The 72,089-nt window shown below is 30.7% G+C and overlaps 2 protein-coding genes across 2 annotated transcripts; both read left to right on the top strand.

Moving 5' to 3' along the window:
* The first annotated feature begins 25,883 nt into the window (after positions 1 to 25,883).
* LOC124910801 (glycine-rich protein 3 short isoform-like) lies at positions 25,884 to 26,238 on the top strand. Its single transcript, XM_047451482.1, has one exon. The coding sequence runs from the start codon at positions 25,886 to 25,888 to the stop codon at positions 26,138 to 26,140; it is 255 nt and encodes an 84-aa protein (XP_047307438.1). The 5' UTR covers positions 25,884 to 25,885; the 3' UTR covers positions 26,141 to 26,238.
* Positions 26,239 to 49,529: 23,291 nt separating this feature from the next.
* Positions 49,530 to 50,113, top strand: LOC124909549 (antimicrobial peptides-like). Its single transcript, XM_047450220.1, has 2 exons — positions 49,530 to 49,614; positions 49,704 to 50,113. Exons 1-2 carry the CDS (start codon positions 49,530 to 49,532, stop codon positions 50,096 to 50,098), a joined length of 480 nt encoding a protein of 159 aa, XP_047306176.1. The 3' UTR covers positions 50,099 to 50,113.
* Positions 50,114 to 72,089: the final 21,976 nt, after the last annotated feature.

The raw sequence follows: 72,089 nt of genomic DNA, 5'->3' as shown, positions 1-72,089 counted from the left end.
AATTTGACAAAAATTTAGGAGAGTCTTAAATTTGATAAAACTATCCAACTACAGTCTTAAATTTATCATTTATCCCATATTTATTATCTACCATGTGATAATTTTTTGGTCAGTGCTTCTTAATTATTATAATTTTTCTCATATTCGGTACATATTTATTTGTATGTCATCTATGAAGATATTGAATTCATTTAATATCAAGCAATTAAATTAAGAACTAACGAAAGAAAAATGGTTTTTATGTAATTTTCCCGCAAAGCATAACATGATATGCGTAATTTCGCAATTTCTCATACTACTGAGCACGAAATAGTTCACAAATAAGGAAAATCAAATGGCCCCAACCATGGAGGAAGAAAAATGTGTCCAAATGAGGTAAACAAGTATCTATTTATTTTTGTGATTAGTCCTAATCCCGATAATGATCAACGATAGAACCAAAAGACAAATTTCGATGAGAAATCTCCGATAGTGGTGAAAGAAGCTATGTCTATAAAACACCAACGAAACATTGTGTGAAAAAAAATTAAATGTAAAATGCAAACATCACTATCGATGCTGAAGAAAACACAGAAACAAGGAAAATGAAAATGAGAAGGAAGAACATAGGCTTTGTGTTGAAAAAAAATGATAAAATAGGTTTTTAAGTCTCTAGTCCTCAATCAATGTTTCGAGGTCAACCCATTGAAAAAAGAAGAATTTTGGGTTATTTAGAATAATTCAAACGAGGTCAGATTTATGATCGCCCTAACCCAAACTTTCCAAGAAATTACTCAATGTAAAATAAAATGGAACAAGTTTCATTTGTTTTTTAACAAAAGTTGTACCTACTAGCCAAATAATTTTTTTTTTATCAGAAGCTTTGTTTCAACATTCAATGCTCATGAAAATCAGCCAACCAAAAAAAATATTATAGCTAGATTATCTTGTTCTATATATGTTTCCATAGAAACACATCAGTTGTTGGTGACCAAACATTTCAAATATTTCTGCATTTCCAAAGGGAAAAGAAAAGAGATATATATTCCAAAGAAACATATCCTCTATTCCTCTATTTCCCAATATTTTGTAACAACCGTTTTGTTTTGATGCAATCAAGAATAGATATTGATGGAATTTTAAAGTGAGCGGAAGAGTTATAAGCTTGTCAAAAAAAATTATTACTTACCAAATTTTTATGTCTCAATTTAAAAAAGAAAAAGAAAAATAGTTTAATATTAATTGTAGTAACACTACAAATAAATTGACGATTTGCAACAAGTGCACAACAACATTCTCTATATTGAAAAATGACTTTAGTCCATTATTTTAACATTATCTCTCCCAACAAAATCTGTTTGATTACCAAAAACAATGTAAATCGGTTTTTACAAATTTGCAATATTACATACAATACTTATTCACGTAATATTAACACTAAAATCAAATATGCTGCAAAAAATATCTTACTCTATAAAACTTATACTAAAAATGGTTAATATAATTTTTCAACAATATTTAAATTAATATTTATTATTAAAGCTCCAAGTTTTTACAATAATTTCTTCAATAACTTTTTTAATATATGTATATTAGTTTACAATTAAATTGCATTATAGTAGGGTGGATGTCATGGTTTAGATTGATGATATCAATCTAACTTTGAATTTTTTTTTTCTTTTCTATAATTAGATGTGATTTTTATTTGGACTGGTTCCATAAAAAAAGGTTTTATTTAAAAACTAAATAAATTGAAAAAAAAAAACAATTAATCAAATAGAAGAAAAAACCCGTCACGTTTCAATTGAATGGAAATTGATATATATATATATATATGACATTAATAGAGATGGGTCCTATAAATTCAGAGAGGTTGACCAATATCATTTAATTAAGTTTGATATTTAATCCATCGTCGCTTAGATTCTTCCATCTTAAATCTGCAACTACTCTTTTGCATTCTTAATCTGTGTCTTTTTCTTTTAATCTCGTCCGGTATTTTTTCTTTTATATTCACTAGGTGAAAAGCATGTTAATTATTTTTTAATTATAAATGTATTGAAATATAATCATAAAAAAATATGTAATATTATTTTAAATTCATAATAATAATAATAATTTATATCATAATGTCAAAAGTTTAGTTTAACCATTATAAATTCTAACCTAAAAACAAAATTATATATTATTGTATTGATAAAATTTATATATTATTTATAAAACTCACAATCATGTTGAGTTATGGAGCCTACACTTATAATAAACTCTACATTGTTAATTAGAGTTTATTGGGTTTTCTTTTTTTTGGTTTTGGGCTTGGGTCTGACCAAAGTTATTTAGGTTTATTACCTGAATGTTTACCCTATAAATATGTGATTATTAAGGGTTTACATTGGTTAGACAAAATTCTAGAGAGATAAAGTGTGAGGCAAAAACTCTGTATTCCTTCTTCTTCTTCATAGTAAATCTGGTGCTGGCTGAAGTAGATGTAGCTCAATTTGAGTGAACCACTATAAATCTGTGTGTTCTTGTGTTCTTCTTTCTTGTGTTTTTACAGATTGTTTTCAAGCTGGTAGGATTTGGGAGATACAAATCCTAACAACTGGTATCAGAGCAGCTGGTCTAGATCTGAGCATTGGAAATGATGGCAAGTGAGAACAGTATAGGACATGGGATTGGAAGATTTGATGGGACAGATTATGCCTTCTAGAGAATGCAGATTGAAGATTATCTCTATGGAAAGAAGCTTCATGTTCCTTTGAGTGAGAAACCAGAGAAGATGGATGAAGCTGAATGGAAACTCTTTAATAGACAGGTTTTGGGAGTTGTCCAATTGACGCTAGCCAAGACAGTTGCTCACAATGTAGCAAAGGAGAAGACCACCATGGGTCTGATGAAAGCTCTTTCTGATATGTATGAGAAACCATCTGCTAACAACAAGGTACACAGGGTCATCTGAAGAGGAACTTCAAAGCACCGAAGAAAAACGGTGATGATAAAAATGATGTAGCCAACGTTGTTACAAAATCTGTCACTGATGCGTTACTTCTGTCTGTTGATAGCCCGATAGATTCATGGGTTTTGGACTGAGGAGCGTCTTTCCACACCACTGCTCACAAAGAATTAATGGAGAATTATGTGGCTGGAAACTGTGGGAAAGTTTATCTCGCAGATGGTGAGCCACTGTATATTGTTGGCATTGGTGACATAAAATTGAAGATGGCAAATGGTTCTGTTTGGAAGATTAATAAGGTGAGACACATTCCAGGTTTAATGCGCAATTTGATCTCTGTTACACAACTTGATGAAGAAGGTCACAATTTCAGTTGTGGAAATGGTGCATGGAAAGTGACTAAAGGAGCAATTGTTGTTGCTCGAGGTCACAAAACTGGAACGTTATACACGACTTCAACTTGCAGAGAAACAGTTGCTGCTGTAATTGATGACTCGAAGAACAGTGAGCTATGGCATTGCAGGTTGGGCCATATGAGCGAAAAGGGGATGAAAATTCTTTTGAAGAATGGACAGATTCCAAAACTGAAGTCTGTTGAACATCAGTTATGTGAAAACTGCATTCTTAGAAAACAAAAACGGGTGAGTTTCTTAAAAACTGGGAAGGAGCTCAAGAAAGAAAGACTAGAGTTGGTACACACTGATGTGTGGGGACCTGCACCTGTTTCTTCTATTGGCGGATCATACTACTATGTGACTTTTATAGATGATTCAACAAGAAAAGTATGGGTTTACTTTATGAAGCACAAGTCTGAAGTATTTGCTATTTTCAAGAAGTGGAAGGCTTTGGTTGAAAATGAAACAAATCAGAAAGTTAAGTGCTTGAGATCCGACAACGGAGGTGAATATATCAATTCAGATTTCAAAGAGTATTGTGCTGAGAATGGGATCAGTATGGTGAAGACTGTTCCCCGAACGCCTCAAGAGAATGGAGTAGCTGAAAGAATGAATCGAACATTGAACGAGCGTGCTAGAAGCATGAGATTGCATGCAGGGCTGCCTAAAACCTTCTGGGCAGAAGCTATTAATACTGTTGCCTATTTGATAAACAGGGGACCCTCTGTTCCTCTTGAATTCAGAATTCCTGAAGAAGCTTGGAGCAATAAAAAGGTAAACCTTTCTTATTTGAAAGTGTTTGGATGTTTATCATATGTTCATATTAATGAATGTGATAGGAGCAAGCTTGATCCAAAGTCTAATAAATGTTTTTTCATTGGTTATGGTGATATCGAGTTTGGTTATCGTTTCTGGGATAACCAAAATCGGAAGATCATTCGTAACAGAAATGTTATCTTCAATGAACAGGTTCTCTACAAAGATTGTGTTGGGAAGACATCAGGTGGTGATTCCAAGTTGGAAGAGACTGGTACAGTCGATTTGAGAGAATTTTCAGCTGAATATATACCGGTTGTCGAAGAAGAACAATGTGTTGTTGAAGATGAAATCATTGAGAACGTGGCCCCAGAGGTAAATCAGCAAACACCGGTTATACAGTTGAGAAGATCATCAAGAAATCGAAAACCAGTTGAGAGGTGGTCTCCATCTCTAAACTATATCTTGTTGACAGATAGAGGTGAACCTGAATGCTATGAGGAAGCAATACAATCTGATGAATCGGTTAAGTGGGAGTCTGCGATGAAAGATGAGATGGACTCTTTGATGTTGAATCATACTTGGGAGCTCACTGAGCTACCAAAGGGAAAGAAAGCACTTCACAACAAATGGATCTTCATGATTAAAGAAGAACATGATAAAACCATGAGGTACAAGGCAAGGTTGGTTGTGAAAGGATTTCAACAGAAAGAAGGTATTGACAACAATGAAATCTTCTCTCCATTAGTTAAATTGATGACAATTAGAACTATTTTGAGTTTTGTTGTGAAAGAAGACCTTCATCTTCAACAAATGGATGTCAAAACTGCTTTTCTTCATGGTGATCTAGATGAAGAAATTTATATGCGACAACCAGAAGGATTTGAAATCAAAGGAAAAGATGAGCTTGTGTGTAAGCTTCAGAAGAGTCTGTATGGTTTGAAACAGGCTCCAAGGCAATAGTACAAGAAGTTTGATAGCTTCATAAAAAGTAACAATTTTTTGAGGTGTGAAGCTGATCATTTCTGCTATATCAAGAGGTTTGATAAATCGTACATTATTCTTCTTCTCTACGTTGATGACATGTTGATTGCTGGAGCAAGCTTGTATGAGATTAACAAGCTTAAGAAAGAGTTGTCTGAAAAATTTGCAATGAAAGATTTGGGTGCTGCAAAACAAATCCTTGGGATGAGAATTTTCAGGGATGAAGAAGTTCTCAAGCTTTCACAAGAAGAATATGTGAAGAAAGTTCTTAGCAGGTTCAACTTGTATGATGCAAAACCAGTTACTACCCCCTTAGCTAGTCACTTCAGACTATCTAAAGATCAGTCGCCTTCAACAGAGGAGGAGAAAAATTACATGGCAACTGTTCCTTATGCCTCTTCCATTGGTTGTATTATGTATGCGATGGTTTGCACAAGACCAGACATAGCACATGCAGTGGGAGTTGTTAGCAGATTCATGAGCAATCCGGGTAGACAACATTGGGAAGCAGTAAAGTGGATACTACGATACTTAAGAGGAAGTACGGGTCTTGCTTTGTGTTTTCGAAAGTCTAATATGGGATTGGAAGGATATGTTGATGCTGACAATGGTGGTGATGTTGATAGTAGGAAGAGCACAACATGGTACATTTATACTCTGGGAGGTACTGCAATCAGTTGGGTTTCAAAATTGCAGAAGATTGTTGCTCTTTCTAGTTGTGAGGCAGAGTATGTTGCTGTGACAGAAGCTGCTAAGTAGATGATGTGGTTACAACATTTTTTGCGAGAATTGGGTCAAGACTACGAGGGAAGTGTGTTGCGATGCGATAGTTAGAGTGCCATTCATTTGGCAAAGAATCATGTTTATCATGGCAGTACGAAGCATATACAGGTTTGTTATCATTTCATCCGGCCAGCTTTAGAAGATGGAGTATTAGCTCTTGAGAAGATTCCCGGGAGTGAGAATCTAGCTGATATGTTGACGAAAGCTGTGACAAATGAGAAACTGAAGTTGTGTGCAACTTCAGTTGGTCTTCTTCGTTAAGACACCGAATGGAAAGCCACTACCGATCGAGAGATGATGAAGTTAGTCTCCAAGTGGGAGATTGTTGAGTTATGGAGCCTACACTTATAATAAACTCTACATTGTTAATTAGAGTTTATTGGGTTTTTTTTTTTGGTTTTGGGCTTGGGCCTGACCAAAGTTATTTAGGTTTATTACCTGAATGTTTACCCTATAAATATGTGATTATTAAGGGTTTACATTGGTTAGACAGAATTCTAGAGAGATAAAGTGTGAGGCAAAAACTCTGTATTCCTTCTTCTTCTTCATAGTAAATCTGGTGGTGGCTGAAGTGGATGTAGTTCAATTTGAGTGAACCACTATAAATCTGTGTGTTTTTGTGTTCTTCTTTCTTGTGTTTTTACAGATTATTTTCAAGCTGGTAGGATTTGGGAGATACAAATCCTAACAAAATTATATATTATTCTATTGATAAAATTTATATATTATTTATAAAACTCACAATCATAATAATAATAATTTATATCATAATCTCAAAAGTTTACGTTAAGGGTAAGGATTATAGATTCTAACCTAACAAAAAAAATTATATAATATTATATTAGTTTGATAAAATTTGTTTGAAATATATGATAAACCGAGATAATTATATATATATATAATTGTTAAATTAAATTAAAGTGGAAATTGTTAAATAAAAAGGGAGAAATTGTTAAATTAAGTTAAAAGGAAAAATCATTAAAATAAGTTAAATTATGAAAAACGTTTTAATTGATTAAAATGAACTTAGGATAATTAAAATGAACACAATTGGTTTTGATGAATGAATAAAACTAAGTTTAGCAATGTCATAATGCACAGATAAATCAAAGAATCGTTAACAACAGACTTGCCATTAGCAGACTCATTATCAACTGAGTTGCTCCATCAGCAGAGTTCACCAACATATGAGTTGCCATTAGTTGAAGACTCGCTAACATTAGAGTTTCCGTCAGTAGAGTTACTCAAACAACATAGTTGCCATCAACTGAAGACTCGCTAACAATAGTCTTGCCATCAACAGACTCGCTATCAGTTGAGTGTTGAGAAAAACATATATTTTATTCCCTACTTAATTGAAAAACTTAGGAGCAAATAAAACACAATAAAAGCGGAAATAAATAACACAATGCACACACGATATTTTTATGTGGAAAACCTTCTCAAATCAATGAGTAAAACCACGAGACTTTATGTCCAGTTCAAGCTTCATTATAATCAAAGTTGGGAATACAATTAAGATATAACAACCTTTTAATACCACAGAAAAATAAAAAGGCATAACCAAAAAGATACAACTTTTTGGTCCCAAATAAGTCAAATAAAATAAATCAAATTAAGAAGAACCTTTAAGCCCAGAAAAAAAATATTGAGACGTCCAAACCTTGCTCCGATCGTTGAAAATGTGGAGGAATGAGTTACCAATTTCTCGACAAAATCTCAGCGCAATCGGACTCCGTTTGAATATCCGATCGTCAGTTTGATGAACTATGCGCGACTATAGACGAAAATCTGGTACGATATTTTCTCTTTCTTCCTCTCTTTTAATTTTTTACTTCTGCTTCTTAACGACGGCTGCCTATCTTTAAATATTAGAGCAATTAAGTTATACCATAACCCTTTAAAATACTATAATACCCTTAATAAATTAAAAGTGAACTTGAACCACTATTGAGCTTTTTTCATAGTTGGAAGCCCAAACAAAACCCAACAAACTCAGCTGAACTTCTCCATCAGCAGATTTCTCCAACAACAGAGTTACCATCAGCTCAACATTCACTTTTAGAAGAGTAGCTCATCAGTAGAGCTGATCAACAACTGAGTTCGCTATTAGTAGAGTAGTTAATCAGTAAAGCTGATCATCAACTGCGTTCTCTATCAGCAGAGTAGCTCATCAGCAGAGCTGATCATCAAATGAGTTCTCTATCAACAAAGTATCTCATTAACAGAGCTGATCATCAACTGAGTACAACCAGCTCTCTACTTTGACCAAGGGCGGAGCCAGGATTTTAAATCTACCCGAGCTAAAATATTTTTCTTACAAACCAATATAACACAATATTTTTTTTAAATAGTAATGAAATATGAAAAAATAAGAATCGTTTAAGCACAACGAAATAAAGTATGACATCAAAAAAAAAATAAAAATACTAAAGATAAAAGAATAAATATCTTAGGCCAAAGATACAAAAAAAAAATAACGTGCATTAAGGTTTTCAAGAAAGTCGATAATCTTCTCAACCGGCTTCACAAAAATATACATTTACTATGGAAGCCTCACAAAAATCTTTGAGAGTAATAATTAATAAACATTTACTATTGAAGCTAGTTTAAAAAAAAAGATAGAATATTATTTTTTCTCTTCCTCTCTAAATTTAAAATTAAAAAAGTTACGATACAAATCTATTGAGTGAATGGATTTTAATTTAAACCTCCAGAATACGGTTCTTCAATTTAGCCTTACAAATAATAGAGAAAGAAAAAAATTCAATCTTTCAAACTAGTACAAACTACTATTGTTATTGTTAGGGACATATTTTTTTTTTAATTAAGCAAAATAAATTATATATAGTTTAATTGTAGGTAATTGAGTTTAATTAGAAATGATTAAGTTATGGACTTCTTATTTAGGAATTGAAAGATTATATATTATGGAGAAAGAAAAAGAAAAATCAATCTTTCAAATTAGTATAAACTATTATTGTTAGGGATATATATTTTTTTTAATTAAATAGAATAAATTATATACAAGTTAATAGTAGGTAACTAATTTTAATTAGGAATGAATAAGTTATAGACTTTTTATTTAGGAATGAATAGATTATATATTATGGAGAAAGAAAAAGAAAAATTAATCTTTCAAATTAGTATAAACTATTATTGTTAGAGATATATTTTTTTAATTAAACAGTATAAATTTGGTAGGTAATTGAGTTTAATTAGGAATTAATAAGTTATGAGTTTTTTATTAGGAATGGATAGATTATATATTATTAAGTTAGATTATTTATTTAGAAATGATTAAATTTAGATATAATATAATAAATTAAAAATTATTTACTTATTATATTATATAATATAAATATATTATTATGGTTGGCAGGCGTCAAGCTGAGTATATACCATATTATATAAAGTTAATTAATATATATCGATAGTATATATTATTATTAGGTGGATGAATCCCTCCGGGCTATCCATTATCTCTAGGAGTGGCTCTCCCTGCCTTTGACATTCAAAACGATAAATGAATATTTCAATCTTCTGCGCATTAAAATCTTGTACACCAGACATACAAAAAACGTACCGTTGCCACATATCGACAAAATAAATTCGATCGTTGCCATGTCTTCAAGTACAAAAGGCATCAGAGAACAATAGTGAAATCTCTGGGTTAGTGCTCTCGGGTCATTGATTCGTTCTTCGCTAGTCACTACGTTGTGCACACACGAGATGCTATACGTTGAGCGATAATCTTTTGTATTATTCGATAATCATTTTACTTGTATAAGTTGAACAGATAGTCGTTTGTTCAACAAGATATTATGAGTGCTAGAAGTTTAGACAGACAAGTGTTAAGACCTATGATCTGAGTAGGTTTTTGTAGCGTCTATACAAATCAAAGTATTCTAGTGGAATCCTTCTGGAAACAAAAGATGAGTTATATATGAGCTTTTATCTCCGAACATTTATAAAACCTTGTGTTCTCTTTTTATTGCTTCATTCATTCTTTTATTTGTCGATTCAAATCCTACAAACATTTTTCGCACTTGAAACCGTTCAAGAATTTGTTGTCCTAGAATAGAAACAAATTTTCAATTCTTAACAGGTATAAATTATATTTAAGTAAAAAATAGAACAACTGTATTCAACCCCTTTCTACTATTGTCTTAGATCCTAGCAATAACATTTACAATTATTACAATTAATCTAAACTAAAAACAATTATATTAATTAGGTTATTATGATAATAATAAAAAAAAACACCACATAAATAAGTATTATATATTTTAAACTATATTTGTTTTAATGTGGATGACCACAACTATAACTTTCTTTTACAATTTAACATTATAACTGATAAATAATAAAAATAATAATATTAAATATTTCACTAGTGTTATCCTCCTATCCACTAGGACTTGTTATTTGGATAAAATTTACTTTTTATCTCAAAATTCAAACATTATATTAACCATTAAATTAAATAATTTTATCATTAAATAAAACTACATTTTAATTAAATTTAATATTATTTTTATTAATTATCTAAAATAAAAATTAAAACCTAATATAAATCCAACTTAACCTACTGTATTATCTATAACATTGAAATTTTAAATAATTCAAATAAATAAATAATTATACTAAAAAATAAAGTTAATATATTTGAATAAAAAATATTAATTAATTTATAAATATACCTTATATTGATTAAATATTTAAAAAAAATATCATTCAACATTTTTTTTTTTATAAATTAACTCTAAATCATCCTTCTAAATAAATATATTAATTAATTTAAGAATAATTTTATCAATTTAATAAAATAAAAAAATATTATAATATAATTTAAAAAAAAAAAATATTATAACCACTCAAAATATATAAACAAATCTTTCATCAAACCTATATTTCAATTATAGAATACTAAAACTATATATTGATATTTTTAATATTCTTTAATTTGAATCAAAAGGAGGAAGAAGAAATAATTTAAATGAAGAAATAAAATAATGAAATGAAAGGATAGGTTATTTGTTTATTGGATTATTGATTTGGAGTGACATGGGAGAGAATTTGGGAGAATGAATAAGGAGAAAATAATGTGTCATTATATTACTAGTTAGGAAAAAGATAAAAAGTGAGGAGAGAAAGAATATAGAGAAATTTTATTATTTTTTCGGTCAATTAAATTGCACCACGTCATTCCTTCAAAATTCTCTCTCACAATCGAGAAAATGTTAAATGAATTAGAAGAGAAGAGAAGAGAAGAGGGGGAGAAAGTGAGAACCGACACTAGTAAAAAATCGACCTTTACCGACGGTTTTTTACGAAGGTTTTATAAAACTCTCCTAAATACTCCCGAGAGGAATAAATCTTTCGGTATTAAAAATAGATTCCGAGAGGGGTGTAAAACCTTCAGTTTTATTAATAATTACCGAAAGTTCTTTGTAGAACTTTCGGTTTTTATCTTCCCAAAAAACCAAAAATAATTCTAAGTGTTTGATGTGGGTTAATTGCGAAGGTTTTTATAAAAACCTTCGGTTTTGCAATCCCGGAGATTTTTAATTGCGAAGGTTATTCAAATAACCTCCGGGTTTACCTTTTTTGAAATTCTCTTTTCCGAAGGTTTTCCAAAAAACCTTCGGTTTTGGCTCAATTAAAAATAATTCAAAGTTTGGTAATGGTTATTTCCGAAGGGTTTTAATAAACTTTCGGTTTTGACTAATATCAAAACCGAAAGTTATATGAAAACCTTCGACATCTACCTCTATAAATACAAACCCTAACCCTTCTCTTTTTCATTCCACTCTCTCCTTTCTCTCTCTCCCGCGCCGCAGCCGCCTCCTCCACGCCGCTTCTCTTCTTCTCTTCTCGCGTTCAGGTTTGTTTCATTTGTTTTTTTATTTGTTGTTTATTATTAGATTTAGATATCTTATAATGTAGTTTATATATATTAATATCTAGATTTAGGCTAGTTTAAATTATTTGTTCATTGATTTAGATTTGTCTATACGTTATTGTTTAGATTAGATTTAGGTTAGTTTGTTAAATATATATATATATATGATTTTGTTAGATTTGTTATTTTGTTTGATTGAAGTTATATTAGATTTAGGTTACGGTTATTTTGTTTGATTAATATATATACATATATCTGAAATGCATTTAGGATGGGTGATTCATGGAATAGACTTCGGCGTATACCGGAGAAACTGCCTCCGTGTTACCAGAATTTGCTAGCACAAACAGAAATTGCGGCACGTGAGGAAGAGGTGAGACAGATGACGCTGGAAATGAAGCAAATCCGATTGAGGGATGCGGAAAGAGGCCAATTGCTGAGTGAAATTAAAGCGGACAAGGCTGAAATGGCCCAAAGATTAGAGAATCTCGAACATGAACTTGTATTGTTGAGGAGTCGACTGAATCAACCCCCTCCTCCTCCCCCTACCTAATAATTTCTAGATTATATTGTTTGATTAATTATGTATATTGTTTTCGTACGATCGATGACATTTTTATGTGTTTTGTTTTAATAATTATGAATTATTATTATTATCTTTGGTTTGGTTTTAATATATTGTTCATGAATTATTTTATTTTTGTTTGCTTTTCACTTTTAAAAAAAACAGCATGGCCAAAACCGAAGGTTTTCAAATAAATCTTCGGTTTTGACCCTCGGTTAAAAAAATCTGAAAATTTTCTAAGTATGGGGAAGGGTAAAAACTGAAGGTTTATTTGAAAACTTTCGGTTTTGACCCATGTTTAAAAAAATCTGAAAATTTTCTAAGTATGGGGAAGGGTAAAAACCGAAGGTTTTCAAATAAACCTTCGGTTTTGACCCATGTTTAAAAAAATCTGAAAATTTTCTAAGTATGGGTAAGGGTAAAACCGAAGGTTTTCAAATAAACCTTCGGTTTTGACCCTTGGTTAAAAAAAATTTGAAAATTTTCTAAGTATGGGGTAGGGTAAAAACCGAAGGTTTTCAAATAAACCTTCGGTTTGACCCTTGGTTAAACAAATCTGAAAATTTTCTAAGTATGGGGAAGGGTAAAAACCGAAGGTTTATTTGAAAACCTTCGGTTTTGACCCATGTTTAAAAAAATCTGAAAATTTTCTAAGTATGGGGAAGGGTAAAAACCGAAGGTTTATTTGAAAACCTTCGGTTTTGACCCTCGGTTAAAAAATCTGAAAATTTTCTAAGTATGGGGAAGGGTAAAAACCGAATGTTTATTTGAAAACCTTCAGTTTTGACACATGTTTAAAAAAATCTGAAAATTTTCTAAGTATGGGGAAGGGTAAAAACCGAAGGTTTATTTGAAAACCTTCAGTTTTGACCCTGTTTAAAAAAATCTGAAATTTTTCTAAGTATGGGGAAGGGTAAAAACCGAAGGTTTATTTAAAAACCTTCGGTTTTGACCCTCGGTTAAAAAAATCTGAAAATTTTCTAAGTTTGGGGAAGGGTAAAAACCGAAGGTTTATTTGAAAACCTTCGGTTTTGACCCATGTTTAAAAAAATCTGAAAATTTTCTAAGTATGGTTTTGATCCATGTTTAAAAAAATCTGAAAATTTTCTAAGTATGGGGAAGGGTAAAAACCGAAGGTTTATTTGAAAACCTTCGGTTTTGACCCTCGGTTAAAAAAATCTGAAAATTTTCTAAGTATGGAGAAGGGTAAAAACCGAAGGTTTATTTGAAAACCTTCAGTTTTGACCCATGTTTAAAAAAATCTGAAAATTTTCTAAGTATGGGGAAGGGTAAAAACTGAAGGTTTATTTGAAAACCTTCGGTTTTGACCCATGTTTAAAAAAATCTGAAAATTTTCTAAGTATGGGGAAGGGTAAAAACCGAAGGTTTATTTGAAAACCTTTGGTTTTGACCCTCGGTTAAAAAAATCTTAAAATTTTCTAAGTATGGGGAAGGGTAAAAACCGAATGTTTATTTGAAAACCTTCAGTTTTGACCTATGTTTAAAAAAATCTGAAAATTTTCTAAGTATGGGGAAGGGTAAAAACCAAAGGTTTATTTGAAAACCTTCGGTTTTGACCCATGTTTAAAAAAATCTGAAAATTTTCTAAGTATGGGGAAGGGTAAAAACCGAAGGTTTATTTAAAAACCTTCGGTTTTGACCCTCGGTTAAAAAAATCTGAAAATTTTCTAAGTTTGGGGAAGGATAAAAACCGAAGGTTTATTTGAAAACATTCGGTTTTGACCCATGTTTAAAAAAATCTGAAAATTTTCTAAGTATGGGGAAGGGTAAAAACCGAAGGTTTATTTGAAAACCTTCGGTTTTGACCCATGTTTAAAAAAATCTGAAAATTTTCTAAGTATGGGGAAGGGTAAAAACCGAAGGTTTATTTGAAAACCTTCGGTTTTGACCCTCGGTTAAAAAAATCTGAAAATTTTCTAAGTATGGGGAAGGGTAAAAACCGAAGGTTTATTTGAAAACCTTCAGTTTTGACCCATGTTTAAAAAAATCTTAAAATTTTCTAAGTATGAGGAAGGGTAAAAACCGAAGGTTTATTTGAAAACCTTCGGTTTGGACCCATGTTTAAAAAAATCAGAAAATTTTCTAAGTATGGGGAAGGGTAAAAACCGAAGGTTTATTTAAAAACCTTCGGTTTTGACCATTCCTAAAACATTCTGTTTAAGGTCAGGACCGAGAGGTTTTCTTAAAACTTTCGGTGAAACCCATAAAAACTGAAAGTTATACTATTAACTTTCGGTGTTACCAAATCATAATTTGGAAAATTAATTGGCTTGATACATTCCAATCTATATTCTTAACTAATCTAATCAAGTGTGTGTTGTTTTTTAAAAATTAAGATTGTGTTTAATGTTAAAATGTTTATGATTGTGTTTGATTATATAAAGAAGTGTATTTATATGTTTGTGTTTGATGATGACATGAATGTGTATAAAGTTTTATCATATGGCTTATGTAATGTGTTAAGGTTATTAAATGTGTTAAATTAATAATGTTCAAAGTCATTAGAAGATTAAAAACTAATTAATTTAACAATTTGTGAAATGGTAATTCCGAGAGTTTAGAGTACAACTTTCGGAAATACCCATAAAAACCGAATGTTTTATGATTATCTCTCGGAATTACTATTTCACAAATTGTTAAATTAATTGTTTTTTTTTGTTATAATCTAAACTCCTAACTAATATTATCAAGTGTGTGTTTTATTTAAAAATTTTAGATTGTGTTTAATGTTAAAATGTTCAAGAATGTGTTTGATCATAAAAAGAAGTGTATTTGAATGTTTATGTAGGATTATCCTATGTATTTGTGTAATGTTTGATCATATGGATTGGGAAATGTTTTAAGGATATCAAATGTGTTAAATTAATGTTGTTCAACGTTATTAGAAAGAGAGAAACCAAATAATTTAACAATTTCTCATGTTGTAAAACCGAAAGTTAAATATATAACTTTCGGAAATATGCATATAAAACGACAGATTTATCAAAACCTCTCAGTTTTGTGTATTTAAATTTAATTGTAAAAATGTAAAAAAAAATCAAAACCGAGAGTTATATGAAAACTCTCGGAATTTAGACAATCAAAAACCGAGAGTTTTCATATAACTCTCGGAATTAATTTTGTTAATAAAAACCGAGAGTCATATGAAAACTCTCGGAATTAATTAAATAAAAACCGAGAATTTTCATATAACTCTCAGGAATCACCTATTTAATTAAAAAAAACCTTCTTTCTCTCTTCCCCGTTTCTTTTCCCTAATCGCACACTCCCTCTCTCCCCGCCGCTTCATTTCGTCGGCGCCGCCAACAAGAAGCCCCCGCCATCCGATCGACGACTCCCTCCGGCTGAAGAAGACGACGCCGCCCATAGAAGACAACGCCGCCAAGACGCCGCCCCTCTTGAAGCCGCGAAGACGCCTCTCCGGTTGAAGAATTGCCGCTGCGCCTCCGCCGCTCTCAGCCGTGCCTCCGCCGTCCATTTGATTGAAGGTTAGTTTCAAACTTTTAGGATTACTGAGATATATTAGTGTTATATATGTTAGATTTTAGGGTTAGTTTTTAGGATTTGTTAGATTTAGGAATTATTAATGTTATTATTGAATCTGATTGGTTTTATATGTTAGATTAATGATATAATTGTTAGATTTGGTTTGTATATGTTAGATTTGGTTTGTAATCTGATTGGTAATATATGTTAGATTAATGTTATATATGTTAGATTTGGTTTGTAATTGTTAGATTTAGGTTGATTAATTTTAGATTTTGTTTAATTTAGGATTATGGTTTAAAATTGGTTTTTATTAGTTTAGATTGATTTGATTTTGGTTTGATTGAGGTTTGATTTTGGTTTGATTTAGATTAGATTGGTTTGATGTTGGTTTGATTTAGGTTGGATTGGTTTGATGTTGGTTTGATTTTGGTTGGATTGAGGTTTGATTTTGTTTTGATTTAGGTTAGATTGGTTTGATGTTGGTTTGATTTTGGTTTGATTGAGGTTTGAGTTAGGTTAGATTGGTTTGATGTTGGTTTGATTTTGGTTTGATTGAGGTTTCATTTTGGTTTGATTTAGGTTATATTGGTTTGATGTTGGTTTGATTGAGGTTAGATTTTGGTTTGATTTAGGTTAGATTGGTTTAATGTTGGTTTGATTGTAGTTTGTTTTTGGTTATATTGAGTTACATTTATGTATAATATGTTTTATATTGAGTTTGATTATATTTATTGTTATCAGGTTTCATCCACCGTCTAGTGAAGATCGTCGAGCTTCCTCCACCTTCAGCCACTTCCTCCACCGTCGCCGCCGGCACAACTGCTAAATAAGGTAAGTTTTAAATGTTTTTAATGAATGAATTGAATTGAATGAATGAATGAATTAGAATTGAATTGTTTGGATTAGATTGGATTTTAGGTATAAATTGAATTGTGTATGATTGAAATAGTGTTGGATTAGATTTGAATTAAAGTTAGGTATGAATTTTGTATGAATGAATTAGATTTTAGTTGAGAATTGCATTGTTTTGATTAGATTGGATTTTAGGTATGAATTGTGTATGATTGAAATAATGTTGAATTTGATTTGATTTTAAGTTAGGTATTAATTATGTATGAATGAATTAGATTTTAGGTGAGAATTGAATTGTTTTGATTAGAATGGATGTTAGGTATGAATTGTGTATGATTGAAATAGTGTTGAATTATATTTGATTTGAAGTTAGGTATTAATTATGTATGAATGAATTAGATTTTAGGTGAGAATTGCATTGTTTTAATTAGATTGGATTTTAGGTATGATTGAAATATTGTTGGATTAGATTTGATTTTAGGTTAGATTTATTATAAGATAAATGAAAGTCTAATTAAGTAAATTAGACTTAATTAGATTTATTAGATTGGATTAGTCTAATGCGGGTTGTTTTCCATTTTATTAGAAATATGGAAGTACCCGATAAAAGCTGGATGACCTTACGTCGAGATCATCCAGATTACGAGGAAGGTGTTGACAAATTCCTCGAGTATGCTGTTAGGAATACATCCCGACAAACCGTGAAATGTCCCTGCGTGAAATGCTTAAACACGCCGTTTATGGAAATAGACAAAGTGAAGACTCACATCATCATTTATGGAATAAATGTTCATTATGAGTATTGGTATTTTCATGGAGAAAAGAGACGTACTACTCAAGTGGTTAATGACGATGTCGATGAAGATGCCGATGACTTAGATGATGATGATGATGATGATGACGATGATCAGTCGGAGGATGCCGTGCCGGAATTCAACGATGCGAGACAGGAGATGAATAATACAGTTAATGAAGAGGTCAATGAAGAACGTTATATGCACGAATTTATAAACGATATGTTCCCCAACGTTAATGATGTCCCGAGCAACGATGAACTAGTCGAAGATGCGCATAGATTTTATAAATTGCTTGATGATTGCAAACGGCCATTGTATGAAGGTGCTCGAATAACGAAATCATCGGCACTACTGAAACTACTTCACATTAAAAATGTATGTCAATGGACAAATTCTTCCATCGATATGTTGTTGCGTCTGCTTAAAGACTACATATTACCGATTGACGCTCAATTGCCAAACTCATACTACGAAAGTAAAAAATTCATTACTGATATCGGGCTTAAATATGACAAGATAGACGCATGTAAGAACAACTGTATGCTATTTTGGAAGGACGACAAAAATGAAGATTCTTGCAGAGTTTGCGGTCTTTCAAGATGGAAAGTCGACCAAACAAGTGGGACAGTTCGAGAGAAGCAAAATGGGAAATTCATTCCAAAAAAGGTGTTGAGATATTTCCCTTTAATACCAAGACTGCAAAGACTATACATGTCCTCAAAAACGGCTCCAATGATGAGATGGCATAAAGAAGGAAAAGTTGATAGTGATACGTGGAGACATCCCGCTGATTCCTTAATATGGAAAACGTTTGATGAAAATTATACAGATTTTGCGTCGAAATCTCGAAACGTAAGACTATGTTTATCAAGCGATGGGTTTCAACCATTTGCAAATGGGAAAAAATCATACAGTGTTTGGCCGGTTATTCTCGTTCCTTATAATATGTCACCCACGACTTGCATGGATTCTAGCAATTTCATTTTATCTATGTTAATTTCGGGTCCAAAGAGTCCGGGAGATACAATTGACATATTTCTCCAGCCATTGATCGAAGAGTTGCATGAACTGTGGCAAACTGGTGTGAAAACGTTTGATGCACACACCTCGTAATACTTTAACATGCGAGCGGCGTTGTTGTGGACCATTAACGACTTTCCCGCCTACGCAAATTTATCAGGCTGGAGTACGAAAGGTAAATTCGTCTGTCCTTGTTGTAACAACGACACAATATCTCTTCGATTGGTTCATGGTTCCAAACAATGTTACTTGGGTCATAAACGCATCCTTCCACCAAAGCACAAATACAGAAGGGATAAAGAGTCGTTTGATGGTCGAACTGATTATAGAGAGCCCCCTAGATTGTTAACGGGGAAAGAAAGTTACGAGCAAGCACGAGACCTAAAAGACATAATTCTTATTACGGATCTGAGCAAGAGAACCAAGATATATCATGAAACGCGGGAGACAATTGGAACAAACAGCATTTTCTTCCGTTTGCCTTATTGGTAATCACTATTATTGAGACATAATTTGGATGTGATTCATATTGAGAAAAATATTTGTGATAGCGTGTTGGGAACAATAATGAATGTGAAAGAGAAGACTAAGGATGGTCCTAAAGCCCGTAAAGACTTACAACTCTTAGGCATAAAATCATGGTTACATCCTATAAATGATGAAGGAGTTGTGCATTATCCAGAAGCGCCTTTCACTTTGACATCCGAAAATAAAAAACGTCTTTGTAACTTCTTGAAAGATCTCAAGTTGCCTGATGGTTTTTTCTCAAATATCGGCGGTTGTGTAAATTTGGAAGAGAAAAAGATTTCGGGATTAAAGAGTCACGATTGTCACATTTTATTGGAATATCTTATTCCTTTAGCAACTCGTGGATTACTTCCAGATAATGTGTATGATGCGTTAGTAAATTTGTCTCGTTTCTTTCGGTTGTTGTGCTTCAAAGAGTTGATTCAAGAGGACCTCGAACAATTGTACATGGATATTATATTGACACTTTGTAAATTTGAAATGATTTTTCCGCCGTCAATCTTCGACATCATGATGCATCTCCCGGTTCACTTGTCATTTGAGGCTTTGCTTGGAGAACCTGTTTAGTATCGATGGATGTATCCGTTTGAACATTACATGGGTACAATGAAAAAATATTTGCGGAATAATAACCACCCTGAAGCCTCTATAAGCGAGAGCTATCTTGTTAATGAGAGTATTATTTTATGTACCAGGTATATGGAGGAAGAAGAGCAAGAAAATGCACAACCTGAAATCTCGGGTATTTCAATATTTGCATCGTTGGAAGACCAATTTAACGGAAAAGTATACAACTTGGATTATATCGATCAAGTGACAACTCATTCTTACATTTTAAAAAATTGTCCCAAAGTAGAACCTTTTTACATGTAAGATTCGATGTTGTTGTTACTATTTAGCATTAAAGAATGTGTTATTTAATATTCGATCTATTTGTAGAGATTATAACAACGAGTCCAGTGGAGAAACGTTTGCCGCCTATATCAAGCATCGAGTGAGTAAATTATAACTCATATATCCTAACTCTTTTTATTCATTTTAACAACTTCATTTCGGATACATATATAGGTCGCCCATTTAGCAGAATTTAACGACATATCAAGAGACCTCAAGATCTTAGGAGAAGGTCCAAGTATTTACTCGTCTATGTATGTTTGGTGTAAAGTAAATGGATACAAATTCTGTACAGAAAAACACGACGAAGGTTTGACCACTCAAAATAGTGGGGTGGTTGTTGAGGGGTACAACGGGTCTGAAACTATGTCATACTACGGAGTTTTAACGGATATAATCGAAGTACAATACTTTTCTCACAAACGAGTTGTTTTATTCAAGTGTAAGTGGTTTGATACACACTCGGGGGAACTAGGAGTGAAAGTGGATAAATATGGCTTCGTAAGTGTAAATATAAACCGGATTTTGAAAACCCAAAGTCAAAACCCGTATATATTGGCGAGTCAAGCGAAACAAGTATTCTACGCCCCTAATATGTTAGCCCGACCCGGTTGGAAGATTGTGACAAAAATAAACCGCGGTTTACAAACATATAGTTCAGATTAATTAATTAGGTAGATTTATGTTTTTTACTTTATATTCATTCTTATTACTACTTTATTTAATTATTCACTCATTTTTATTAATGGTGTGCATTAAGAATGTCTAAAGGTCCTAAAACAACTTGGAAGAGTATGAGGAAAACACCCAAGAAATTGGATAAAAGCTACCAAAACCTACTTGCCCAATCCGAGACCTTAAAGCTCCGAGGATCATCATCTAGAGACCAACCACCTATTGCTGTGGTCCCGATAGCTACTGCTCCCCCAACAGACGAGGATGTTGAGGCTACGGAGCTCGAAGAGTTTATAGAGAACATGTTTGCGGATATGGTGGATGACGATGAGGCTGAAGACGAGGGTCTCGAGGAGCCTATCGAGGAGGATGACGAAGAGGAGCACGGTTCCACTCCCGACCCATCATCAACAGGTAACTTGTTTACAAATTAGTTATTGTTTCAATTGATTCACATATCTAATTATGATTTTGATAATTTTGAAGAATCTTCTGCCCGCAAGAGATGGGGGAAGAACAAGAATATTGCGTTGTCTAAGAGGGTAGCGAGGACAAGGATTCCTCTTACGTTTAGAGAGAAGGATGGGAAGCCAGGTGGTACAGACGTGGGAAGAACACGGTGGTCTAGACACGTGGGGTCGATTATCCGGGACCCCGCAACCGTCTCACACCATCTTCTAAAGTGGAAGGCATTAAGTGCAGACCAATTGGATTCACTGTGGACTGCTATTAAGGTAATACTTATTACTTGATTATACATTACGTCATTAAATAATTATTTTTAACATTTGGATGTTATTTTTTTCAGGATCCTTTCGAAGTTACTAATGGTGATATTGAGTCTTTTCGAAAGACCGGATTGGGACACGCCAATCAGATATGGGATAGATGGTGGTTAGATTTGAACAAGGCATATATCTGTGTCCACAAAGGAGACGAGGCGGCGGTACTGGCTAATCCTCCACCAGACTACGATCGAGATGATTGGGAGTTTGTGTGTCGCAACCATTTCTTCACGAAAAAATTTAAGGTACGGTTTCATAATTCAAATAAAAGTTGATATTAATTAATCTAACTTCATTTTTATTTTAAATACATAAAAACATTCGTACAAATATTATTAATAGGAAGAAGCTGAAATTCCCACATCGTACTGGAAGTAGACTGTTTGCACAAATTGAAGAAGAGTTGGTAAGTACATTATTTGTAATAACTTAATCTAAAGATTGTTATTAATTATATAAATCATTTATTTCAACAGGCGATTGAAATGTGACGGGCACCGTCTGTAATTGAAGTATTCAAGAGGATCCGTACCCCAAAACCGACAAAAGAAAACCCAACACCCGTCCCGGACGAACACGTGCAAGAGAAAATTGTAAGTGAATTGAATATGCCTAGTTTTTTATTATAGAAATGATACTTTATTTCAATTGTGCAGGTTGAGATGGAGGATGTTGTTAGTAACGAACCTGGAATATCTGATTGTGAATTGACGGAGAGGGTGTTCGGACAACAAAAACACGGGGTAGTGTTCGGAATGGGATCAGGCGTCCGGCCCACACACTTTCGTGATGATCGTCGAAGTGGAAACAGTTCACAGGGAAACAATGAGCGATTGTTAGAAGAGAATCAAATAATGAAGCTCAAGCTGGAGGAACTGGAGAAGAGGGATGAAGAAAGAATGCGCACAATTCAACAAATGCAAGCGGAAAAAGAAGAAACGAATCTGAGAATGGAGAGAGAGAAGTTAGAGATGAACGCAAGAATGGAGAGAATAGAATTGTTTATGAGGCAACAACCACCTCCCCCCCCCCACAAGCTAAGGTTGTTTCGATTCAAAACATGTTTTCATTAGTAGTTGTGTCAATTTGAATTTATAACAGATTGTTCGGATTATTAGTTTGGTTGCGAATTTTGTAATGATAATGATCATTTAATGTGATCGTTTAATGTATGTGTCATTTCTTTTATTATTGATATATTGGTTTGGCTGAACGGGTTTTGGTTGCGAGCAAAATAATCAGCACATTTTTAAAATTTTACGGAAAAAACCGAAAGTAATTGAAAAACTTTAGGTTTTTCCATTTGAAGAAAACCGAGAGTTATTAGAAAACTTTCGATTTTTCCACAAAGAGAAAAACCGAAAGTTTTCATATAACTCTCGGTTTTTCCATTTGAAGAAAAACCGAAAGGTAATTGAAAAACTTTCGGTTTTTCTTCAAATGGAAAAACCGAGAGTTTTCTAATAACTCTCGGTTTTCTTCAAATGGAAAAACCGAAAGTTATATGAAAACTTTCGGTTTTCCTCTTTGTGGAAAAACCGAAAGTTTTCTAATAACTCTTGGTTTTCTTCAAATGGAAAAACCGAAAGTTAATAGAAGACTTTCGGTTCTTCCATAAGGTGTAAAACCGAGAGTTATTTGTAAAACTCTCGGTTTTCCTCTTTTTGGAAAAACCGAACGTTTTTCAATTACCTTTCGGTTTTACTCTAGGGTATCTAAACCGAAAATTCTACGATATCTCTCGGTAAATGCCCAATTGTTTTTAACGAAAGAGTCCATACCGAGGGATGGCGAGAGTTACCAAAATCTTCGGTAATGTGTCTATACCGAAAGTTATAGGGTCAAAACCGAAAGTTTTTACTCTCGGTTTTGACCCCTTTTTCACCAGTGCGAGAAGGATAAAATTGAAAAAAAAAAAATTAAAATTAGGTTTTTACATCATTTGGTCAAAAAGAGTTATTTTGGAAAAAAACGAAGATAAAATACCAATAACCCTTTCATCAAACACACTCTAGATTTGGATTTAAAATAAGAAAATAAAAAAAGAATTTTTTTTATTACGTACTATTAATAAAGCATTGATAATTTATATTGATAATTCTATGTGTATATATTGATTATTAAAAAAATTACATTTGTATAAGATTATTATTGTCAGTTAAATATTATGCCAATCTTAATTATGAGAGATAATAATTTGATGATTTGACTGAAAAAAATTAATAATAATAAAAAAAATTAACTTATATGAATCACTTAGTACCTGCTTTAAAAAAATACAATTAAATAATCAGAATAATATCTAGTTAACTAAATCCCATATGATATCTTAGTATAATATCTAAGCTAATTGTTATATATTAATTAGTTTGTTAATAAAATTGTTACGAGGAAAACAAATTACTATATTCAACAAAGTTATTTTTTTTCAAATATCTGGATGTAAAACTTAATTTTATGACTTCGAGTACATTATAATTCTAGTGTTTATTCACTCAACTACATATATGAGTCCATTTATAAAATATACAATAATAAAGGACTAATAGTTTTTTTTAAGACAAATCTGTAAAAAAAAAAGTTAGAAAAAAGTCAATAACATACATGTTTGATACTATGGATAAACTCTTTTATTTGTTAGATAGATTCTTGTGTTATTTTTATTATTCTTTTTAGTATTCTAGTAAGTAAGGTAAATCAGAACATTTGAGCTCTTAGACAATTTTATTTTTATTTGTGTTTTTCCGTTTTATTTTAACCTTATAAAAATGAGACAATAATTTTAATTTGAAATCTTTTAAAAAGATTCATAATTTTAAGTATTTATAATTTTATTTATAATATATTTTTAAAACATGTAATATTTTTTCAAAATATTATGAAATTCTCATAAATAAGAAAACAATTATCAATTAAACACAAACTAAAATTATATAGAAATTATTAAAATTTGTTAGAATAAATACATAATATTTTTAAAACTCATTATATATTTTAATAATATATTATAAATAATAATCTAAAACTATTTACAATTCTTAAAATATTTTTTTCTAAATTATTATTATTTATGTGATTTAATTGGTATTTATTATAAATATTTAAATAATTATTTTAAATAAATTTTATTATAAATAAATTTATATTTAAATTTGATTTTTTAATCTTATTAAAAAATTAAAAAATAATTACTGTTAAAGATAATTTATTTAAGAATTATCTTTAATTTTAACAATTATAAATAATATATATACATATATATAAATTATTAATCTCTTTATTTTTTTTATTAATTTCAAATTATTTAATTATATTTCTTTAAAAAAATAATTAAAATATTAAATTACAAATATTTTAATTGGTCTAATGGATAGGAAGTTTCTCGAGTAGCTACATCTCCCATGCCTAGAGTTTGAAATGGTATTCCCCATCTATGAAATATCTTTAATTAATATATGAAAAGTCCTTACAAGAATCCAATAAATACAATACAATACAATAATACACTGATAAGAACATGTACTAATGTCGCCATAACCATATAATGAGAAATTAAATGTCTTCCAACTGTACAACGTGAATATTAAATACATCATTGAGCCCATAATATACCATTATATAAAAATAGTAAATTTTCAATAATGCAGGCTCTATAAATAGACGCGACCATGAACAACCTTTTCTCACACACCTTCAAATAGTAAGTAAGTGAGTGAGTTCAATAATAACAAGAGAAAATGAATTCCAAAGCAGTTCTTTTGATCGGCCTTTCGGCTATCTTCCTCCTAGCCTTTGTTTCTCATGCAACCACCAAGGTTTTGGCTGAAAGTAAGCTTCTTTCTACCTAAACAAAAACATTCAATATTTAGAGCTTCTCTTATTCCGTTTATGTAAATAAATTTTGTTTATTTAAAACGATTTGATGGAAATATAACTTTTTTTAGGAGATATATATTTTTTTGGTAAAAATGCTTCAAGATTATATTAATAACTAATGATAAATTTATTTATTTATTTTTAATAGATAATATTTTAGTATTTTTATTAATAATTTGAGTGATTTTATAAATAAAGAGATGTGATAAAAAAAAATTGATTATGATTGAATTTATAAAAAAAAAAATTGACCCATCTAAAAATCTCTCAATAAAAGATCGTTTTAGTATTTTAATAAATAACAGAAGTGAATATTAGAGTAATAAGTAATTAATAGGTTTTAGATAAAAACTCTTTAAAAAACTTAAGCACCCTAAATATCAAACAAGCTCTTATGGTTTGTTTGAATTAGATTATTGAATAAAGAGATGATGATTTTGAAAAATATTAATTGTTTTTAGTAAAAAAATTTAGAGTGTATATAATAAAAATAATAATAATTTAAAATAAAAGATATTTAAATATTTTGATGAATAAATAAATTATTATAAAAGTAAAATGATTTAAGTAGTTGAGTTATTTAAATAATCCAACTATATACTAATGAAGTACGGAGGAGGAAATAATAATGGCGGAGGAGGGAATAATAATGGCGGCGGTTGGGGAGGAGGGAGGAGGAGGAAATAATAATGGCGGCAGTTGGGGAGGAGGAAGAGGAAATAATAATGGCGGCGGTTGGAGAGGAGGAGGAAATAATAATGGCGGCGGTCGCGGTGGAGGATGTCGGTACGGGTGTTGCAACAGAGGTTTACGTAGTTGCAACAGGTGTTGCTCTTACCTAGGAGAGGCGGTACAAGCTGATGTTGGTGGAGCCAAGCCTTGAAGGTTGAGCCGAGTGGCGAGCTAGCTAGCCGCTGGCAAAATCTATGTACTAATAATTAAGAAAGAATAAGAAAAGGCATCCATGGTTATGTGTGTGAGTGAAAGTTCATGCTTTTATATATAATAATATGATGCCACCGTCACCAATATTTTTATAAATTAATAACGGTCTTCTAGAATTTTGTGGCTTATTTTGATTCTAAAATTATATAAGGATAATAGCATTAAGTAATCAAAGTATTTATAGTACCTCGTATTCCTTAGATAGTTCACTCACAAACAATTTGTTCAAAATATAAAATTTAAGAATCAAATTAACTTAATTATTTTACTTGTGACGAAAAGGACAGAAGTTTAGTTTTGTAGTGGAGAGGATATGTCAACCAAGAAAAATGAAAACTTGGAAGGAATGAAAAAGTTTTTAATGACTCATAAATGGTATCATTAGGTTTTTTTTAGTTCTCACCTTTTATTGGTATTATTATTATAATTATTTATTTGAGTTTTTTTATATTTTTTTTGGATGGTGATTTGATTTTATCCAGGGTTCTTGAACTATGTTACTACATTTTACCATATATATATATATATATTATGATTTTGAGGTGTCATGCATTATTCTATATAAAAAATAATTATTTTTTATAATATTAAAATAGTAAATTAAAATTAAAATTGTAATTATAATTATATTTTTTTAAAAGATTATGAAATTTAACTTAATAAAGAACGATAAGAGCTGAATTTAAGAGATTTAAGGTTATGAATTCGAATTTATTCTCTAAAAGTTTTAAATGAAAGTGAACTTAATATTAAACTTCTAAACTAAAAAAATGAAATATTTTTAACACTCATTTATAAATATTCTATTTATTTTTTTTACAATGATTAGTTTTTTATATTTATTTATATGAAGGATTAAAATATGGTAAACAATAATTATTAATGTGATATTTCAATCTATTTTATTAATCTATTTTATTTATTTAAATTTGGTACAATTTTATTAATTTGTTTTACAAAACTATCTATATTGTTTTAAAAAAAATATTTTAGTTCAATCTTTAATAAAAAAAAAAAACAAAAGAAACATTTGTCTCAATTATAAGTGAATAATATACACATAATTCAAATTATCAAGGTCTAAAAACAATGAACATAAAATAAAATAAACATCTTATAAATAATGATTTTTACGACTTTTAAAAAATTGTCCAATTTGGTTGAGTATTGGAAACCGCCTTCAATTTTGAATGACATCAATTAGACTCTCTATTACATTTGCTCAAATATGATATTAAAATTGTACCTAAAAAAACACTTAATTAAAAACATTTGAAGGAGAATCTATTAGAGATGGTTTTAACCAACACCAAATCCTCACCAAATCCTTGTTGTCTTAACATTTATTCCGGACATTAAGAGGACACGTAGATCTAAAAAAATCTACCCCAAATCATGGAAAAAAAAAAAAAAAATCAATCTTCAAAAGATGATCAGTGATCCCCTCTTTTCTAATACATAAAAATCACTTGGTATGGTCTCCTATTTTTTGTTTTTTTTAATTATATCCAATTAAAAAATATACTATTGAATTAAGATTTTTAATTGATTTAAAATAACTTAACAATTTTAATCGAATGATTAATGAAATGATTTTTAATAATAAATGGATAAAACTAAGTTCAATAATTGGTAGTCATATTAAATATATAAATATATATTTAGATATAAACATCGTCGTCTGTGGTGTAGTGGTAAGTACACCGCCTGTGATACAGGTGACCTTGGTTTGAATCCCATTATGTACATAATTAATAAATTAGAATTTTATTAATTTGCAGGCACAACTCAAAGTCAACGCGCGCGAGCAAACGTCTCAAAGTCAACACACGTGGTTATATGGGGCGTCTAATAGACTATCAGATGAGGCGTCTAGGCAGATGGACATCGAAGATGAGATGAACGGCCAAGATGAGGCGTCTCAGATGAGCAGATGACGTCTAAGCAAGTCTGATAGACGTCTGAAGGCAGCTGGCTGTAAAGTTCTACAGACAACGGACAATAAAGCTCATCAAATGAACAACTGCCACGTACACCATAATTCAAATTAGACCCTTGGTGTATTTTAGTATATATGGAAGCAAAATGACAATGGTCAAGAGTGAGAGCAGTTTCATTCATTCGATTAAAGAAAGTTTCTGAAATCAAATATCTCACTCTCTATCTAGTTATGAATATATTGTAATTACATATTATCTTTTTTGAGAGAAAACTTCAGTGTTGTAAGTTGAACAAAGGTTATTTTGTTCAACAGAGAGATAGCTAGCTCAGTAATCTGTATTTCATCTAAGGAAGTTAGTGAAATCTTTTCGGTTGTTGGAAGAAGGGGTGACGTAGGAGAGTTTTCTCCGAATATCCATAAACAATTTGATGTGTCATTTACATTATGTCTTTCCTTCTCTCATTGGTTCGTAGCTTCAAACCTGAGCAAACAGTTCCGCACTTGAATCTTTGAATTTTTTATCGAAGGACGTCCATGTCATTGAATTATCTGGATGCCTTAAAACTTCATCTTCAACATAAATATTATCTTTATGCCAAGTCATCTGAGGAGCAGTTTTGGAGCACATGTACAACCTTTACAATCTCGGTGCAAGTGGGAAATATCGTAAAATTTTATTTGGAATGAACTTCCATTCACCATTTTTTGAAGCGTACCACTTGATTTGTTGATCTTCCATCTAGACACACCACAAACTTTGCACTCTTCCAAATCTTTATCTTCTTTACGGAATAACATACAGTCATTCTTATAAGCATCAATTTTGTCATATGTTAAACCAATGTCTGTAATAAATTTCTTGCACTCATAGTATGAACTAGACAACATAGAATTAGCTGGTAATATTTCCTCTTCGAGCAATTTTAATAACAAATTGAATGACGTGTTGGTCCATTGACCAACATTTTTTATGTGAAGTAATTTAAGTATGGTGGAGGTTTTTGAAATTATGGATTCTTCATACAATGGAAGTTTTGAATCATCCAACAACATGTAGAATGCCTTAGCTTCGTCAACGAGACGTTCATTATTTGATGTTTCGGCGGCTGGATACAAATCATTTATGATGTCTTCTATAAATTGATCAGTATCTTGATCAATTTCTTTGTTAATTTCATCATTAACGAAATTATCTCTTACTCCACCATGATTTTCATCTTGAACTTCATCTAATTCATCATCCCCATCATGACCGTCGACCCTTACATTCGAAGATCTTCTTTCTCCATGACAGTACCAAAAATTATAATTTTGAAGGATTCCAAACACAATTAGATGATCTCTCACCACGGTTCTATTCTCGTAAGTTCGATTTGCACATTTTACGCACGGACAAGCAATAGAAGTTCTGTTAGTAGACTTAATCGCGAAATCTATGAATATTTCAACCCCTTCGATATATTTGAGATCATTTCGCCGTAGAGTCATCCAATGTTTATCAGGTACTTCCATTTTAACTAGAAATGAACAACCAATTATAACAAAAATAATATCTACTTATGTCATTTCTTTAAACATGCAACCCTAACAAATCAAGGAAGTCATTTTTCTAAAAATGCAACACTAACAATTCAATAAAGTCATTTCTCTAAACATTCAACCCTAACAATTCAATAAAGTCATTTCTCTAAACATGCAACCCTAACAATTCAAGTAATTAAGTCATTTATCCAAATTTTTAGAACTTACCAAATGGAGAATGCCAACGAAGATACTTAGTTGATTACAACAATTGAAGGTGGCCTCAAGAACAATAATAAAGTCCAAGTCTATATAACTGAAAGAAAAACAATCATTAACATTAATAAAGGTAGTTAACCTTCTTCATTTTAAAAAATAAATATATTACAATCTAACACTAATGAGATAAGCATAAAATAATCAAATAAGCATTTTAATAATGATTTGCAACTGTAATAGCCAATTAAGAGTAACAAGTAGAGATCACTACCATTAGAAAGGTATATTACAAATCCTTTACACACACTTAAATCCAGGATTCCTACCCATAAATAAATTAATAATAATAACTTTTCCCTCAGTGTTCATTGTATTATACTATTCTAGATGATGATAAATTCTTTGGAAACCTTTTCAAACATTTGCCTTCTCCAAATTTGATTACTGGGACAATCCTAGATTTCATAGTTACTAAAAAAAGTGTTAATACGCATAAATATCAAATAGAAAATGAAGACATACTTTACAAAGGGATCTGTATTCCTTCTGAAGCCGTTTTACACAAGCTTTCTCTTCCATCTTGAAACAACCTTTTGTATGGAATTGATGATAAATTTTCTAGTTGAACCTTAACTTCATTGTTTGACTAAACTACAATTGTTTCAAGAATACAAATAAACACATAATCATCAAATAACTAGGTAGAAACGCAGAAGAACAAACAACAAAACCTAGAAGTAAATAGGAAGGTAAAACAATTCATTTTGTAAGTACATGAGAATCACAACTTTTGTGGCATATTATTGCTATCAGATTAGAAAGCTAGGGTTTATCACTATGTACCCTCGTACCCCTATTCCTAATATGTATAATTACTAGACATCAAAAGCAGATGTAGAACTGATGAGATTTTTATGAGGGTTTGAGCAAAATTAGGGCAAAATGTTTTTGGGTTTTATCTAAGAGGTGGTATAAATAATACTTTTGTCTGCAAATCACTATTACTAACTTTTGGGGCATATAATGTTTGCGCAGTATCAATATCAACTTACATAAATCAACACGGGATTCAACAAAGCTCTTTCATTTATACATGATTATTCAATAATTTACTCGGGTCAACAGGAGATTTCTACAAAATGTTTTGGGAATCAGGCCAAAAAAGAAGTTTGATGCAAGCAAATAAAACCCAATTCATCAGGGAAAATAAATCTAGGGATAACATAAGACCTCAAATCAAATCAAATGAAATCAATTTGGATTATATTAATTGCAGAAAGATAGTGTGAGAGGGAAAGAGAGAAAGAGATGTCACCTTGAATCATTGATCCATAATCAAGGCTGGATTCTTTCTGGTTTTGTTTGTGGATCCTGAATTTGAGATCACCATTGATATTAAATACAGAGGAGAAAATTAACAGAAAGAAGGTAAGAAACGTTTGATTATACAGACCTATTTGCACAACTCCAAATTAGCGAAATCATTTAGGGTTCCAGTCCAGCATTTAGATCAAGAATGAATGAAAACATTTACACAAAAGAAGGAGAAGAAGAGACGAACCAGTTTATTTCGCGAAAGCGTCTGTCATGAATGAGCCAACAACAACCATTGTTTTTGATAGGAAAGGAGTCGACAGTGAGCGGAAAACTGAATTGGGGAAAGAGAGAAAGAAGAAAGAAAAAGAATAAGTAATATCGTTAACCTTGTAATGATTATTAATCACGGCAAATTAGGTAAGGCCGTGGTTAATAATGTATAATTATTAATCAGGGTTATTATTAACCAGGGTTTTATATAACGTCGTGGTTAATACATATTTACGTTTAAATTATATATATTTAATAATTTTATATATAAATCTAAAATTAATGTTAATACATTATTAACCACGGCTTTATCTAGTGTCGTGGTTAATAATAATTTTTAATCACGGTTTTATATAACGCCGTGGTAAATAATATATTATCTATATATTTATATTAATATTTAGAAAATAAAGGTTAAAAATATTTTTTATATATTATGTTTAATCATTAATTTTTAATATATATATATATATAATTATTAAATTTATTTATATATATATAATATTTATATAAAATATATTTAAAAAATAGAGTTAAAAGTAAGTAAATAGTTCAAAGGTAAACAAATAATTTGTCTTTGTGTATATAAATATAAATATATAGATAAAATAAACAATATATATTATATAAATATTTGATATGTATAGGAAAAATATTTAATAATTTTATATATAAATCTAAAATTAATGTTGATACATTATTAACCACGCTTTACCTAATGCCGTGGTTAATAATAATTATTAACCACGCACTACAACAAAAATGACTTTCGGCGACGCTTAAAAAGACTTCTGCCAACCTTTAAAAGCGTCGCCAAAAACATTACCGACACTTATTCTTGCGTCGCCAGAAGTAGGGTGGGCGCAAGTTTTTACCACGCTTATTTAAGCGTCGGTACAAGCGTTGTCGAAAGACGAAAGTTTTAACGACGCTTATTTAAGCGTTGACAAAATTAAAAAACGTTGCTAAAAGTCTATTTTATTTTTAAACTATTTTTTTAAAATTTGTTTTTTTCTATTTTCATTTTAGTTGTTATTTTTTTATCTATACTATTATCACATTTGCCCTCATCTCTCAAGTACCTGATGAACATAACCCTAAACCCTTAGGATGAACCCATATTCCAACACATTATAACCTTAAAAAACATTTCAGAAACTAATGAACTCTCTCATATTTTATATACCAAAAACTTCTTCTTTTTCTCCGATGTGGGATAAATGTCATATTAACACTTCAGTAGATAATGAACTCTCTCATATTTTACTTTTAATTTAATTAAATTTAAATATAATTAAGTAAAACACGTATATTAATAATACTATAAAAAGTTTAAAAATTATGTTATATAAAAAATATTAATTAAATTTTAATGTTAACAAAATTTTAAGTCAAATTTAATTTTAAAAAAATTAAAAAATTAAAAAAAAATATTTACAAAGTTTAAAAATAAAACATAAAAATTATTAAAATTTAGAATATTTAAATTATAAGGTTTTAACAAAGTTACAAAGAGTTGGTATATAAAAAAAATAAAGGTGGTGGTATAGATATAAAGGTTGGCAAAAGTTTTTTTCTTTTAATTTTTACCCACGCTTAATATGGGTTGGTATATAAGGGTCGCTGAAAGTATGTTTTGTTGTAGTGACGGTTTTACTTAAAGTCGTGGTTAATAATTATTATTAACCACGGTTTTACATAACGCTGTGGTTAATAGTAACACATTATTAATCACGGTTTTATATAACGCCGTGGTGAATAATATATTATCTATATATTTATATCCATATTTATTTTAATAAAGGTTAAAAATAATTTTTATATATTATCTTTAATTATTAATTTTTAATATATATATATATAATTATTAAATTTATATATATATATATAATATTTATATAAAATATATTTATTAAATAGAGTTAAAAGTAAATAAATAGTTCAAAAATATATTTAAAAAATAGAGTTAAAAGTAAATAAATAGTTTAAAGGTAAACAAATAATTTGTCTTTGTGTACATAAATATAAATATATAGATAAATTAAAGAATATATATTATATGAATATTTGATAAGTATAGGAAAGATATTTAATAATTTTATATATAAATTTAAAATTAATTTTGATACATTATTAACCACGGCTTTACCTAATGCCGTGGTTAATAATAATTATTAACCACGGTTTTACTTAAAATCGTGGTTAATAATAGTTTTATATAACGCAAAAATCATTATTAACCACGACACTACCCATTGCCGTGGTTAAAAATGTTTGATTAAGGAAATATTATCTTGTTAATTATGTGTTTAAAAAAAATCAATCATCAAATATGTAAAACCACATTCTCTCAAATTGTCTAACTACGTACTTAGATGTGGTCAATCAACAAACTCTCCCAAGAATTGGTCATGAAAGTTAGCATGAGTTTGGACTTAAGGTTTTTTACAAATCATACACCATATCATATTATTTTTTTATTATCTTATTAATTATGTGTTTTACAAAAACAAAAATAATCTCAAAATATGTAAACACATGATAAATTAGTTAAGGAACATGTTATGTAACTGCATGAATTGATTTTTCTTTGTGATCTTTAACAAAAATTCTAATTTGAATTGATTAAATAATTATTCTTAACCACGGTTTGATTAATAAATTATTTATTAATCACGGTTTTATGATAACGATGTCCTTAATAATCAATAATTGGGAAATTAATAATCAATAAGTGTGGAAATTTTTGTGAAGGACTAATAACCACGGCGTTATCAGAAAACCGTGATTAATAGTATAGTATTATTAATCACGGCTTTATGTTATTTCCGTGGTTATTAATTATCTCTAAAAAAGCGAGGAGAAATGACTTTTAGTCACGACGTTTATCATAAAACTGTGACTAATAATAGTAGCATGCACTGGTGAAAAAGTGGTCAAAACCGAGAGTTAAAACTCTCGGTTTTGACCATATAACTCTCGGTAAAGAGACCTTACCGAAGGTTTTAGTAACTCTCGCCATCCCTCGGTATTGACTCTCTCAGGATTTCCACAAAGAGAAAAACCGAGAGTTATATGAAAACTTTCGGATTTTTCTCTTTTGGAAAAACTGAGGGTTTTACAAAGAACTTTCGGTTTTTCTCTTTTTGAAAAACCCGAGGGTTGTACAAATAACTTTCGGTTTTTCTCTGTGTGGAAAAACCCAGGGTTTTACAAAGAACTTTCGGTTTTTCTCATTGTGGAAAAACCGAGAGTTTTCATATAACTTTCGGTTTTTCTTTGTGTGGAAAAACCGAGGGTTTTGCAAACAACTTTCGGTTTTTCTCTTTGTGGAAAAACCGAGGGTTTTACAAATAACTTTCGGTTTTTCTCTGTGTGGAAAAACCGAGTGTTTTGCAAACAACTTTCGAGTTTTCTCTTTGTGGAAAAACCGAGAGATATTACAAAATTTTCTGTTTTCCCACAAACAGAAAAAATCGAAAGTTATATGAAAACTCTCGGTTTTTCCTCTTTTGGGTAAAAACCGAGGGTTTTTCATATAACTCTCGGTTTTCTCTTCGGCTAAAAACCGAGAGTTTTCTAATATCTCTCGGTTTTTCCACAAAGAGAAAACCCGAGAGATTTCATTTTTACTTTCGGTTTTTTCCTGTAAATTTTTAAAAATGTGCGGATTATTTTGTTCGCAACCAAAACCTGTTCAGCCAAACCAATATATCAATGATAAAAGAAATGCAACATACATTAAACGATCGCATTAATTGATCATGAACATTACAAAATTCGACACCAAACTAATATTCCGAACAATCTGTTCTAAATTCAACCACTAATGAAAAAACGTTTTGAATCGAAACAACCTTAGCTTGTGGGGGGAGGAGGTGGTCCTTGCCTCATATACAATTCGATTCTCTCCATTCTTGCGTTCATCTCTGACTTCTCCCTCTCCATTCTTTCCACAATTTCTTCATTTTCCGCTTTCATTTCATCCATTCTGCGCCTTCTTTCTTCATCCCTCTTCTCCAGTTCCTCCAGCTTGAGCTTCATCATTTGATTCTCTTCTAACAATCGCTCATTGTTTCGATGTGAACTGTTTCCACTACGACGATCCTCACGAAAGTGTGTGGGCCGGACGCCTGATCCCATTCCGAAGACTACCCTGTGTTTTTGTTGTCCGAACACCCTCTCCGTCAATTCAAAATCAGATATTCCTGGTTCGTTACTAACAACCTCCTCCATCTCAGCCTGCACAATTCAAATAAAATATCATTTCTATAATAAAAAAACTAGGCATATTCAATTCACTTACAATTTTCTCTTGCACGTGTTCGTCCGGGACGGGTGTTGGGTTTTCTTGTGTCGGTTTTGGTGTACGGGTCCTCTTGAATACTTCAATTACAGACGGTGGCCTTCCCATTTCAATCGCCTGTTGAAATAAATGATTAATATAATTAATAACAATCTTTATATTAAGTTATTACAAATAATGTACTTACCAACTCGTCTTCAATTTGTGCAAACGGTCTACTTCCCGTTCGATGCGGGAATTTCAGATTCTTCTGGTTCTTAATATTTGTAGAACTGTGTCTCTGTATTTGTAATAACAAATGAAGTTAGATTAATTAATATCAACTTTTATTTGAATTATGAAACCGTACCTTAAACGTTTCTGTGAAGAAATGGTTGCGACACACAAACTCCCAATCATCTCGATCGTAGTCCGGTGGAGGATTAGCCAGTACCGCCGCCTCGTCTCCTTTGTGGACGCGGATATAATTCTTGTTCAAATCCGACCGCCATCTATCCCATATCTGATTGGCGTGTCCCAATCCGGTCTTTCGAAAATACTCAATGTCACCATTAGTCGCTTCGAACGGATCCTTAAAAAATTAACATCCAAATGTTACAAATAATTATTTAATGACGTAATGTATAATCAAGTTATAAGTATTACCTTGATAGCAGTCCACAGTGAATCCAATTGGTCTGCACTTAAAGCCTTCTACTTGAGAAGACGGTGTGAGACGGCTGCGGGGTCCCGGATAATCGACCCCACATGTCTAGACCACCGTGTCCTTCCCACGTCTGTACCACCTGGCCTCCCATCCTCTCTAAATGTTAGAGGGATCCTCGTCCCCGCTAGCCTCTTTGACAGCGCAATATTCTTGTTCTTCCCCCGTCTCTTGCGGGCCGAAGATTCTTCAAAATTATCAAAATCTTAATTAAATATGTCAATCAATTGAAATACTAACTAATTTGTAAACGAAATACCTGTCGATGATGGGTCGGGAGTGGTCCCGTGCTCCTCCTCGTCATCCTGCTCCTCGATAGGCTCCTCAAGACCCTCGTCTTCAGCCTCATCGCTAGGCAGGTTATCATTAAATGTGCTCTCTATAAACTCTGCAAGATCATCATCGTCTTCAGTCTCGTATGTTCGGGGAGGTGCAGTAGCTATCGGGACAACATGAATCGCTGGTTGGTCTCTAGAAGACGATCCTCGAAGCTTTAACGACTCGGATTGGGCAAGTAGGTTTTGGTAACTTTTATCCAATTTCTTGGGTGTCTTCCTCATACTCTTCCAAGTTGTTTTAGGACCTTCAGACATTCTTAATTCACACCATTAATAAAAATGAGTGAATAATTGAAATAAAGTAGTAATAAAAATGAATATAAAGGTAAAAACATAATTAAATCTACCTAATTAATTAATCTGAACTATATGTTTGTAAACCGCGGTTTTATTTTTGTCACAATCTTCCAACCGGGTCGGGCTGACATATCAGGGGCGTAGAATACTTGTTTTGCTTGACTCCCCAATATATACGGGTCTTGACTTTGTGTTTTCAAAATTCGGTTTACATTTACACTTACGAAGCCATATTTATCCACTTTCACTCCTAGTTCCCCCGAGTGTGTATCAAACCACTTACACTTGAATAAAACAACTCGTTTGTGAGAATAGTATTGTACTTCGATTATATCCGTCAAAACTCCGTAGTATGACATAGTTTCAGATCCTTTGTACCCCTCAACAACAACCCCACTATTTTGAGTTGTCAAACCTTCGTCGTGTTTTTCTGTACAGAATTTGAATCCGTTTACTTTACACCAAACATACATAGACGAGTACATATTTGGACCTTCTCCTAAGATCTTGAGGTCTCTTGATATGTCGTTAATTTCTGCTAAATGGGCGACCTATATATGTATCCGAAATGAAGTTGTTAATATGAATAAAAAGAGTTAGGATATATGGTTTGTAATTTACTCACTCGATGCTTGAAATATGCGGCAAACGTTTCTCCACTGGACTCGTTGTCATAATCTCTGCAAATAGATCGAATATTAAATAGCACACTCTTTAATGCTAATTAGTAACAGCAACATTGAATCTTACATGTAAAAAGGTTTTGCTTCGGGACAATTTTTCAAAATGTAAGAATGAGCTGTCACTCGATCGATATAATCCAAGTTGTATACTTTTCCGTTAGATAGGTCTTCCAATGATGCAAATATTGAAATGCCCGAGATTTCAGGTTGTGCATTTTCTTGATCTTGTTCCTCCATATACCTGGCACATAAACTAATACTTTCGTTAACAAGATAGCTCTCGCTTATAGAGGCTTCTGGGTGGTTATTATTCCGCAAATATCTTTTCATTGTACCCATGTAATGTTCAAACGGATACATCCATCGATACTGAACAGGTCCTCCAAGAAAAGCCTCAAATGACAAGTGAACCGGGAGATGCATCATGATGTCGAAGATTGACGGCGGAAAAATCATTTCAAATTTGCAAAGTGTCAATGTAATATCCATGTACAATTGTTCCAGGTCCTCTTGAATCAACTCTTTGAAGCACAACAACCGAAAGAAACGAGACAAATTTACTAACGCATCATACACATACTCTGGAAGCAATCCACGAGTTGCTAAAGGAATTAGATATTCCAACAAAATGTGACAATCATGACTCTTTAATCCCGAAAGTTTTTTCTCTTCCAAATTTACACAACCCCCGATATTTGAGCAAAACCCATCAGGCAACTTGAGATCTTTCAAGAAGTTACAAAGACGTATTTTATTTTCGGATGTCAAAGTGAAAGGCGCTTCTGGATAATGAACAACTCCTTCATTATTTATAGGATGTAACCATGATTTTATGCCTAAGAGTTCTAAGTCTTTACGAGCTTTAGGACCATCCTTAGTCTTCTCTTTCACATTCATTATTGTTCCCAACACGCTATCACATATATGTTTCTCAATATGCATCACATCCAAATTATGTCTCAATAATAGCGATTTCCAATAAGGTAGACGGAAGAAAATGCTAAGTTTGTTCCAATTGTCTCCCCGCGTTTCATGATATATCTTTGTTCTCTTGCTCATATCCGCACTTAGAATAATGTCTTCTAGGTCTCGTGCTTGCTCATAACTTTCTTGCCCCGTTAACAATCTAGGGGGATCTCTATAATCAGTTCGACCATCAAACGACTCTTTATCCCTTCTATATTTGTGCTTCGGTGGAAGGAAACGTCTGTGACCCAAGTAACATTGTTTGGAACCATGAACCAATCGAAGGGATACCGTGTCGTTGTTACAACAAGGACAAGCAAATTTACCTTTCGTACTCCACCCTGATAAATTCGCGTATGCGGGAAAGTCGTTAATGGTCCACAACAACGCCGCTCGCATGTTAAAGTATTGGGAGGAGTGTGCATCAAACGTTTTCACACCTGTTTGCCACAGTTCATGCAACTCTTCGATCAATGGTTGGAGAAATATGTCAATTGCATCTCCCGGACTCTTTGGACCTGGAATTAACATAGATAAGATGAAATTGCTAGAATCCATGCAAGTCGTGGGTGACACATTATAAGGTACGAGAATTACCGGCCAAACACTGTATGATTTTTTCCCATTTGCAAATGGTTGAAACCCATCGCTTGATAAACCAAGTCTTACGTTTCGAGATTCTGAAGAAAAATCTGTATAATTTTCATCAAACGTCTTCCAAGTTAAGGAATCAGCGGGGTGTCTCAACGTATCACTGTCAACTCTTCCTTCTTTATGCCATCTCATCATTAGAGCCGTTTTTTAGGACATGTATAGTCTTTGCAGTCTTGGTATTAAAGGGAAATATCTCAACACCTTTTTTGGAATGAATTTCCCGTTTTGCTTCTCCCGAACTGTCCCACTTGTTTGGTCGACTTTCCATCTTGAAAGACCGCAAACTCTGCACAAATCTTCATTTATGTCGTCCTTCCAAAATAGCATACAGTTGTTCTTACATGCGTCTATCTTGTCATATTTAAGCCCGATATCAGTAATGAATTTTTTACTTTCGTAGTATGAGTTTGGCAATTGAGCGTCAATCGGTAATATGTAGTCTTTAAGCAGACGCAGCAACATATCGAACGAAGAATTCGTCCATTGACATATATTTTTTATGTGAAGTAGTTTCAGTAGTGCCGATGATTTCGTTATTCGAGCACCTTCATACAATGGTCGTTTGGAATCATCAAGCAATTTATAAAATCTTTGCGCATCTTCGACTGGTTCATCGTTGCTCGGGACGTCATTAACGTTGGGGAACATATCGTTTATAAATTCGTGCATATAACGTTCTTCGTTGACCTGTTCATTAACTGTATTATTCATCTCCTGTATCGGATCGTTGAATTCCGGCACGGCATCCTCCGACTGATCATCGTCGTCATCATCATCGTAGTCATCGGCATCTTCATCGACATCTTCATTAACCACTTCAGTAGTACGTCTCTTTTCTCCATGAAAATACCAATACTCATAATGCATTTTTATTCCATAAACGATGAGGTGAGTCTTCACTTCGTCTATTTCCATAAACGGCGTGTTCAAGCATTTCACGCAGGGACATTTCACGGTTTGTCGGGATGTATTCCTAACAGCATACTCGAGGAAGTTGTCAACACCTTCCTCGTAATCTGGATGATCTCGACGTAAGGTCATCCAGCTTTTATCGGGTACTTCCATATTTCTAATAAAATGGAAAACAACCCGCATTATTATTAACTTAAATTTGTCTAAATTAATTAGGCTTACATAATGCTAACATAATTTCTACCTATTCTATCATTATCCAACTAAAATTCAATTTAATCTAATATTATAACCAAAATTACACATAAACAAACAATAATAAAACCTAACATAAATTTAACTTCAATCTAAAATACATATATTCTAACATTATTTCATTCATACACATTTCAAAACCTATTTAAATTATAATTCCACATTGTTTCATTCATACACATTTCAAACCTAATCTAACATAATCTAACATAAATCAAACACAATACCTAATCTAACATACTTCAAATCAAACATAAATCTCGACTTAAATCTAACATGAAAATCTAACATAAATCTAACATGAAACTAACCTAATCATATAATAAACCAACAAGAACTAACCTTGCACAAACAGAGCGACGAACAAAATCAGTGGATGTAGATCGACGAGCGGGCAGCCGGCGGCTGAAATTCCCAATCCAAACCTAATAACAATAACCAACATTAATGTAACCAAATTTTCATGAATCAAATCAAAATAACCTAATGTATAACATATCATTACTTAATCTAACCAACATTCAAACCAACAAACAATCAAACCAACAAACTATCAAACCAAATCACAACCAAACCAAAACCTAAATCAAACATCAATTAAACCTAAATCAAAACTCAAATATTTAACCCAAATCAAAGCAACCAAAATCAAACAAATAACACAATCCAAAACAATTTCTAAACTTTTTTAACAAAAATATAAACCTAATCTAACAATAATCCAACATAATCTAAGAAAAAACAAAATCCAACAACCAATTTGAAAAACCTAATCCAAATCCCAATCCAAAACCAAATCTAAAAATCCAATTCAAACAAATTCAATCCAAATCATACAAATTTCTAAAATCAAATTCAATTCAATTCTAAATCAAATATCTAACATAATTTCAATTAAATTGCAAAAACTCAAATCCAATCTGACCTAATCTAAAATCTAATAAATTCAATCCTAAAATCTAACTAATCTAACCTAAAATCCAATCTAACCTAAATTCAAACTAATATATATATATAACTTCAATAACTAACCTTCTAATAGCGGAAGTCTCCGGCGGCGGTCTTCAAACTTCGGCGGAAAGCGGCGGTCTTCGAACAGCGGCAGCGGCGATCTTCGAACAGCGGCAGCGGCGGTCTTCAATCGGTCTTCAAGCCGCGGGATCCACGTCGTCTTCGGCTGGATAGTGGGCGGCGCGGAAGGACGGTCTTCAATCGGCGCGGAATAGGACGGCGCGGGAGGGACGGCGCGGAGGAAGAAGCGGCCGGAGAGATGAGAGCGGGGAGAGAGAAGAGGAAACGGGGAAGAAAAGAAGGGTTTTTTTATTTAAAACGTGATTACCAAGAGTTATACCAAATCCTCTCGGTTTTTATTCAATTAAATTCCGAGAGTTAATTGAAAACTCTCGATTTTTGATTGTTTGAATTCCGAGAGTTTATACTAAACCTCTCGGTTTTATTTTTTTTGTTTTTTACAATTAAATTTAAATGCCCAAAACCGAGAGTTGTATATTAAACTCTCGGTTTTTTTTTATATTTTTTACAATTCAATTTAAATGCCCAAAACCGAGAGTTGTATATTAAACTCTCGGTTTTTTTTATATTTTTTACAATAAAATTTAATTGCCCAAAATCGAGAGTTGTATATTAAACTCTCGGTTTTTATATTTTTATAATTTATAAAAACCGAGAGGCTTTGGTAAATCTGTCGTTTTTTATGCATATTTCCGAAAGTTATATATTTAACTTTCGGTTTTACAACATCACAAATTATTAAATTATTTGGTTTCTCACTTTCTAATAACGTTGAACAACATTAATTTAACACATTTGATATCCTTAAAACATTTCCCAATTCATATGATCAAACATTACACAAATACATAGGATAATCAAACATAAACATTCATATACACTTCTATATATAATCAAACACATTCATAAACATTTTAACATTAAAGACAATCTAAAATTTTAAAATAAAAACACACACTTGATTATATTACTTAGGAGTCTAGATTGGAAGGTAGAAAACCAAAGAATTTAACAATTTTTCAAGTGCTAATTCCGAAAGTTATATAATTAACTTTCGGAAATATCCATCAAAACCGAAGGGTTTATATAAAACCCTCGTTCTTGAGAAATGTAAAACCCGAAAGTTTATATAAAACTTTCGGTTTTTATGGTTATTTCCGAAAGTTAATTATATAACTTTCGGAATTAGCACTTGAAAAATTGTTAAATTCTTTGGTTTTCTACCTTCTAATGACCTTTTACAACATTATTTTAACACATTTGATGTCTTTAAAATATTGCACAATCCATATGATCAAACATTGCATACATTCATAAGATAATCAAACATGAACATTCATATAGACTTCTCTATAATAATCAAACACAATCATAAATATTTGAACATGAAACACAATATTGATTTTTAAAATACAACACAAAATTGATTATATTAGTTAGAAGTTAAGATTAGTGGGTTAAAAACAAAATAATTTAACAAACTAGGTAGTGTTAAAACCGAAAGTTATAAAATTAACTTTCGGTTTTCATGTGTATTTGTGAAGGTTTTAAATATACCTCTCGGTCTTGACCTTGATCAGAATGTTTTTTGGGAATTGTTAAAAACCAAAAGTTTATTTGAAAACCTTCGGTTTTTACCCTTCCCCATACTTAGAAAAAATCAGATTTTTTTAATGAGGGGTCAAAACCGAAGGTTTTCAAATAAACCTTCGGTTTTTACCCTTCCCCATACTTAGAAAAAATCAGATTTTTTTAATGAGGGGTCAAAACCGAAGGTTTATTTGAAAACCTTCGGTTTTTACCCTTCCCCATACTTAGAAAAAAATCAGATTTTTTTAATGAGGGGTCAAAACCGAAGGTTTATTTGAAAACCTTCGGTTTTTACCCTTCCCCATACTTAGAAAAAATCAGATTTTTTTAATGAGGGGTCAAAACCGAAGGTTTATTTGAAAACCTTCGGTTTTTACCCTTCCCCATACTTAGAAAAAATCAGATTTTTCTAATGAGGGGTCAAAACCGAAGGTTTATTTGAAAACCTTCGGTTTTTACCCTTCCCCATACATAGAAAAAAATCAGATTTTTTTAATGAGGGGTCAAAACCGAAGGTTTATTTGAAAACCTTCGGTTTTTACCTCAACATTTAAAAATAAATGGGTAAAAACCTCAAGATTAAAAGAAAAAATTGGTAAAAACCGAAGGTTTTCAAATAAACCTTCGGTTTTGGCGATGCGGTTTTTTTTTTAAAAAAAGGTGAAAAGTCAACAAAAACATAATTATTTAAAACATATTCAACCAAACAAACATAATAATAATAATTCATAAAAATTAAAACATAAATGTAATAATCCCATAATAAATCCAAAATAAATTTAGAAATTAATTATTAGATGGGGTGGAAGGAGGGGGTGGTTGATTCAGTCGACTCCTCAACAAGACAAGTTCCTGTTCATGATTCTCTAATCTCTGAGACATTTCGGCCCGGTCCGCTTTGATTTCACTGAGCAAACGACCTCTTTCGGCATCCCTTAATCGGATTTGTTCCATTTCCAGCGTCATCTTTCTGACCTCTTCCTCACGTGCCGCAATTTCTGATTATGTTATAAGATTCTGGTAACACGGATGCAGTTTCTCCGGTGTACGCCGAAGTCTCTTCCATGTCGGATCACCCATATCCTAAATACATTTCAGATATATGTATATATATATATATTAATCAAACAAAATAACGTAAACTAACATAAATCTAGATCTATATATAATATGCATATATATATATATATATAAACTAATTAAGATATCTAAATCTTACAATAAACAAAACAAAAAAACCAAATCAAACAAATTACCGGAAGAGAGGAGAAGAACCCGCGGCTTGGAGGAGGCAGGCGGCGGCGGCGGCGGAAGAGAGAGAAAGGAGAGATGAGCGGAATGAAAAAGAGAAGGGTTAGGGTTTGTATTTATAGAGGTTGAGGCCGAAGGTTTTCATAAAACTCTCGGTTTTGATATTAGTCAAAACCGAGGGTTTATTAAAAAACCTTCGGAAAAACCAATTTCAAAAATTAGAATTTTTTTTAATGAGCATAACCGAAGGTTATTTGTAAAACTTTCGAAAATGAAATTTTCAAAAAAGGCAAACCCGAAGGGTCTTTGAATAACCTTCGCAATTAAAAAACCAAGGGATTTTAAAACCGAAGGTTTTTCCCAAAACCTTCGCAAATAACCCACATCCAACACTTAGAGTTTTTTTGGGTTTTTTGGGAAGGTAAAAACCGAAAGTTCTTTGTAAAACTTTCGGTAATAATGAAGAAACCCGAAGGTTTTACACCCCTCTCGGAATCTATTTTTAATAGCGAAAGATTTGTTCCTCTCGGGAGTATTTAGGAGAGGTTTACAAAACTTTCGGGAAAAACAGTCGGTAAAGGTCCTTTTTTTACCAGTGATGAGTGTGGCGGGAAAACAAAATATTAGTCACGGTAAATACAATGAAAGCCGTGGGTAATAAAAAATATTAGTGTGGGCGTTACATAGCCGACACTAATAATAATTATTAACCACGACGTATATATCGCTGACACTAATAATTTTTATTAGCCACGGTGAATAATCGCCGTGGTGAATGTTGATCGTTAAAAATACTTTTCTACTAGTGTCCAATCTAACCAAATCCTCCTAAAAAAATAATACCTTCTAAATTTTATATTGGAAAATCTGTCAATTTCATTATAGAAATCAGTTCAAGCATGATTTGAAAGAGATATATAACAATCAACTAATTGTAGCCTTGTCTATTTACAGCAAGATAAAATAATAATAAAATTTGAGCAAATCTAAAGAGAACCTATGTGTTTTTTTGCTTTAAACGATTATGACAGAACTCTCTATAGACACTAACATCATCACAAATTACTTTGAAATATTTATGGAAAAAGCTGTCATTAATAACAATTTTTTATGGAATCAACATTCGTCGCAAAATACATCAAGTAGGTCCGGTAGATTTTGTATCATTAATTTACTTTTTATAAAAGAGATGAAAATGAATATCGTTATTTCATAATATTTTTTTTACGTTTTTTTTATTATTTTTTTTCGTTTATTAATTTCGTCTCAAATTACTTTGGTAGAATCCTCATAAGATTGTTACATGCACAAACATCAATAAATTTTCATCACAAATCTTTTTTTTTTTTTCTTTTTTTAGTGTGTGCATGTTGTTTGGGCTTCATATCTGATCAGCGACGTAGGAGTTTCTTGTTGCTTTGACATGTGAAGAACGCGACAATTGAGAGACTTTGCTTATTAATTTTGGAATTCTAATGTTTTGTTGAGCTTTCTATGTTGAATATAATATTGCACCTTTTGATTGGATTCTTCTATATATTAAGGTGAAATATGGTTTTTATAAAATGTTTCTAAAACACTAGAAGAAGATTGATTGAATTTATCTTGTTTAAAGATCTATTATATTTAACTAGTACGTATCCCGTGCATTTGGACGAGTAATAATATAAAAAAATCGTAAAAAAAATATTACGGTAAAAATATTTATGGCGAGTCAACCTACCATCCGACCCAAGTATCTATTTATTCTCACACGACAATCCGGACACTTTAAAAATTAAGCATCATTAATTTATATATATATATATATATATATATAGATTAGTTAGTTATAAGGTTGAATGTGTAGCTGAATGTAGGCAATGATTGAAATGTATAAGACATTTTAATAGATTTTAAAACTTTAAATTTATTAAATATTGGACAAACCTTTTCAAAGTTGTCCTTAAGAATGTAAATGTTATTTTCGTTGTGTTTAACGAATTAGTAATATGTAACTATTTCAGATAATTAATTAAAAAACAAATATATTTTAGTTTCCATTCAATTATTGTAGAAAACTTTGATATTTGAAAAGCAAGTGAATATTTGTTCACTTACAGTTTCAAAGAAACTTGAATCCATAATGTTATAAATAAAATAAATTTTTAATTAAGGGATATGGTCAACCAATTATTATAATAAATACATTATTTATTTTTCTCTTATTCATACTCAACAAAACTTTATTTTTTTAATATTTTTAATTTTATCTATAATAAATTATTACTCTTATAATTTTCAACCTTTTTTTAATAAGAAAATGTTATTTATCTTTTCTTATCTTAAATTTTAAAACACTTATTTATCTCTTATCATTTTTCATGTTAAAAAATTATTTAACTTTTCTTAACTTTAATTTTCCTCTTATACATACTCCCCACAACTTTATTTTTTTAATATTTCCAATTTCTATCTATAATAAATTATTACTCTTATAATTTTCAACTTTTTTTAATAAGAAAATATTATTTATCTCTTTTATCTTTAATTTTAAAAAACTTATTTATTTCTTCTCATTTTTTCATTTTCAAATACTATTTAACTTTTCTTAAATTTTATTTTAAAGTTTTTCTTGGTTATTTCTTCAAAATCTATTAAATAATTAATTAATCAAGTATGTTATGTCTTTTTATTTTCATCAACATTTTTGAAATAATATTTTTTTTCATAAATTTATACCATTATATAAATATTTAATCAGATAATGAAGTACCCGATAAATTTAGGATGTGGATAGAAATAGAGATACCCGTCAAGTTCGGGGTCGATAGTAAAATAAAAATCGGATTCGGGGACGGATACTTCACTACCCATTGTAGGTATCGTTGCCATCCCTACATATCCTTGGACGGACCACCATTTTGATTAATTGGCATCTCATTGTCAAGTTCTCTTCTCGATGCATTCAAGCAACCCAATTTTTTTCCTAATCTCCGTATTACGAAGAAGTAGATACCTCAATCCTAATTAGTACTAGGGAGACATATATGAATATCAGCTTCAACAATTGATTCCTTAAGATGGTGTCTCTATTTCAAAAAACAATCCAAAACAAGCGGAACCTCAACATAAATGACAGCTTTGTATAAATGTTGAATTTATGTGAAGTTGGTTTTATTTTGTACTATATATGTTATGTTTTATATTATTATAATTATTTTTATCATTATACATAAATCACGTCTAGTTAATAATTCATAACAACACACATAATTCTACCTTCAAATAAGAAATAGATTGAAATGATAACAAGGTGTTACTTGAATATATAATAATATTAAAGATAAATTTGAAGTTGGATTTTGTTTGATTTTATAGAAAATGACAAAATTAAAGTCAAAGAAATAATTATTCAGCACCGCTAAAATGTTTTCCACCTGCATCCACATTACACCACCTGTTTTCTTAACATATACTATATCCCTCATGAGTGATCCTATCTATCTAGCATCTAATATCGATATACACAAATTAGTCAAAAATAAAAATCATAAAGACAGTGACGTTGTATTAATCTTTTAAACCGTAACGACAGGAAAATAATATCCTTTTCACTTCATTTTTTTTAAATGAGAATTATCTGAATTAAAAAGAAGTGAACTTGTCTGGATTAAAAATGATTTGGATAATTCAAACAAAAAATATTTATATATATCAACTTGAAATTAGTTAAAAAAAATATTATTTTTATAAAAAAAATTCGAATTTATTATTATTATTATTATTATTAAATTTGAATCTGAAAAAAAATAACAATAATAAAAATAAATATAATTGTCAAAGTGATGATAAGTAAAACATATATTATATTGAGATGAAATTTAATTTAAAGAAAAATAAATTAAAAAATATATTTTTATTTAGATAATTTGAATAATTTGGATAATCCTAATCCAATCCGATTTAATTTAATCCGAACTCAATCCGATGCGATCTCAATCCAATCCGAATTAGTATTTAGTATTCGGATTGGATTGATTTTGGATTAATTCACCCAATGCTCACCCCTAATTAGTATATGAGTGAGATGAGTGAGATTTACAAAGAAAATACAGTTATTAACGAGTACGGAGTTAATATTTAAAATTTATTCGGATTAAAAAAAATTTATAAAATTTATTCGAGCTAAATGATAATCATATCAAAAATCAAAATAAAATATACCTAATTTATTGATGCTAATATCTTTTAGCGACGGAAAACTTTCGTCGAGGTATTTCCCGTCGTTATTAACAATTACATACCAAATATTTTCGACTATGAAAAAATTAATTAATATATAATTATCAATTATAAATTAAAAAATAAATCATTATACATTATTAAAATTTACAAAATAAAAATAACAAAAGTAAATTTATACAGAAATTAAAGAATCTTTGTCTCTAGTGGTGAATATTTCGTAGCGGTCAATTAAGGCGGCTTGTTTGGCTCTATATGTTGTGAACATGTGACATATGAAGACAGATACATTACAACAATTGCTTATGAAATACAATATAATTGTTATAGGCCAGGATTGAAATGAGTTTTTTTTTTTTTAAATAATAGTATATATTATGACATGTAATTTATATTTAAAATATATAGATAAATGATTAAGAGATTCTCAGTGAAATTGAATACGTGATCAAAACAAAAGTCTTATAACTTGACTAATTAGCATGCATGTTGTTAGAGAGTATTAAAATCAATTGTTTTCTAAAATATGCTAACACTAAACACGATTTGACATCTTATTTAATTTTGGTACTTTATTTAAGAATTAAAATTGAAACATTATAATAGTAAATCACTAAGTGCATACAAATTAATATATAATATTCTTAATTTCATGAATCTAAAAATAATATTATATGTCATAAACAAACAAACCGCAAGTAATAGGTATCATCTTATCTTATCTTTATATGTTTACGTAGGATAATATGAGCACTTGCCTTTCTATAAATAGGCTTGAAGATCCTGTTCAATTCCATCCATTCCAAATAGTTTCCTTTTCTAGTAAAACCAAAGTGAGTGTGAAAAAATGGTCCATAAGGGTGTAGTTTTCGGGGTGGTTCTTCTCTTCATCTTCTCAGCAATAGCCAAAGCTGATTCAAACCCTCTTAAAGGTATTGTTATTATTAAGTGTACCTATTTTGTTATAAGAAAACTATTTATCGATATTTTAATAATTGTTTATGGTATTCATGATATGCAGAAGAGGATAAGAAGAAGCCAGACCATGTGGTAGCTGGCGGTGAACCGCAGTACTCGGAGGATCAGTTTGGTCGTCGGTGTTGCGGTTGGGGACCTGGTCGGCGATATTGTGTTCGGTGGTGTCGTAACGCGGAAGAGGTGGCAGCTGTCGAGGCATATGAGTTAGAAGTTGGTGAAACGCAGTACTCGGAGGATCAGTTTGGTCGTAGGTGTTGCGGTTGGGGACCTGGACGGCGATATTGTGTGCGGTGGTGTCGTAACGCTGAAGAGGTGGCAGCTCTCGAGGCATACGAAGAAGAAGCCAAAGGAGGAGAAACGCAGTACTCGGAGGATCAGTATGGCCGCCGATGTTGTGGTTGGGGACCTGGTGGACGATATTGCGTGAGGTGGTGCTAAATGAGGCTGCTTCCCCGGCCAGGCACATGAGGAAGTTCTCATGTGGCTTATGAAATAAAACTTTGGCCTGGAAAAAGAGTTATGTAATTATAATAAGAACTTAGTCTATGAGGAGACAAGTGAATAAGTGTAACATATCTCCTTCTTTAGGAGAAGTATGAATAATGATAAACTTGTTTAAGAATTGTGTGTTTTATAACAAAACAATAAATAATCAATAAAACACATTTGAGGTGGACAAATATTCATACTCAAGTTAAAAGTAAGTCCAATTTCATGCTTGATCATAAGAATATGACGTGGTCTATGTGAGTTTAAATTTGATAGTTTTTTTTTGTGCGGATACAAATTTAGTTGAGGATGTTGATGAGTTTTATAATTTGTTTGAATTTGATGCAACAATGGATTAGACTTTTATACTTACTAAACTTATTTATAATAATTTATAAATTTAATTATTAAATTATTCACATTCAAATTTGAGGCAAAATTAGAATGTTATGTGGGGATAAATTTGAGTGAGTTATAAAGATTTAAATGTGAATTATTGTGTATATGAAAGTGCAAATTTAATTGAATTTACAATTAATTTCATTTAGTGTGAATTTAAAATAGTTTTTGAGAAATTATAAAGATTTAACACTACAACAAAATATAGTTTCGGCAACGCTTAATATACCCACGTATATTAAGCGTGGGTAAAAGTAAAGAGAATAAAAAAGTTTTACCAATCTTTAAAATATATACTAACCACCTTTATTATTTTATTTTTGTTTTTTATATATACTTGTTGACAACTTTATAATTTATTCACTTAAAATTTTAATATTTTTAACTTTATAAATATTTTATCTCATTATTTTAATTTTTTATAAATAAATTTTATTTAAAACTTTATTAATATTAAAATTTAATTATTAATTTTTTATAACATAACTAACCTTATGTCTTTTAATTAATTATTATTTAAATTTAATTAAATTAAAATATATATATATATATATAAACTAAATATAAATTAGATATTATATTATATTATATTATATTATATTATATTATATTATATTATATTATATTAATATTTTAAATTATTTTATAAAATTAAATATATAAATATTTGAATTTAAACTAATTCAATTATTTTACTTTTTTTTATATATATTTGTTGACAACCTTATAATTTAGTCACTAAAAATTTTAATATTTTTAACTTTACAAATATTTTATTTTATTATTTTAATTTTTTATTAATAAATTTTATTTTAAAACTTTATTAATAATTTTTTATAACATAACCAATCATATGTCTTTTAATTAATTATTATTTAAATTTAATTAAATTAAAATTATATATAAATTAAGTATAAATTTGATATTATATTATATTATATTAAATTAATATTTTAGATTTTTTATGAAACTAAATATATAGATATTTGAATCTAACCTAATTCAACTATTTATTTTTGTTTCTCTCTTTCTTTTAAAATGCTTCATGGAGGCTCTTGTGAAGAAGATGAATATCGTGAGCAGCGACGGAATCCAAAACCGAGAACAAGAGAAGGAGCTTCTAAAATAGCTGACTCCTAATTTGGCGGTGGGCGGCAAAGAACAGACCGAAGCCGACTCTCGATTTGAGATCGAGTCGTCTTCATTGTTGCTGATTAAGGATCGAGTCGAATGCTACTAGTCATTTTCTCCGCTACTAGTTGGAGATCGATTTGAAGGGAGACATAAAGGGTTTAGCCCGCATTTTGTCATATTTCTTGGTAAGTTGTAAAAAATAGTTATAAACCTTAATGAATCATAGCGAGTTTATTGAGAAATTTGGTTGGTCGATTGTAACTGTTTTTTCAGAGCAATTTGATCTAGCTTTAACGTTTTAGTTTTAAGTCGAGATTAGTTTATGTTTCTTTCAATTTGGACGACTATCAGTTTGATTAGTTGTTACTTTCTGTTGTTCCATCCACATATTTGATAAAATGCTTCAATCAATGAGATTTCGTGTTTGAACTTTCCTTGCTCAGATGGTTTAGAGATTTTAATGTGAATTCCTGTTTTCTACTTAATGTGACCGCCTGCAATTTTGGTGGAAAAAATCCCCACTTTTTTCAAAGAGGATAACTTATTTGGAACCCTACTCTATAGTTTACAGTAATATCATTATGTTTCTTGTCTTGCTAAAAAGGAAGGATGCAGGTTTAAGATCCGTAAATCCTTACATGCAACATTATTATTAATGGTGATGGTAAATAGTAAGGATTTAAGAATCTTAAACCTGCATCCTTCCTTTTTAGCAGGGCAAGAAACATAATGAAATTACTATAGACTATAATGTAGGGTTCCAAATAAGTCATCCTCTTTCAGCAAAGTGGGGATTTTCTTCCACCAAAATTGGCAGGCGGTCACATTAAATAGAAAACAGGAATTCAAATTAAAATCTCTAAACCAGCTGAGAAAGGAAAGTTCAAACACGAAATCTCATTGATTGAAGCATTTGATCAAACATGTGGATGGAATAACAGTAAGTAACAACTAATCAAACGGATAGTCGTCCAAATTGAAAGAAATATAAACCAATCTCGACTTAAAACTAAAACGTTAAAGCTAGATCGAATTGCTCTGAAACAACAGTTACAATCGACCAACCAAATTTCTCAATAAAGTCGCTATGATTCATTACAGGTTTATAGCTATTTTTACAACTTACCAAGAAATATGACGTAATGCGGGGTAAACCCCTTATGTCTCCCTTCAAATCGATCTCCAACCAGTAGCGGAGGAGAGGACTAATAGCATTCGACTCGATCCTTAATCAACAATAATGAAAACAACTCGATCTTAAATCTAGAGTCGGCTTCGGTTTGTCCTTTACCGCCCACCGCCAAATTAGGAGTCAACTATTTTAGAAACTCCTTCTCTTGTTCTCCGTTTAGGATTTCATCGCTCGTCGCTGCTCACGATATTCATCTTCTTCACAAGAGCCTCCGTGAAGCATTTTAGAAGAAAGAGAGAAACAAAACAAAATAGTTGAATAAGGTTAAATTCAAATATCTATATATTTAGTTTCATACAAAAATCTAAAATATTAATATAATATAATATAATATAATATAATATAATATTAAATTTATACTTAATTAAATATATTTTTAATTTAATTAAATTTAAATAATAATTAATTAAAAAACATATGATTGGTTATGTTATAAAAAATTAATAATTAAATTTTAATATTAATAAAGTTTTAAAATAACATTTATTTATAAAACATTAAAATAATAAAATAAAATATTTGTAAAGTTAAAAATATTAAAATTTTTAGTGACTAAATTATAAAATTGTCAACAAATATATATAAAAAGAAAAGAAAAGAAAATAATTGAATTAGGTTAGATTCAAATATCTATATATTTAGTTTCATAAAATAATTTAAAATATTAATATAATATAATATAATATAATATTTATATTTAGTTTTTATATATTTTTTAATTTAATTAAATTTAAATAATAATTAATTAAAAGACCTAAGGTTAGTTATGTTATAAATAATTAATAATTAAATTTTAATATTAATAAAGTTTTAAATAAAATTTATTTATAAAAATTAAAATAATGAGATAGAATATTTATAAAGTTAAAAATATTAAAATTTTAAGTGAATAAATTATAAAGTTGTCAACAAATATATATAAAAAAACAAAAAAAAAATAATAATAAAGGTTGTTAGTATATATTTTAAATGTTGGCAAAAACCTTTTTATTTTCTTGACACTTAATATGCGTAGGCATATAAGTGTTGTCGAAACTATATTTTGTTGTACTGTCAATAGTATTAATGGTGATATATATGAATGGATAATTTTATTTTGAATTATTATATATTATTTTTAATGCGAATGTGACACAACATTCAATTAATAGATTTTTTAATAGCTAAAAATAAGTTCTTTTATATTCATATAATGGGAAGAGTTATTCTTGAAATTCATTAATTTTGATTCAAAATATTGGTGTTTTATTATAAATTAAGCTAGTACACCTAAACTCACAGTTGAAATAAATTGATTTTTTCTCAGACATAATTTATGTTATACTATTAATGGTTTATGGATGTGGATGGTTGATGGAGTTCCATTTGTCCGGACGTTTTAAATTTGAAAGAATTATTAAATATTTAAATGTGAATAATGCTAATATATATGATTGTGCATTTAAGAGAATTATATGAGAAATTATTAAAATTTAAATAGGATATATGTGAAGAGTTTATTTTAAATGGTTATATATTCTTCTTTTTATTACCAATTCAAATTTGACATAAAAAAAAGAATAAATCATTTTATTTTTATTTTTTAATTAATAAAAGACTTTTAGTTATTAATATGCAGTGAAATATTATTTATAAATTATATGATTGTGTCTACTCATGGAAAATATCGGGTTTTGAGCCTCGACCCAAATCCGATTCTGTTCAAAAAAACCCAGGTACGTGAGACCCGAATTTTCCCAATTTTAACCTGATGGATACCCAACTCGACCCAGATCTGTTTTTTTTAAGCCCAAAAATTATTATTTTTAGATTCTTTGTAATATTTTTTTATTTAATTAATAATTGAATATCTATTTTACCGTTTAAAATATTATTTTTATCCTTTTTAAAATTCATTTAATGTAATTTTTTTATATTTAAAATAAGGAAACTTTTTAAATTATATAACAATCAATTCAGTTTACCAATTTATATAACAATTATTTTTTATTAAATCATCACTCAAACAAATTTAAGTGATTAAAAATTAAACATTCTAAAAAGAAAGTATAATTTACCAATTAGTTCAATGTCTACACCATACCATTAACTTCAACAATTATGAATATAAGAAAAAGTTTCAAGTTGCAATTTCAACGGGATTAAACTGCCATCACTAAGTGAAGCTAAATGTCAATGCAAAAAGAAACATAGTTTTTTAACCAATAACTTTTACGAAATCAATTAGATAAGCATTAATCAATCGATTTTGAGAGGTCAAATAACGAGAAATATGGGTATATCTCTCGATATTACCATTAAAATCCAAAAGATATTTAGAAATTTTTCGGTATTTGACTTCTTAATTTATTTAATTCAATTGGTGTTTAACTTTCTAATTAGCTTAAACAACATTAATTTAACACATTTCATATCCTTAAAACATTACACAATCCCCACGCATCTAATAATCAAACTATACACACATCCTAATTATCATCAAACACAAATATATATATATATATATATATATATATATATATATATATATATATATATATATATATATATATATATATATATATATATATATATATATATATAATCAAACACAATCATATACATTTATAAAATTAATCAAAATCTCTATACTTCAAAAATATTACACACTTGATTACCTTAGTTAGGAGTTTAGACAACCTAAGATAGTAAAAAACTAAATTAGGGAAAAACAAATAACGAAAGATTTAATAAATCTTTCGATTTTAATATGAAATAGTCATATTTTTGTTAAATATCCTTCAGTATTGACATTAACACAATATTTTTGGGTAATATTCAAAACCGAGAGATATTTGAAAAATCTTTGCAAATACCCATCCCAACACTTATAATTATTTTCTATTTTTTTGGGGAAAACCCAAAACCGAGAGTTATTTTAAATTATTGCAAATACCCCATCCTAAAACTTAAAATTATTTTCTGTTTTTTTGGGGGAGAGCCAAAACAAAGAGATATTTGAAAAAACTTTCGCAAATACCCCATTCCAACACTTAGATTATTGTATGTTTTTTGGGAAAAGCCAAAACCAAGATATATTTGAAAAACATTCGCAAATACCCCATTCCAACACATAGATTTATTTTTATTTTTTTGTGGAGAGTCAAAACTGAGAAATATTTGAAAATCCTTCGCAAATACCCCATCCCATAATTAGATTTTTTTTTTTGGAAGAGCCAATACCAAGAGATATTTGAAAAACTTTCGCAAATACCCTATCACAACACTTATAATTATTTTCTATTTTTTTGAGGGAGAGTCAAAACCAAGAGATATTTAAAAAACCTTCGTAAATACTTCACCTCAACACTTAAAATTATTTTCCGTTTTTTTGAAGAAAAGCCAAAACCGAGGGATATTTGAAAACCTTCGCAAATAACCCATCGCAACACATATTTATTTTTTGTTTTTTGGGGGAAGAGCCAAAACTGAGAGATATTTGTAAAACCTTTGCAAATACCCCATCCCAACACTTGGAATTATTTTCTATTTTTTTGGAGAGACATAACATAGAGATATTTGTAAAACCTTCGCAAATACCCCATCCCAACACTTAGAAATATTTTATGTTTTTTTAGGAAAGAGACAAAACCGAGATATAATTGTAAAATCTTTGCAAATATCCTATTCTAACACATAGAATTATTTTCTTTTTTTTAGTGAAGAGCCAAAACCGAGAGATATTTGAAAATCTTCGCAAATATCCCATCCCAACAATTAGAATTATTTTTTGTTTTTTTGATGAAGAGCCAAAACAGGGAGATATTTGAAAAACCTTCGTAAATACCCCATCCCAACACTTAGAATTATTTCTGTTTTTCAGGGGAGACCCAAATCCGAGAGATATTTGAAAAACTTTGCAAATACCCAATCCCAACACTTAAAATTATTTTAACTTTTTTGAGAAGACTCAAAATCAAGAGATATTTGAAAACCTTCGCAAATACCCCATCCCAACACTTAGAATTATTTTCTAGTTTTTTTAGAGCCAAAACCGAGAGATATTTGAAAACCTTCGCAAATACCCCATCCCGCCACTTAGATATTTTCTGTTTTTTGGGGGAAAGCCGAAACCGAGAGATATTTTAAAAACCTACGTAAATACCCCGTCCCAACACTTATAATTATTTTCTATTTTTTGGGGAGAGCCAAAACCGAAAGATATTTGAAAACCTTCGCAAATACTCAATCCCAACACTTATAATTATTTTTTAATTTTTTTGGAGAGCCAAAACTAAGAGATATTTGAAAAACATTCGAAAATATCCCATCCCAAGAGGCAAAACCGAGAGATATTTTAAAATCTTCGCAAATACCCCATCCTAACATTTAGAATTATTTTAGTGTTTAGGGGTTGGTGGTATTTCCAAAAGTTTTCTGAAAAACCTTCGGTAAAAAATCACATTACTGAAGATTTTATACACCTCTTGGAAAATAATTTTAATAACGAAAAATTTCTTCTTGTCGAGACCTTTACCGAGAGTTTTGTATAACTCTCGGTATATTCTGTCGATAAAGGCCTCTTTCTCACCGATGAAATTATTAATAATTGATCTTAATATATATATATATATATATATATGTAATTATCAATTTATATTAAAGTGATTATTAATTTAATAAAATAAAAATAATAAAAATAAATTGTAATATGATTTAAAGATATAAAATTTAATATATATATATATTATATTAAATAAATATTATTTTATAAAAATAATCTTTGTATCTACTCTCCACAATGAATATTTAAGAAGTTGATCAATGAAGGCAGCTTGTTTGGCTCTATATGTTCACTGCAAGGAAAATAGGGCATTTACTATCTATATTTCATACTGAATTTTCGACAAATATATAATTAGTGATAAATGTTTCATTTGTATTTTGGTCGTTAATAAATCTTCTGAAGAATATTAAATCCGTTAAAAATATTTTTGACGGTTATTCCAACGATAATTTCGAAAAATTATTTTATTGGAAAATTTTCATATGAATCTTGGTCGAAAAATTCTTGATGCTTTTATCACGGAATTTTCGACGGATAATTTCATTAGAATTTTTCATAGAAATATCCTGAGAAACTAATATATTTCTTTTAAATTATATTTCTCATACTAATTATTTCTCTTAATGCATTACATATTTAAAAACAAACTAATCGAATATCAATGAAAAGACAATCTCAATTATATGAATTAAAATTTTATTAATAAAATTTAAAATAAATAACCATATATTTTTAAAGGTATTAAGTTTAAATTTACTATAAAAAAAAATCACTTAAAAAAACAGAGAGATTTTACATTTTTTTCTTAATCTTCTCAAACTCCACTTTTGTTCCCTTTTGTTCTTGGCATCCCTAGTCTATAACAATATTATTTGTTTGTTAATTATAAAATAAATGCATAAAAATGAATTTCACAAGAGAAAGTTAACATGTTATGAGACAGATCCTTTTTCATCCAAGAACTGGTTATAAATACTATACAATCACTGTTTTGTTAGAACGACTACAGAAGGTCTTGCTTTGGAAGCAAATATCACTGTTTTGTTAGATCGAATACAGAAAATATAATACAAGAGATTATTGGAGATGACAAACTTTTCAATTAGCTAGATGTTCATTTGAAAGCATCCGTTCAATTGTCTTATTGTTTTTCCTCCTTATCTAAAGCATAATGAATGCAACAAGTTGTACATCTGAAAGAAGAGATTGGAGATCTGCTCCACTTAAGACATCCGTTATATTTGTAAAAGAATCTAGATCAACCTCAAAGGCAGTTACATTCATGTCTTAACTTATTATAAATCTCAATACAAATATGAACCCACAAATTAGTTTTTGTCTATTGGTGCTTTTGATAATCCTGAAAATTATGTGTGGAATGTTGAAAATTGAATTTAAAGTTTCTCAAAAATAAATGGCGAACTAGCCAAATGAAAATATCTAAGTACTCGTACGTTATATCTGATAAAATGTGGAACTATCACAATAAAGTTAGTTAAAGGAAAAATAAGCAATTACCTATTTAGATTAAGTGATAAAATATGGAACTGGAGTTTTTTCTTCCATTACTAAAAATTTCATTTTTTTAACCTAGAAAAAGACCATGATATATACAACAAGCTATAGAATGCAACTCTCTGATATTTTCCAAATAGAGACTAACACTAACCTTTTGTGAAAGAACGGTTAGAATATACAGCCTCTCTTGCCTTGAAACAATAATATAACAGAAGAGAAGTCAATCAAGCCTACTAGGTCGTAGTAGTGCAACATCATGTAAATCTAGTTAAACAAAAGAAGAAGGGAGTTAGAATTGACTCATCACTTGCAAACAGGAAAAAAGTAAAAGCAAAACAGAGAATTAGTTGAACAGACAGGAAAAGTTGCAATTGATGTTGAGAAATAATCTATTCACAAAAGAGAGAGGATTGTTCATTGAACTAATAAAATAACAACGTTTGAAGGCAAGGGGATCAGTTAAAGATGGAATTTCTCATTAGAAGTCGACTTTTAATGTTGTAAGTTTGTATCCTTGTATCTTTTACTCATTTGGTTTGTTGTGTTTCGTTTAATCAAAAGTAGAGTTTGTCTAGTTTTAATCTTGACTCATTTGGATTCTCCCCAACTTTTATGTTTCTTTAATAAAATAGCATTAAGACTTTTCCAAACGGGGGAGAAAAAATTAATAACAGATGAGAAGAAGCATAATCAACAAATTTAAATGGTCTTCAAACTATCCATATTTGTATCTATTTTTTTAACAAAACACCCATCACATCAAAAACATAACTTGATACTATTGAGAACTCCAAGTAACTTCTTTGGATCATAACAAATTTCTTGAAAGTATTTTGCAATAGCATAATTATGAAGACATGGAGAGTGAAGACTACAAAAATCAGAATCTTAAGAATATAAAAGACTAAAAGGGAAAAAAAGTTGGAATGTGTGGAACTTTAAGATACAATATAAACCTTTAAATAGATGCAAAAGTAGTTAGTATCCCTTATTTGTTCACTTTAGACTATCCAAAGATCAATTGCCTTCAATAGAGAATAAGAAATTTTATATGGCCACCGTTCAATATGTCTCTATCATTGGTTATATTATGTATGTGATAGTTTGCACACAACCAGACATAGCATATGTAGTGGGAATTTTTAGCAGATTTATGAACAACCCGGGTAAACAATATTAGGAAGAGCACAACATGATACATCTATACTTTAAGAAGTACTGCAATCAATTGAGTTTCAAAACTGCGCAATATTGTTGCTCTTTCTAGTTGTGTGCATGAATATGTTATTATCACAGAGGCTGCTAAGAAAATGATATGATTGCAATACGATAGTTAAAGTGCCATTTATTTGGCAAAGAATCCAGTTTATCATGGAAGGACGAAGTATATACATGTTCGTTGTCATTTCATCTAGTCAGCTTTAGAAGATGGAGTGTTAGTTCTTGAAAAGATTCCCGTGAGTGAGAATTCAGCTAATATGTTGACGAAAACTTTAACAAATGAGAAACTAAAGTTGTGTGCAACTTTAGTTGGACTTCTTCGTTAAAACATCATATTGTTGAGTTATGGAGTCTACATTTATAATAAACTCAACAAAAATAAATTATAGTTTATTGGGTTTGTGTTTGGATCTGGGCCTGACCAAGAGTTATTTATGTTTAATTACCTTAATATTTACCTAATAAATATATTATTTATAAGGATTTTACATAGATTTTTAAAATATGGTCAATGCAAAATGATATAAATGAGAGTCGTTTAAACTCAACGACAAAAGAATTACAAAATTGAAAGAAAACATTTTAACAAAATTACAACACAAAATGGATCATCAATAATCAAACAAATAGAATAAATTTTAACGAGCACGGAGATATTTAAGAAGATCAATGAGTTCCCCAATAACCTTAACTGGTTTACCCAATGAAACCTCTCCGATTTCATAATAATATAATTATGAATTAAACACATCGGTCAATAACGATCAGTAGACGTTATACGGTTCCTTTCAAGCAAAATGGTCCACCAGAAGATAAACAGAATTGGGGCCCAAGGAATCAGACCGACTGAACTCATTGTCTTTATCCACACTTCCTAACAACTAACTATGTATTCTAATATAACCAACTAAATACCAGTAATGTTCTATAATAAGCTCCAAATCGCAATCACTCCATCATAGTGTAAGTGCAAGTGAGGAGCCGACTCCACCTCTTTATTTCACATTCTACAACGACTTGCCATAATACACCATTTTTTCATGTATTTATCATCCATCAAAATTCCTCCATGCCTGACACTCCATCCAAAGAATGTGATCTTTAATGGGAACTTAAGAGTCCCCTAAATTATCCCGTATGAGATCGTAAGGAGAATTCTGCGCAATTAAAGAGTAACAATGATAACCTTAAAATTAACAATATCTTGTCAACGCAAATATCACACAAAGAAGGATTGACCTCTTTACATCCCGCCAAGTTCAACACTTTATCATGTGAAGCTAAATCTTCAACATTTAGTATTCTCTTATACCTAATTCTCATTACAAAAACATTATAACTCGCATAAAAAATGTCTTTGTTTGTAGCATATATACATATAACAATCAAATCAAGAGCCGGGTATGATGAGGAAAAACTTTGGACACGACACCATCCGTAATCTCAAAAAATATTTGAAGAGCCATCGCCAACCAAAAATATATATTGTCCACAAAAATAATTTCACATTAACGAGATTGCACTTTAAATAATGCATTCCATTACCCTATTAACAGGTTTGGTGAACCAATTAGACTATTTTTGCCCATACTTGCATCTGATCATAGTAACCTACAAAGAGGTGGTCTCTAAGAAATATATGCTATACCATTTTGATAAAATAACTTTATTAAACGAAATCAAATCTTGTATACCAAGTCCCTTGGTCCTTAAATGTTTTCAATTTATACCAACTTACCAAATGACGGAAGGTTGAATTAAAACACCCCAAAGAAACTTACAAATATTTTTTTCAATCTTCACATCCACAATCTTAGGTATAATAAATCGAGATATCATGTAAGTAGGCATAGATTCTAGAGAACTTATGATGAGAACCAAGCACACACCTTTTAAATCATCTTGCTCTTCCAGATTGGTAATTTTTTTTCATTTTGGCAATTATCAGATTCTATGTAGCTTTGAAACCAACTTTACCCCTAAAGGAATCTTAAGATATATAGACAGAAATGATCCCATCCTGAAGCTCAAGAAACTCGAAAGTGTCATCTTACCTCTATTGGATACATAATTTGAGAAAAAGATCTCAGACTTACTAAGGTTAACCCGCAATCCAGAACATGCTCTAAAGAATAAAGAATATTGCGAAAATGTTTGAAATTTCTGTGAGTGGCTTGAATTATGGATAATTTATCGTCTGCAAAAAGAAAATGTGAAATGATAAATGGAGACCTCCTCATCCAATAATCCAATCCTCTAATGAGGGTAGCATGCTCGACGAAAGCCACAATTCTTGAAAAAGCTTCTATGACAATGACGAACGAGAATGGGGAAAGAGAATAACCTTTCCTGATTCCCCTAGAGCTTTAAAAAAATTTGGAGGGCTTCCATTCACAATTACAGAGAACTTAGTTTTCGACATGCATAATTTGATCAAATCTATCAACTTCTCTCCCATACCCATTCTACCCATTAAATCGAATAAAAAATCTCAATTAACACGATCATAGGTTTTTTCAATATCAAGTTTCATGATGGCACACTTATCTCCCTTGAAATTTGTTGAATCAATACATTCATTTGTAATAAGAGACGCATTAAAATTTTTGCGACCTTTAATAAAATTCATATGATTTGTCGAGATCACTAAATCAAGAACTCCACGTAGTTTATTCGCCAAATATTTAGACACAATCTTGTAGATAGATAAAACAATACTAATAGGTCTATAATTTTTCACATCAATAGTTCTGGGCGCTTTGCAAATCAGGTATATTATCAAAGAGTTCCAACTCTTGTCAAATGATGAGAATTTATAAAAATTCTCGGTTGCTTCCATGATATCATATTTAAGAAAAAATTACATTTTTTAAGAAGGCTGGAATAAATTCATTGCTTCTTGGGGCCTTATCACTCCCAAAATCCATTATCGTTGCCTCCACTTTTTTTCTGTTTAACGAGCTTCCAATGTGTAATTTTTCTCCACACTAATTTTAGCAAAATTTAAACCATCCAACTTCGTTCTAACCCTATGCGGTTCTTTGAATAAATCTTTATAGAATTGCATAATACTATTTGAAATCACATGCTCACAATCATGGGAAACACCCTACACCGAAATTGAGTTAATTACATTGTTCAAATCCTACGCCTTCAAGACCCCTTGAAATAATTTTTTATTTTTATCCCTAGCTCTTAGACAAGTATCCTTGCTACGTTGTCTAGCCCCGATCATTTTTTCTTTACATGGCTCAAGAAAAATACTAACTAGAAAAATACGATAGCTAACCTCTTCCGCCAAAAGGTCACAACACTCTTCAACCTCATCGAGAACATTAATCTTAGTAGTTAAATCCTCGACCTTTGCACAAAATATTGCACATTCACCCACATACTAACTTTTTAGTAGCTTACATAAGTTCTTCCTATTCATACGAGGTTTTGATCATGATGAAATAGAAGGAACTTGAGACTTCTACCATTCTTGTAGATGTATCACAAAGTCGTCCCTAGTCGGCCACTTATTCTCGAACCTAAAAAGAAAACACGACTTATCCATAACCATACACTCTAGTATAATAGGTCGATAATCCGAACAACTCTATGGAAGTACCTTTTGAAAATATTAGCTACCCCTAAAATATCGACTCACTAACTAAAACCTATCAATGCGAGACTAAGATAACCCACCATTTCCATTACCTCTTCTAAACGTGTATATTCCTCCATCATATGGAAAATCTATAAGTTCTAGATTCTCGATTGTATCATAGGACTCTCTCATTTACCTAGTTAATTGTCCACTACCCTTTCTTTTAGACGGGTCCCTCACTTCATTTATATCACTAGCAAAGTGTATTACATAGTAAGACATAATTGAAGAGATTTAAATTGTGAGGAAAAAAATTGTATTCCTTTTTTTATAGTGAAATTAGGTGTCGGTTGAAATAGATGTAACTCTTTTGAGTGAACCACTATAAATATGTGTCTTTTGTGTTCTTATTTTCTTATTTTTTTTTGTAAATCATTTAAAATAAGTAATATTTGGTTTATTTTGTTTGTAATGTATTATTTTCATAGTACAATACGATGTAATGTTATCTCCAAAATTTAATAATTATTTAATTTAAAATAATTAATGAGCCCGTATATAAATATCTGAACATATAATTTGTTAGGATTTTTTTTATATAAATATAAATTTGGGATAAAAAAAATGAGTGTCTACACCCACAGTTCATACCCAACTTTTTTTTTAATCTAAAAAATATATTTTTCTTACATCACACTTCATTTTCACTATAAAATATTATTTCTATATTATCCTTCTTCATATTTGATCTTTAATTTTTCTTCAACAATTACTTTATATTTTATTCTTCAATTATAATAATAATAAAGTTGTTAGGTTCTTCGACATCTACAACTTACTTTTAAATGTAAGTAATGATTCCAATTTTTTTAATATCAATATTACTAGTTTTAAAGTTATTTTTAATTTAGTTATTTTTCAATCTTTACTTTAAACACGGGTGAAAAAGGTGTCAAAACCGAGAGTATAATCTATTGGTAATGACCCTATTTCTCTCGGTATATACATAATACCGAGAGTTTGTGTAACTCTCGGCATTCGTTAGTATTGCCACTCTCAGTACATGTAATTGGGTGTTTACCGAGAGATTTCTTAAATTTATCTGTTTAGATACCAGAGAGGAAAACCGAGAGTTATATGTAAAACTCTAGGTTTTCCCTTTAAAGAAAAATCAAGAGTTTTTCAAATAACTCTATGTTTTCCCCATTCAAATAAACTCGAGAGTTTTTTAAATAACTCTTGGTTTTTCTTGAAGGGAAAAACCGAGAGATTTCCATATAACTTTCGGTATTACCCCTATAAAATGTACAAAATAAGTCGTTCGTTTTATGCGCAACCAAAAAATGTTCAGTCATACCAATACATATATATACAATAACATTCCTAAACCAAATGAATTTATCCAAACAACCTGTTATTTAAACCAAACCAATCATCCAAACAACGTGTTATCAGTTGAATCAAAACGTACCAAATCATCCATAAACCTGTTATCAATCGAAACAAAATGTATTACTAATCAAAACGTACTCAATCAAAACGCACTCAATCAAAACGTACTACTAACTAGAATTAGTTGGTGGGGGGAGGGGGATACTGGCTCATTAAGAGTTTCATTTGTTCTTCATATTTCACCATTCTTTTCCGCATTTGCATCTTTTCTGCTTTGATATCACTCTCCTTTTGACTTTCCCTCATTTTTATTTCATTAATCGTTTCAGCTCTTTCCATATCTCTTCATTCCAATTCCTTGACTGTCATTGCCATAGTTCTCACATCTTCCTTTAGTTTTTTTTATTTTCCTCCAAAAACTGATTATTGGATCGTTGAGAATTGTTGCCACTCCGACGATTCTCTCGAAAGTGTGTGGGTCGGATGCCTGATCCCATACCGATCACTGTCCTATGCATTTGACGTCCGAACACTCTTTGCGTCAAGTCAAAGTCAAATATATCCGCTTTGTTGCTTCTTACTTCCTCCATCTCAACCTGCAAATTTGAAATAAATTTTCATTTATATAATAAATAAGCTATGTAAGTTATGTAATTTATTTAAATTCAATTAACTTACAATTTTCACTTGTGCTCGTTCGTCCGGGATCGTGTTGGGGTTTTCTTTCATAGGGGGTCCGTCCTATTTCAAGCGTCTATTGAAATAAATGTTTTATAAAATTAATAACATTATTTATTTAATTTATTAGAAATAAAGTACATACAAACTCTTCCTCCACTTGTGAAAATAGTCTACTTCTAGTATGATATGAGAATTTCAGTTTATTCATATTGACAACATTGATACGCCTGTTTCTCTACATTTGAAATAAAAAAATGAAGTTAGAATAATTCATATCATATTTTTTTGAATTATGAAATCGTACCTTAAATTTATCGGTGAAATAATGGTTTCGACACACGAATTCCCAATCATCTCGATCGTAGTTTCGTGGGGGATTGGCGAGTACCGCCTCCTCGTCTCCTTCATGAATTCAAATATAATCCATGTTCAAATCAGAGCGCCACCTATTCCATATTTTTCTTTCGTGTGCCAATCCGGTCGTTCGATATTGATCATTAGAACCATTAGTACTCTCGAACGGATCCTGAAAAATAAATCATTCAAATGTTATAAAAAAATATTGAATGATTAATATATAATTAAGTAATTATCACCGTCATAGCAAGCCAAAGTGAATCCAATTAGTCAGCACTTAATGCCTTCCACTTTAGAAGACGGTGTGACATGGATGAGTGGTCCCGCACCACAGACCCAAAATGTCTAGACCACATGCGTCTTCCATCACCATCGCTGGGCCTCCCATCTACCTCTCTGAAAGTCAGAGCAATCTTCGTCCCCGGTGGCCTTCTAGATACAACAATATTCTTGTTCCTCCCCCGTCTCTTGCAAGCGAAAGATTCTTCAAAATTATCAAATTCAAAATTTAATGTAAATCAATACAAATAATAAATAAGTGTAAACATGTTACCTGTCAATGATGGGTCGGGAGTGGAATGGTGCTCACGAACCTCCTCGTGAGCTTCCTTGTGATCCTCCTCGTTATCCCCCATCTCAGCAAACGTACTCTCAATAAACTCTTTAGCCTCAGCAGCCTCATCCTCGTCAGGTGTATTACGTTCTGGGGTAGCAGTAGTTAACGGGTCCACGTCTAATGGTGTGTCTCTAGAAGACTCTCCTTAGATCCTTAGGTGATCTTCCTGTGCAGGTAGGTTCTGGTATGGCTTTGATAGTTTGTTCGATGTTTTCCTCATACTCTTCCAAACAGTTTTCGGACCTTCAGACATCCTTAATGAATACCATTAATAAATTGGAGAATAATTGAAATAATGTAGTAATAAGAATGAATATATTAAAATAAAAACATAAATTTACCTAATTAATCTGAACTATATATTCATAAACTGTGGATTTATTTTTGTCACAATCTTCCAACCGGGTCGTGATGACATATCAGGGACGTATAATACTTGTTTTGATTGACTCTCCAATATATACGGGTCCGATATCTTCTCATACTTAATCCCGATATCTCTAATGAATTTTTTACATTCGTAGTAGGAGTTTGGCAATTGAGTGTACATCGGTAATATGTCATCTTTAAGATGACGCAACAACATATCGAACGAAGCATTTGTCCATTGACCGACATTCTTTATGTGAAGGAGTTTCATCAGTGCTGATGATTTCGTTATTCGAGCACCTTCATACAATGGCCGTTGAGAATCATCAAGCAATCTATAAAATCTCTGCGCATCTTTGACTGGTTCATAGTTGTTCAGGTCATCATTAACATTGGAGAACATATAGTTTATAAAATTGTACATATAACGTTCTTAATTGACCTCTTCATTGACTTTATTCATCTTCGTTCTAGGTACGTTGAGTTCCGGCACGACATCCTCTGATTGACCATCATCATCATCCAAGTCATCGGCATCATCATCATCATCATCATCATCATCAATAATCACATTAGTAGTAAGTCTCTTTTCTCCATTAAAATACCAGAATTCATAATGAAGATTATTCCATAAATGATGAGGTGAGTCTTCACATCGTCTATGGAAATAGACATCGTGTTTAAGCATTTCACGCAAGGACATTTCAGTGTTTGTCGTCTTGTATTACTCACTATAAACTCGAGGAATTTGTCGAGCCCTTTCTCGTAATCTGGATGATCTCGACGTAAGGTTATCCAAATTTTATCGGATACTTTAATCTTTTTAATAAGATGACAAACAACCCACATTATTATTAAGTTAACATGATCTAAATTATTCTAAATTACATTTCTTTTATCTTCATAATTTATGATCTAAAAGGAACACATTCTTCAAACATATGTACTTAACGATCTAATTACCTATTCAAATCTAACCAACAATTCAAACATAGTCATCAAATCTAATTACGTATTCAAATCTAACCAACAATTCAAACATATTCATAAAATCAAATTACCCATTCAAATTTAATCAACAATTCAAACATATTCATCAAATCAAATTACCTATTCAAATCTAATCAACAATTCAAACATAGTCATCAAATCAAATTACCTATTCAAATCTAACCAACTATTCAAACATATTCATCAAGTCAAATTACATATTCAAAATCAAATGTAGACCTAAATCAAATCTAACCTAAATCAAACCAAAACCCTAAATAAAACCAAATCTAACCTAAATCAAACATAAATCAAACCTAATCTATCATAATTCTAACCTAAAATGTAATTAATATATATAACTGCTAATATTAACAATATAATTTTAACCTAATAAAAAATCTAAAAAACTAACCTTATTGTAGCAGCTGCATGCGGAAGCAGCGACAGTGGCTGGTCCGTAGATCCGATGGCGAGAAGAGAAGCGTCTTCAATTTGTGGAGGCGGCAGCGTCTTCAATCTGGGGAGGTGGCGAGGTCTTCAATATGCAGAGGCGCGACAGCGACGTCGTCTTGAATCCGGCGGAGGCGCAGCAGCGACGTCTTGAAGGCGGATGCGCGTTCGTTGATCTATCGGGGAAAGAGAGAGGGGAGAAAGGGCAGCGTCATCTTCTTCGGGCGGCGTCATCATCAACCAGATGGCGTCGTCGGATGGTAGCAAGAGGCGCAGGCAGAAGCAATCAGGGAGAGAAGACAACGGGCGAAGCTATCGGGGGAAAGAAAAGAGGGTTTTCTTTTATTTAATAATGGTCATTACCGAAAGTTATTTGAAAACTTTCGGTTTTGATCAATTGATTAATTCCGAGAGGTTTCATATAACTCTTAGTTTTGATCAATCCCTTAATTTCGAGAGATTTAGACATATATCTCGGTTTTGATAATTTTAGATTCCGAGAGATGTGTCTAAATCTCTCGGTTTTGACAGATGTACAATTAATTTTAAATAGATAAAACCGAGAGATTTGTGTATATCTCTCGATTTTGAATATTATTACCGAAAGATTTAAGTATATCTTTCGATATTACCACTTGATAAATTGTTAAATAAATTGAAATTTCACTTTCTAATAACCTTGAACAACATTAATTTAACACATTTCATATTCTTATAACATTACATAATCCGTATGATCAAACTTTATACACATTCATATTATCATTAAACACAAACATACATATAAACTTTTTTATATTATCAAACACAATCATATACATTTATAACATTAAACAGAATCATATACTTGATGTGCTTAAGAGTTTTAACAAACAAAAAATCAAAAAATCAAATAAAATAGGGAATGAATACCGAAAGAAAATTAATTAACTTTCGGTACCTACATTCAAAACAGAGAGATTTTCAAATATCTCTCGGTCCTGACCTTAAACAGAATATTTTTTGAAACAGTCAAAACCAAAGGTTTATTGGAAAACCTTTGCAATTAACCCTTCCCAACACTTATAATTAGTTTTAGTTTTTTTTTGGAAAGAGTCAAAACCGAAGGTTTTTTGGAAAACTTTCGCAATTACCCATTCCCAACACTTCGAATTTTTTTGAAAGAGTCAAAATCAAAGGTTTATTGGAAAACCTTCGCAATTAATCATTCCCAACACTTAGAATTATTTTTGATTTTTTTGGGAAAAGTTAAAATCGAAGGTTTATTGGAAAACCTTCGCAATTAACCCTTTCTAACACTTATAATAACTTTTTTTGGAAGAGTAAAACCCGAAGGTTTATTGGAAAACCTTCGCAATTAACCCTTTCTAACACTTATAATAACTTTTTTTGGAAGAGTAAAAACCGAAGGTTTATTGGAAAACCTTCGCAATTAACCATTCTCAACACTTAGAATTATTTTTGTTTTTTTGGAAGAGTTAAAACCGAAGGTTTATTGGAAAACCTTCGCAATTATACCTTCCCAAACTTAAAATTATTTTTGTTTTTTTTGGGAAGAGTCAAAACCGAAGATTTATTGGAAAACCTTTGCAATTAACCCTTCCCAAACTTAGGATTATTTTTGGTTTTTTGGGGAATAGTCAAAATCGAAGGTATATTGGAAAACATTCGCAATTGACCCTTCCCAACAATTAGAATTATTTTTGATTTTTTTGGGAAAAGTCAAAAACCGAAGGTTCATTGGAAAACCTTCGCAATTAACCCTTTCCAACCCTTAGAATAATATTTGTTTTTCTGGAAGAGTCAAAATCGAAGGTTTATTGGAAAACCTTCGCAATTAACCATTCTCAACACTTAAAATTATTTTTGGTTTTTTTGGGAAGAGTCAAAACCGAAAGTTTATTGGAATACCTTCGTAATTACCCCTTCCCAACATTTAGAATTATTTTTTTGGGAAGAGTCAAAATTGAAGGTTTATTGAAAAACCTTCGCAATTAACCCTTTCCAAACTTAGAATTATTTTTGGTTTTATTTTGGAAGAGTCAAAATCGAAGGTTTATTGGAAAATCTTCGCAATTAACCCGTCCTAAACTTAGAATTATTTTTCGTTTGTTTCCAAAGAGTCAAAACCGTAGATTTATTAGAAAACCTTCACAAATAACATTTTCTAACACTTAGAATAATTTTTGTTTTTTTTTTTGGAAAAGTCAAAACCGAAGGCTTATCCGAAAACCTTCGCTATTAACCCTTCCTAACACTTAGAATTTTTTTTTGAAGAGTCAAAACCAAAGGTTTATTGGAAAACCTTCTTAATTAACCCTTCCCAAAATTTATAATTATTTTTGTTTTTTTTCGGAAGAGTCAAAACTGAAGGTTTATTGGAAAACCTTCACAATTAACCCTTCCCAACTCTTATAATTATTTTTAGTTGTTTTTTGGGAAGAGTCAAAGCTGAAGGTTTATTGGAAAACCTTCATAATTAATCTTTCCTAACACTTAGAATTGTTTTTGTTTTTTTGGGAATAGTTAAAACCGAAGGTTTATTGGAAAACCTTTACAATTAACCCTTCCCAACACTTAGAATAATTTTTGGTTTTTTTGGAAGAGTCAAAACCGAAGGTTTATTGGCGAACCTTCTCAATTAACCCTTACCAACACTTAGATTTTTTTCATTTTTTTTTAAAATAGTCCTAAGTGAAAATTTTAATAAATTTCTCAATTAAGGAAAACCAATACATATACAATAACATTCATAAACCAAAAGATAATTAGAATTCCAAAATTCTAAACCAGAAGATAATTAGAATTCCAAAATTCTAAACCAAAAGGTAAATAAAATTCCAAAATTCTAAACCAAAGTTAAAACGTACACATTTATCCAAAAATATGTTATTAGTTGAACCAAAAAGTTTAATGTACTAAGTAGCTAGGGGGAGGAGGGGGAGTTGATTCTGCCTTATGAAGAATTCAATTTGTTGTTCAAATTTCTCCAATCTTTGCGTCATTTTCACCCTCTCCGCTTTGATTTCACTAAGCATTTGCGATCTTTTCATATCCCTCAATTCAATTTGCTCCAATGCCAACACTATTTGTCTCTCATCCTGCTCATGTTTAATGTCAGTAGTAGCCATCGGATCCTCCACGTCAGACACTATGTCAACTCTGGATGTCTCTCCTCGGATCGTAATGTCATTTGATTGTGCTAACAGGTTCTGGAAAACAGGTGTAGTCTCTTTGGTGTTTCCGCATACGCTTCCAATCACTCATCCTGAATGCATTTCATTAATGAATTGAGTTTCCATTTCCCTATTCTTCATATACTTAAAATTTATGAATCTAACCAAAATAAAATTGAAATCATAATTAATACAACGACATAAGACATATTTGAATTTAACGAAAATTCAAACAAAAATCAACCCTAAACATATATGAATCTAACCAAATTAAACTCAAACAAAATCAACCCTAAATCAACCC

The sequence above is a fragment of the Impatiens glandulifera genome, chromosome 7 (genome assembly GCF_907164915.1).
Source record: "Impatiens glandulifera chromosome 7, dImpGla2.1, whole genome shotgun sequence".
Taxonomy (NCBI): Eukaryota; Viridiplantae; Streptophyta; class Magnoliopsida; order Ericales; family Balsaminaceae; genus Impatiens; species Impatiens glandulifera.
Note: the sequence above shows the minus strand (reverse complement) of the source record. Positions and strands in the feature narration are given on the sequence as shown.

Coding starts and splice junctions, on each gene's coding strand:
- LOC124910801 (XM_047451482.1), top strand. CDS start 25,886: ATGGCGGAGGAGGGAATAATAATGGCGGCGGTTGGGGAGGAGGGAGGA.
- LOC124909549 (XM_047450220.1), top strand. CDS start 49,530: ATGGTCCATAAGGGTGTAGTTTTCGGGGTGGTTCTTCTCTTCATCTTC. Junction 49,615..49,703: donor TGATTCAAACCCTCTTAAAG/GTATTGTTATTA, acceptor CATGATATGCAG/AAGAGGATAAGAAGAAGCCA.